The sequence below is a fragment of the Thermobia domestica genome, chromosome 2, assembly GCF_964235325.1.
Source record: "Thermobia domestica chromosome 2, izTheDome1.hap1.1, whole genome shotgun sequence".
In the NCBI taxonomy this organism is placed as follows: Eukaryota; Metazoa; Arthropoda; class Insecta; order Zygentoma; family Lepismatidae; genus Thermobia; species Thermobia domestica.
In genome coordinates this window covers 158,897,952-158,970,040 of record NC_137455.1, presented here as the reverse complement: position 1 = coordinate 158,970,040, position 72,089 = coordinate 158,897,952, and the positions used below count along the sequence as shown (strand labels likewise).

Genomic DNA, 72,089 nt, shown 5'->3' with positions numbered 1-72,089 from the left:
GAAACATACATTCCGAGATCGGCATAAGTGAACACGTAAAGAAAAGACGTATGGTAATAGGAACAGAGAGCAAGGGATCCCACCACAGAAAATATAAACTTTACATTGCTTGGGATGATTATCATATGCCTTGTTTGATATCTCGAACCATTTTCCCTTTCACGAGAGAACAAACAGCCAGTATTCGAAACAAAGACAAAAATGACGATAAGAGAACCTCGAGATCAATCAGTCACAGACGCGTTAGGATATACCTGCTATAACTGTTACAGAAAATCAGACGGGAATTATTAATTTAAGAGTAGTAGGAAATTCTGTCACGTTATCTGAGACAGGATAAACCTGCTTGTCTAAATAGTGTATGCAAGACGTTCCGTTACCTCCATAAGACGAAAATCATTTTCGACGTCAAACATGTCTTTCAAACAAATTCCGAAACGTATAAAGTCTACTACTGGAGAAGAGGGAAATATCCATTGCGAGATTTGCATACGTGGATACGTAAAAGAAAATTCTGCCTCAGTGAGAATTGAAAACAGAGAATTCCAGGACGGAAAATATAAACTTTACATTGCTTGAGATGATGATCATATGCTCTGTTTAACATCTCGACCGCTTTTCCTTTCACGCGAGGACAAATAGCAAGTATAAGAAATAGAGAAAGATGACTATGAGACTCTAGAGATCTCTCAGTTACACAGGCATTATCATATAACTGGTATAATTGGTTCTGAAAATCAGAACGGAATTACTAATTTAAGAATCGTAGGAAATTCTGTGACGTTATCTAAGACAGGGTAAACCTGCTTGTCTAAATAGTGTATGCAAGAACTTCAGTTACCTTTACAGGACGAAAACCCTTTTCAACGACATGTCTTTTAAACAAATTCCGAAACATATTCAGTCTACTACGGGAGAGGACTGACATATTCATTGCGAGATTGGTATAGCTGAATACGTGTAAGTAAATTCTGCCCCAGTGGGAATTGAAAACCGAGAATTCCAGATCAGAAAATATAAACTTTACATTGCTTGAGATGATGATCATATGCTCTGTTTAACATCTCGACCGCTTTTCCCTTTTACGAGAGGAGAAACAGCAAGTATAAAAACAGAGAAAGATGACGGTGAGACTAGAGATCTCTCAGTTACACAGGCGTTACGATACAACTGTTATAATTGGTTCTGAAAATCAGACGGGAGTTACTCATTTGAAAATAGTAGACAATTCTGTGACGTTATCAAAGACAGGGTAAACCTGCTTGTCTAAATAGTGTATGCAAGAAGTTCAGTTACCTGCATAAAAGAATTCCAGAACAGAAAATATAAACTTTACATTCCATGAAATGATCATCATATGCCGTGTTTAACATCTCAACCTCCTTTCCCATTCACGCGAGAAGGAGAAATAGCAAGTATTAGAGATCTCTCAGTTACATATATTCAGTCTAGTACGAGAGAAGACCGAAACATATATTCCGAGATCGGCATAAGTGAACACGTAAAGTAAAGAGGTATGGTAATAGGAACAGAGAACAAGGGATCCCACTACAGAAAATATAAACTTTCCATTGTTTGGGATGATTATCATATGCCTTGTTAGATATCTCGACCTACTTTTCCATTCACGCGAGAAGGACAAAGAGTAAGTATAAGAAACAGAGATAGATGCTATGAGACTCTAGAGATCTCTCAGTTACACAGGCGTTATGATACAACTGTTATAATTGGTTCTGATAATCAGACGGGAATTACTAATTTAAGAATAGTAGGAAATTCTGAGACGCTATCTAAGACAGGGTATAACTACTTGTCTAATTAGTGTATGAAAGAATTTCAGTTACCATCAGAAAATGAAAATCATTTTTCAGGATAACATATTTTTCTAACAAATTCTGAAACATATTCAGTCTACTACGGGAGGCACAGAAACATACCACGCGAGATTGGAATACGTGGACACGTAAAGGAAAATCGTGACCTAGTAGGAATTGAAAACAGAGAATTCCAGAACGGAAAATATAAACTTTACATTGCTTGAGATGATGATCATATGCTCTGTTTAACATCTCGACCGCTTTTCCCTTTCACGCGAGGACAAATAGCAAGTATAAGAAATAGAGAAAGATGACTATGAGACTCTAGAGATCTCTCAGTTACACAGGCATTATCATATAACTGGTATAATTGGTTCTGAAAATCAGAACGGAATTACTAATTTAAGAATCGTAGGAAATTCTGTGACGTTATCTAAGACAGGGTAAACCTGCTTGTCTAAATAGTGTATGCAAGAACTTCAGTTACCTTTACAGGACGAAAACCCTTTTCAACGACATGTCTTTTAAACAAATTCCGAAACATATTCAGTCTACTACGGGAGAGGACAGACATATTCATTGCGAGATTGGTATAGCTGAATACGTGAAAGTAAATTCTGCCCCAGTGGGAATTGAAAACCGAGAATTCCAGATCAGAAAATATAAACTTTACATTGCTTGAGATGATGATCATCTGCTCTGTTTAACATCTCGACCGCTTTTCCCTTTTACGAGAGGAAAAACAGCAAGTATAAAAACAGAGAAAGATGACGGTGAGACTAGAGATCTCTCAGTTACACAGGCGTTATGATACAACTGTTATAATTGGTTCTGAAAATCAGAAGAGTTACTCATTTGAAAATAGTAGACAATTCTGTGACGTTATCAAAGACAGGGTAAACCTGCTTGTCTAAATAGTGTATGCAAGAACTTCAGTTACCTGCATAAAAGAATTCCAGAACAGAAAATATAAACTTTACATTCCATGAGATGATCATCATATGCCGTGTTTAACATCTCAACCTCCTTTCCCATTCACGCGAGGAGAAATAGCAAGTATAAAAACAGAGAAAGATGCAATGAGACTCTAGAGATCTCTCAGTTACATATATTCACTCTAGTACGAGAGAAGACCGAAACATACATTCCGAGATCGGCATAAGTGAACACGTAAAGTAAAGACGTATGGTAATAGGAACAGAGAGCAAGGGATCCCACCACAGAAAATATAAACTTTACATTGCTTGGGATGATTATCATATGCCTTGTTTGATATCTCGAACCATTTTCCCTTTCACGAGAGAACAAACAGCCAGTATTCGAAACAAAGACAAAAATGACGATAAGAGAACCTCGAGATCAATCAGTCACAGACGCGTTAGGATATACCTGCTATAACTGTTACAGAAAATCAGACGGGAATTATTAATTTAAGAGTAGCAGGAAATTCTGTCACGTTATCTGAGACAGGATAAAATTGCTTGTCTAAATAGTGTATGCAAGATGTTCCGTTACCTCCATAAGACGAAAATCATTTTCGACGTCAAACATGTCTTTCAAACAAATTCCGAAACGTATAAAGTCTACTACTGGAGAAGAGGGAAATATCCATTGCGAGATTTGCATACGTGGATACGTAAAAGAAAATTCTGCCGCAGTGAGAATTGAAAACAGAGAATTCCAGGACGGAAAATATAAACTTTACATTGCTTGAGATGATGATCATCTGCTCTGTTTAACATCTCGACCGCTTTTCCCTTTTACGAGAGGAAAAACAGCAAGTATAAAAACAGAGAAAGATGACGGTGAGACTAGAGATCTCTCAGTTACACAGGCGTTATGATACAACTGTTATAATTGGTTCTGAAAATCAGAAGGGAGTTACTCATTTGAAAATAGTAGACAATTCTGTGACGTTATCAAAGACAGGGTAAACCTGCTTGTCTAAATAGTGTATGCAAGAACTTCAGTTACCTGCATAAAAGAATTCCAGAACAGAAAATATAAACTTTACATTCCATGAGATGATCATCATATGCCGTGTTTAACATCTCAACCTCCTTTCCCATTCACGCGAGGAGAAATAGCAAGTATAAAAACAGAGAAAGATGCAATGAGACTCTAGAGATCTCTCAGTTACATATATTCACTCTAGTACGAGAGAAGACCGAAACATACATTCCGAGATCGGCATAAGTGAACACGTAAAGTAAAGACGTATGGTAATAGGAACAGAGAGCAAGGGATCCCACCACAGAAAATATAAACTTTACATTGCTTGGGATGATTATCATATGCCTTGTTTGATATCTCGAACCATTTTCCCTTTCACGAGAGAACAAACAGCCAGTATTCGAAACAAAGACAAAAATGACGATAAGAGAACCTCGAGATCAATCAGTCACAGACGCGTTAGGATATACCTGCTATAACTGTTACAGAAAATCAGACGGGAATTATTAATTTAAGAGTAGCAGGAAATTCTGTCACGTTATCTGAGACAGGATAAAATTGCTTGTCTAAATAGTGTATGCAAGATGTTCCGTTACCTCCATAAGACGAAAATCATTTTCGACGTCAAACATGTCTTTCAAACAAATTCCGAAACGTATAAAGTCTACTACTGGAGAAGAGGGAAATATCCATTGCGAGATTTGCATACGTGGATACGTAAAAGAAAATTCTGCCGCAGTGAGAATTGAAAACAGAGAATTCCAGGACGGAAAATATAAACTTTACATTGCTTGAGATGATGATCATCTGCTCTGTTTAACATCTCGACCGCTTTTCCCTTTTACGAGAGGAAAAACAGCAAGTATAAAAACAGAGAAAGATGACGGTGAGACTAGAGATCTCTCAGTTACACAGGCGTTATGATACAACTGTTATAATTGGTTCTGAAAATCAGACGGGAGTTACTCATTTGAAAATAGTAGACAATTCTGTGACGTTATCAAAGACAGGGTAAACCTGCTTGTCTAAATAGTGTATGCAAGAACTTCAGTTACCTGCATAAAAGAATTCCAGAACAGAAAATATAAACTTTACATTCCATGAGATGATCATCATATGCCGTGTTTAACATCTCAACCTCCTTTCCCATTCACGCGAGGAGAAATAGCAAGTATAAAAACAGAGAAAGATGCAATGAGACTCTAGAGATCTCTCAGTTACATATATTCACTCTAGTACGAGAGAAGACCGAAACATACATTCCGAGATCGGCATAAGTGAACACGTAAAGAAAAGACGTATGGTAATAGGAACAGAGAGCAAGGGATCCCACCACAGAAAATATAAACTTTACATTGCTTGGGATGATTATCATATGCCTTGTTTGATATCTCGAACCATTTTCCCTTTCACGAGAGAACAAACAGCCAGTATTCGAAACAAAGACAAAAATGACGATAAGAGAACCTCGAGATCAATCAGTCACAGACGCGTTAGGATATACCTGCTATAACTGTTACAGAAAATCAGACGGGAATTATTAATTTAAGAGTAGTAGGAAATTCTGTCACGTTATCTGAGACAGGATAAACCTGCTTGTCTAAATAGTGTATGCAAGACGTTCCGTTACCTCCATAAGACGAAAATCATTTTCGACGTCAAACATGTCTTTCAAACAAATTCCGAAACGTATAAAGTCTACTACTGGAGAAGAGGGAAATATCCATTGCGAGATTTGCATACGTGGATACGTAAAAGAAAATTCTGCCTCAGTGAGAATTGAAAACAGAGAATTCCAGGACGGAAAATATAAACTTTACATTGCTTGAGATGATGATCATATGCTCTGTTTAACATCTCGACCGCTTTTCCTTTCACGCGAGGACAAATAGCAAGTATAAGAAATAGAGAAAGATGACTATGAGACTCTAGAGATCTCTCAGTTACACAGGCATTATCATATAACTGGTATAATTGGTTCTGAAAATCAGAACGGAATTACTAATTTAAGAATCGTAGGAAATTCTGTGACGTTATCTAAGACAGGGTAAACCTGCTTGTCTAAATAGTGTATGCAAGAACTTCAGTTACCTTTACAGGACGAAAACCCTTTTCAACGACATGTCTTTTAAACAAATTCCGAAACATATTCAGTCTACTACGGGAGAGGACTGACATATTCATTGCGAGATTGGTATAGCTGAATACGTGTAAGTAAATTCTGCCCCAGTGGGAATTGAAAACCGAGAATTCCAGATCAGAAAATATAAACTTTACATTGCTTGAGATGATGATCATATGCTCTGTTTAACATCTCGACCGCTTTTCCCTTTTACGAGAGGAGAAACAGCAAGTATAAAAACAGAGAAAGATGACGGTGAGACTAGAGATCTCTCAGTTACACAGGCGTTACGATACAACTGTTATAATTGGTTCTGAAAATCAGACGGGAGTTACTCATTTGAAAATAGTAGACAATTCTGTGACGTTATCAAAGACAGGGTAAACCTGCTTGTCTAAATAGTGTATGCAAGAAGTTCAGTTACCTGCATAAAAGAATTCCAGAACAGAAAATATAAACTTTACATTCCATGAAATGATCATCATATGCCGTGTTTAACATCTCAACCTCCTTTCCCATTCACGCGAGAAGGAGAAATAGCAAGTATTAGAGATCTCTCAGTTACATATATTCAGTCTAGTACGAGAGAAGACCGAAACATATATTCCGAGATCGGCATAAGTGAACACGTAAAGTAAAGAGGTATGGTAATAGGAACAGAGAACAAGGGATCCCACTACAGAAAATATAAACTTTCCATTGTTTGGGATGATTATCATATGCCTTGTTAGATATCTCGACCTACTTTTCCATTCACGCGAGAAGGACAAAGAGTAAGTATAAGAAACAGAGATAGATGCTATGAGACTCTAGAGATCTCTCAGTTACACAGGCGTTATGATACAACTGTTATAATTGGTTCTGATAATCAGACGGGAATTACTAATTTAAGAATAGTAGGAAATTCTGAGACGCTATCTAAGACAGGGTATAACTACTTGTCTAATTAGTGTATGAAAGAATTTCAGTTACCATCAGAAAATGAAAATCATTTTTCAGGATAACATATTTTTCTAACAAATTCTGAAACATATTCAGTCTACTACGGGAGGCACAGAAACATACCACGCGAGATTGGAATACGTGGACACGTAAAGGAAAATCGTGACCTAGTAGGAATTGAAAACAGAGAATTCCAGAACGGAAAATATAAACTTTACATTGCTTGAGATGATGATCATATGCTCTGTTTAACATCTCGACCGCTTTTCCCTTTCACGCGAGGACAAATAGCAAGTATAAGAAATAGAGAAAGATGACTATGAGACTCTAGAGATCTCTCAGTTACACAGGCATTATCATATAACTGGTATAATTGGTTCTGAAAATCAGAACGGAATTACTAATTTAAGAATCGTAGGAAATTCTGTGACGTTATCTAAGACAGGGTAAACCTGCTTGTCTAAATAGTGTATGCAAGAACTTCAGTTACCTTTACAGGACGAAAACCCTTTTCAACGACATGTCTTTTAAACAAATTCCGAAACATATTCAGTCTACTACGGGAGAGGACAGACATATTCATTGCGAGATTGGTATAGCTGAATACGTGAAAGTAAATTCTGCCCCAGTGGGAATTGAAAACCGAGAATTCCAGATCAGAAAATATAAACTTTACATTGCTTGAGATGATGATCATTTGCTCTGTTTAACATCTCGACCGCTTTTCCCTTTTACGAGAGGAAAAACAGCAAGTATAAAAACAGAGAAAGATGACGGTGAGACTAGAGATCTCTCAGTTACACAGGCGTTATGATACAACTGTTATAATTGGTTCTGAAAATCAGACGGGAGTTACTCATTTGAAAATAGTAGACAATTCTGTGACGTTATCAAAGACAGGGTAAACCTGCTTGTCTAAATAGTGTATGCAAGAACTTCAGTTACCTGCATAAAAGAATTCCAGAACAGATAATATAAACTTTACATTCCATGAGATGATGATCATATGCCGTGTTTAACATCTCAACCTCCTTTCCCATTCACGCGAGGAGAAATAGCAAGTATAAAAACAGAGAAAGATGCAATGAGACTCTAGAAATCTCTCAGTTACATATATTCACTCTAGTACGAGAGAAGACCGAAACATACATTCCGAGATCGGCATAAGTGAACACGTAAAGTAAAGAGGTATGGTAATACGAACAGAGAACAAGGGATCCCACCACAGAAAATATAAACTTTACATTGCTTGGGATGATTATCATATGCCTTGTTTGATATCTCGAACCATTTTCCCTTTCACGAGAGAACAAACAGCCAGTATTCGAAACAAAGACAAAAATGACGATAAGAGAACCTCGAGATCTATCAGTCACAGACGCGTTAGGATATACCTGCTATAATTGTTACAGAAAATCAGACGGGAATTATTAATTTAAGAGTAGTAGGAAATTCTGTCACGTTATCTGAGACAGGATAAACCTGCTTGTCTAAATAGTGTATGCAAGATGTTCCGTTACCTCCATAAGACGAAAATCATTTTCGACGTCAAACATGTCTTTCAAACAAATTCCGAAACATATAACGTCTACTACTGGAGAAGAGCGAAATATCCATTGGGAGATTTGCATACGTGGATACGTAAAAGAAAATTCTGCCGCAGTGAGAATTGAAAACAGAGAATTCCAGAACAGAAAATATAAACTTTACATTGCTTGAAATGATGATCATATGCCCTGTTTAACATCTCGACCGCTTTTCCCTTTCACGACAGGAGAGGGCACGTGAAAGAAACAGAGAAAGATGACAAAAATATAGACATCTCTCACTTACATAGGCGTTATGATACAACTCTTATAATTAGTTCTGAAAATCAGACGGGAGTTACTCATTTGAAAATAGTAGACAATTCTGTGACATTATCAAAGACAGGGTAAACCTGTTTGTCTAAATAGTGTATGCAAGAAGTTCAGTTACCTGCATAAAAGAATTCCAGAACAGAAAATATAAACTTTACATTCCATGAGATGATGATCATATGCCGTATTTAACATCTCGACCTCCTTTCCCATTCACACGAGGACAAATAGCAAGTATAAAAACAGAGAAAGATGCTATGAGACTAGAGATCTCTCAGTTAATCAGGTGTTATGATACAACTGTTGTAATTGGTTCTGAAAATCAGACGGGAATTATTAATAGTAAAAAATTCTGTGAAATTATCTAATACAGGGTAAACCTGCTTGTCTGAAGAGTGTATGTAAGAATTTCAGTTACCATCAGTAGAGGAAAATCATTTTTCAGGACATGTCTTTCAAACAAATTCCGATACATACTCAGTCAACTACGGGAGAACACCGAAACATTCATTGCGAGATTGGAATACCTCAATACGTAAAGGAAAGAGCTAGGGTAGTAGGAAGAGAGAACAAAGGATTCCAACAAAAAAATATCAACTTTACATTGCTTGAGATGATTATCATATGCCTTGTTTGATATCTCGACCTATTTTCCCTTTCACGAGAGAACAAACAACCACTATTGGAAACAAAGATAAAGATGAAGATAAGATAACGTCGAGATCTCTCAGTCACAGACGCGTTAGGATATAGCTGCTATAATTGTTACAGAAAATGAGACGGGAATTACTAATTTAAGAATCGTAGAAAATTCTGTGACGTCTTCTAAGAGTGGGTAAACCTGCTTGTCTAAATAGTGTATGTAGGAATTTGTTACCATCAGAAGACGAAAATTATTTTCTAAGTTATGTTTTCCAAAAAAAATTCCGAAACATATTCAGCTTACTACGGGGGAACACAGAAACATTCCATGCGAGATTGGCACACAGGGACACGTAAAGGAAAATGGTGACCTAGTAGGAATTGAAAACAGTCAATTCCAAAACAGGAAATATATACTTTACATTGCTTGAGATGATGATCATATGCCGTGTTTATTATCTCGACCTCCTTTCCCATTCACGCGAGAAGGACAAATAGTGTGGTGATGAACTCGAAATATGGTTATCTTTGCCCTTACTTGAGTGAAGTTGAAATTTTGGGATTATTAAACATCTTTCTCCTCTTCGGTTGCTTAGTGCTAGTACCGAAAGAAAGGAAATACGTAAAACGATGAAGGTAACTGATATTGCCATCACTGCGCAATTTTTGTAGGAAGTTTACTCAGTGAAGGTTACTGATGGTAATCAAACAGGATACAAACTCAATCATGACTTCAACGACGCAACAATGAGAGGAACAATAATTAGTCAGTAATTACGGATGTTTGGAAAATTCTATGATACATGACATTGAATCATCCGTACATATGTATATGTATCATGCATCGTATCCTGGGTGCGGCAGTTGCTAAGAACCAATGAGAAGGCAAAAGGGCAATAGGTTTCCATATTTAGGGACCTGACGCACAGGATGAGCTGATTATCATGCGGTTTGGGTGTGTCTCTCGAAAATACTTAAAAAGGGCCTCAGGGCCTGCTGTTGTTGATTCTGTTAGTGGATTAATTCGGACATCAGTACGAAGCTCATCGACGAGCAACTTGTTACATAGCTATACAAGACTCCAGTCAAGGTATGTAACAGAGATTATCATAAAACCAATTTCACTTATAGGGATGTCATATCACATTTCACAATGTTTTGTCTACCCACAGTAAAGCTCTCACGATTAAGAACAGCAGTCGTATAATTGCATTTCGTCTTCTATCCCAAAAGAAATAGGAATATTAAATATGATGTTACTTATTCATTATAAAGCCGAATGTAAGTTGAATGTTGCTTTAAGCATAATGTAATAAATTTCAATTAATGTTAACAGTGCCTTTATTCTTCCCCTAGATTAAGTTCCCATTTTCCCAAGTATTTCTTGGTGTAAATTTTAGTTTAATCTCCTTTTGTGACAACCGCTAAGAATTAGCGTGAGAAGTTCTCCAGATATGTGGGAAATAAACGAGCAGGATGAGAATAAAGATATGCACCACGTCACAATAGCAAGTATAAAAACAAAGAAAGATGCTATGAGACTCTAGAGATATCTCAGTTACACAGGCGTTATGATACAACTGTTATAATTGGTTCTGAAAATCAGACGGGAATTATTAATTTAAGAATAGTAGGAAATTCTGTGACATTATCTAAGACAGGCTAAACCTGCTTGTCTAAAGAGTGTACGCAAGAATTTCAGTTACCATCAGTAGAGGAAAATCATTTTTCAGGACATGTCTCTCGAACAAATTCCGAAACATACTCAGTCAACTACGGGAGAACACCGAAACATTCATTGCGAAATTGGAATACAATAAGTAAAGGAAAGAGCTAGGGTAGTAGGAAGAGAGAACAAAGGATTCCAACACAAGAAAAGAAAAATCAACTCTACATTTTAAGTCTACTACGGGAGAAGACCGAAACATTCAGTGCGAGATTGCCATACACCAACAAGTACAGGAAAGAGCTAGCGTAGTAGAAAGAGAGAACTAAGGATTCCACCACAGCAAATTTAAAGTTTACATTGCTTGAGATGATTATCAAATACCTTGTTTGATATCTCGACCTATTTTCCCTTTCACGAGAGAACAAGCAACCACTATTGGAAACAAAGATAAAGATGACGATAAGAGAACCTCGAGATCTCTCAGTCACAGACGCGAATTACTAATTTAAGAATAGTAGGAAATTCTGTCACGTTATCTAAGACACGGTAAATCTGCTTGTCTAAATAGTGAATGCAAGAGCTTCAGTTACCTTCAGAACACGAAAATCATTTTCCAGGACATGTCTTTCAAACAAATTCCGAAACATATTCAGTCCACTACGGGAGAAGACAGAAACATTCCATTCGAACTTCCCATACATGGCCACGTAAAGGGAACTGCTGCCCTAGTAGGAATTGAAAATAGTGAATTGCAGAACAGAAAATATAAACTTTACATTCCTTGAGATGATGACTATATACCCTGATTTTCATCTTGACCCCTTTTCCCTTTCACGAGAGGACAAACAGCAAGTATAAGAAATAGAGAAAGATGATGAAGTCGCAGAGATGTCCCCGTTACACAGGCGTTACGATACAACTGTAATAATTGGTCCTGAAATTCAGACGAGAATTACTAATTTAAGAATAGCAGGTAATTCTGTCACGTTATCTAAGACACGGTAAATCTGCTTATCTAAATAGTGAATGCAAGAACTTCAGTTATCTTCAGAAAACGGAAACCATTTTCCAGGACATCTTTCAAACAATTTCCGAAACCTATTCAGTCTACTACGCGAGAATACCAAAATATTAATCGCGAGACTGGCATACGTCGACACGTAAAAGAAAATTCTGCACCACTGGAAATTGAAAACAGAGAATTCCAGAACAGAAAATATAAACTTTACATTGCTTGAGATGATGATTATATGTCCTGTTTAACATCTCGACCTCTTTTCAATTTCACGCGAGGACAAACACCAAGTATAAGAAACAGAGAAAGATGAAGATGAAAGACTGTAGAGTTCTGTCCGTTACACAGGCGTTATTACACAACTGTTATAATATGTTGTTAAAATCAGACGGGAATTAATAATTTAAGAATTGTAGGAAATTCTGTGACGTTATCTAAGACAGGGTAAACCTGCTTGTCTAAATAGTGTATGCAAGAACTTCAGTTACCTTCACAAGACGAAAATCATTTTCCAGGACATGTCTTTCAAACAAATTCCGAAACATATTCAGTCCACTACGGGAGAAGACAGAAACATTCCATTCGAACTTCCCATACATGGACACGTAAAGGGAACTGCTGCCCTAGTAGGAATTGAAAATAGTGAATTGCAGAACAGAAAATATAAACTTTACATTCCTTGAAATGATGACTATATATCCTGGTTTACCTCTCGACCGCTTTTCCCTTTCACGAGAGAAGACCAAGCAGCAAGTATAAGAAACAGAGAAAGATGAGAGGCTCTAGAGATCTCTCAGTTATACAGGCGTTATGATACAACTGTTATAATTGGTTCTGTTTATTCATTGTTTAGCACACTGGCTTAATCTAGTACTCTTCCAGTCAGTGTCGGCTATCAAGGAATGTAAAATTTTTTTATGACACTTATTAGTTTTGGCTGTTTCTTTCTAAAGTGCACAAAACGGATGGCAGCTTTAGATTCAGAATTTAAGAAGAGATTTCCTAAAGTGTGTCCCAATAAGTGGAATTAAAATTCATTGCTTATTGAAACAATAGGAGAGGACAGAAGTGAGTCGACAAATCTGCTCTATACTACCGGTATTTTGGATAATCCACGGCAATGGGATAAAGGTACTCATCATGAAGCCCGTGGATTTGATGCTAAGCTTTCTGACTTTAACTATTTGCTACTAACGTTCGGCGAAATATTTTGTTTAACGGGGTCTCTCTGCGACGTACTCCAGACCAAGTCACTTCATATAAATTACTGCATTAAAAAGTACAGAAAACAGGAAATTCTGAAAAACAAAAATAATTCTGATTCAGTATGGAACAACTGTGACGCAAAGGTAGGCTGTCCCAGGAAAAGACTTTGTGCAAATGACGGCAGTGATATGAAAACATACTATCGTGGTTTATATTGCGAAATACATGACGGCATATGCGGCCAGATTGAGTTTAGATTCAGTAATTAGGGAAAATGGACATTTCTTCAGCTACTTGTTAAAAAGAAAATACAGTATGGCCAATAGTTCGATTTCGACCTGCTCAGAAGCAAACTCTGTTTTGCATATTCTACAAATGAATATTTACCAATGGGTGTTCCAAAACTTCTTATCTATTTGAAAAGGACTGGACTGTCATCGTCTGCTTTCAAGGAACTCTATAAACTTTGTAGTCTGATTGCCACAATTCTAGTTACAAGTTCTACTGTTGAACGCTCTTTTTCTGCACTTAGACGCATTCATATATTCTGCAGAAATACTCAAGATCAGGAGAGACTGTCTGACCTATCCTTGATATCCATTATAAAAAAGCTGGTGGAACTGCAACAAGCTGAAAGTGATGATGAGTGTTATAGTAGAATGATTGAAGAGTTTGGCAAGAAAAGGAAGAGAATAGATTTAAAATTTAAGTGATGTAGTGGATTTTATAATCGGTTGATTCAAGAGTTTCTCAAGAAAGAAAGAATAGACCTAAAAATTAAGTGACGTAGTGAATTTTATGATCAGGCAATTGAAGAATTTGACAAAGGAAGAGAAATAAACTTAATATTTAAGGGAAGTGGTAACTTTTCTTTAAACGGATGATGGAGAATTTGATAGGAAAGGAAGACGAATAGACATAAAATTTAGGTGAATCTTACAATCGAGTAATTAATGAAGAATTTTACAGGAAAGAATGGAAATAAAATTTAAGTGACAGGTGAGTAACATTATAAAATATTTCAGTATTAGGTATATTAACCAATGCTTCCCTTATTGCATGCCACCGACTGCCACTGATGCATGGAATTTAATATTCTTCATGATCAGTTCATGTCTCTGTATCAAATACAACAACGGGAAATATCGAAAGAAAAAATTCAGCATTAACAAACAAAATTACTTCTCTCGATGTGTATTTTTTTTTTCAATTGGGAGTTCTTGTACTGTGACCACTATAAATCAGTATTAAAATTCCATTTGCTATCTTCTTTTAATTCCAATAGTAAGTAAGAATCATATCTCAGTTTATATATATATATATATATATATATATATATATATAGAGAGAGAGAGAGAGAGAGAGAGAGAGTGAGTTTGGATATAGGGTTCTATATCCAGTCCTTGTACTTCTTCAACGTTTTTTCTTCACTTTTTTTCAATACTCAATTAGCTCTCTTAATCAGTTTATTTATACAAGTAACTCGTTATTTTTAATTATTTATTTCCACTTTACAAAAAAAAAAAAAAAAAAAAAAATGACCAACTTTATCACCTTAAATCACAATAATAATAAAATCACCGCCAGCTTTGTTATAATTATTATCAGTCCAACTTTACACATTGACACGTAATAGGTAGCCTACCCACAACAAAACATTCGTACATTTGTCAACGTGGGACACCATCTTCCCATTAATGATAGCTACTTCTTTACATCTTATAAACGTAACCAAGAAAGTTTTGTCGCTTTGTGTTTAATTGGCCCTCACACCGTGAGTTGAATGCAAATGGAGATAAGGCGAAGGTCAATTGCTGGTGTGGGTATATCAAACATATTACCTGGTAGTGGTAGTTCAGTTACACTGTGAACTTGCGTATAAGTAGAGTGGACATGGGACCTCCAGCAGAGCGGAAGATATGCCATGCCTTTGGTGAGGGTGTCGTGAATACGCGGACAGTGCAGGACAGGACAGTTTAACAAGATATGGACGGTAATAAAACACTCAAAGACATACCACGTGCCGGAAGACAAACACATGTACAAAATGAAGATCTTCAGGCAGTAATTGAGGCGAACAGTGGCCACACATGTGAGGAACTGGGACTACAATTCAGTAAGAGTGGAGAAACCATTCTGCAGCACTTTCATCAACTTCGAAAACACTACAAGTTGGGTCTGTGGATCCCGCTTGATTTGACTCCGGGCCAGAAGGCAACGCGAGCAAACACCTGTGTTTCTTTACTGTCTCGTCTGAGGAAGGAGCCATTTCTGGACAAGATTTTGACATGTGATGAGAATTGGGTCCTGTACGAAGCTCCACGGTGCCGTCATCATTGGTTAACATCCCATGAACCGGTTCCAAAACAGCCGAAACCAGCACTGCACCAGAAGATGGTCCTCGTGTGTGTTTGGTGGACTGCTCGCGGCATCATGCATCGGGAACTGCTACCAGCTGGTCAGAGAATCAATGCAACTGTGTACTGTCAGTAGTTGAGTCGTGTTCAAGAAAAACTCAAAACTTCTGAATCGCAAAGGGGCCCTGTTCAGAACAATGCTAAGCACCATGTGGTTAGGATGAACTGGGACATCTTTCTACGCCTTGGATACGAAACACTATTGCATCCGCCATACTACCCGGACATTGCACTGTCCCATTCCTTGGACAATCACCTTAGAGGACGCCAGTTCAAATCCCTAGTAGAGTTGCAAAATGCACTTGATACCTTCTTCGCTTCACGGCCCACCAAGTCCTACCGTGATGGAAAAATGAAATGAAATCTTTGAGTTTTACGTCCCACGGTTATGCCGGTTAGGCTAAAGGAGACGGTGATGATGAGTAATGAATGAAATGGTGGAATGAAGAAAGTGGGAGGAAACGGGAGAACCCCGAGAAAACCCACGCACGCGGTGTTTGTCCACCACAAAGTTAACTTGGCGGGGGCTGGGATCGAACCCGGGACCCCAAGCACCAGAGGTGAACGCTCTACCACTGAGCCACCGCGGCCCCTCTACCGTGATGGAATTCGTGGCCTTCCAGAACGTTGGCAGACAATGGTCGATGCTGGGGACTAGTTTTGACCTTCCAGGTACGTCTTAGGTGACATATTGATGTTCGAAAGTGGTGGGTGAAAAAGCGACAGAACTTTCTTGTTTACCTTTATATTACTATTTTTGGTCCTTCTTAGCTAAATATTTAATAATAGGGGACCTAAAAAAATTACATTCATACAAGCACATAAGATTATAAATCAATTATACCGTACCTAACCTAATGATGATGAGACCTTAACCTACTAATGATGGAACGTGATGAAAGATATAAATCCTATACATACAGAAAATAACAATAACTGACAACAAACATAAGGCATAATAAATCAAACACCTTATGACACTGGAAAGCAAACACTCCCCCCCCCCCCCCCCATGATTTGTTTGAGTGTCCATGACGGAACGAAAATGATTAACTCATTGTATCTTTAGCTTGCATCTTCCTAATCAAAATTAGTGACGTGTCACTCGCGAGTGAGTCGTGGCTCACTAGAAATGCAACAACGGATCTTCGGGAGTTATGATTCTTTTGGAACCACAGTTCTTTAGAAATGGCAATGTTTGTGAAATGTGAATCTCGCACATCGCTCACTCGCCAACTGCTCTCTTGTTCTCGATGTTGTTGGTTGGATCACTCACTTGCTGCTTTGGAGAAATGGTTGCGCTGGTTCTCACTGACGCGAGCGTCTCTTCACTCGAGCTCGGTAAGTGTGCGTTGTGTATGTGTAAATTAAAAACAGTACCAACAACCTACATTGTTGCACTTTGATGCGGCAACTGGACTCTCAAATACTTCCCATATAAAGTGTAAACCAAATCCGTTAACCTTAGTTGTTAATTAATATCGAATTTGCAGAATGGGGGAGTAGATCAACTAAACAAAAGCCCGTGAGAGCCGGTTCTTTTCCCTGGACCTGCTCTTGTAACTACACGTAGATAATTGACTATTCGTTTGATTGATTTTATTTTACTTTTAGTTTAGCGTCCCTTTCAGTAGCGAGGCTATATGAGACGTGAACTTACAGCTTAATGTGGAATCCGAACCACATGAGCTCCTGTCGGGAATCGAACCCGGCTCTCCCACGCCAAAGGCGCATACGCTAAGGTACACAAGGGTGCTCGATTATTCATTTGAGAAATTAAACAATGAGGACGAAATTGCGCACAGTGCAACTGCAGTAACAAAAAGAACTGATTAATCGTTTTGTGTTTGTTCGTCCATCAACTGTAAAACTGTTACTTTTAAATAAAGGTCGTGACGGGGACAAATAGCCTCGATGCGGACGTTACTATTAATTCAATTAATTTAAATAAAGATATGTATTACACAATTCTTAAGGGGGAATGACATGTTCAAATGAGCATATATAATTCAAATAAATTCTTAATAATTGCAGTAATTTTAATTTTATTTTATAACAACAGAAAGAATCCATTGTGACTACACTTAGTTCATTTTCTTTTTCTTTGCAGAAGGTAATTTCAGCCTAAATAATGAAGGTATACTTACGAGCCTTTTAAGATACTTTTATAATACATATGGAAACTCTTAAGGCTGTGATGTACAAGTCAAAACGTTAATTTCCGTAAGCTGTGTCTACAATATAGCTGAATTTTAGTTTTAGACTTTTTAGATTTCTGGGCTTTCAGCACCTATGGCCATTTAGCCCGTCACGTTTGAGGGATGACGTCCCTCGGCGAGCTTATTATCCGGGGAAAGGGAAGGAAGGGATTGGTGAAAGAAGGAAATGGCCTGGGACCTATATGTTAGGTACCAAACCGGCATTTACCTGGTGTGAATGAGGAAAACCTTATTCAGAGTGGCTGGCCTGAAAAAGCGTTGCTCCCACCGGGAATCGAACCCGGGACCGCTCGCACCAAAGACGAGAGCGTTAGCGTAGCTGAATTTTATAACACATTGGGTTGGGATGATTGGTGCCCATGCCCCTATTTACATATTTAACCAATTCTTAAATTGAAACATTATATTATTGACACAATAAATCTATTACATAAAAATGACAAAATCCTTGTTTCCGATAGCACGACGAGAAAACAGTTGAACCTTTTAAAATGAATGTTTGGATATAGTTATCACGTACCTCGAACTCGGTTTTTATCATGTTACTTAGTAATGTGTATTCTAAGGGGGAAGCGGTGGCCAAATTTTTAGGAAAAAATTAGTTTATCACAATGCTGTCAAGTTAGAAATGTGAAACATGGAATGTAAACTCTTCACTAAAAATAAACGGACTCTATCCCAGCGTTTTGAGAATTTCTGTTTTAAGGGGTGGGGGGAGGAGGATGGAGTATTTTCTATAATTCTATGTTGCCGATTGTCTGTGATCGCATCATGGGGAAACGACTGAATAGTTTGAATTAAATTTTTGAACATAGAAGTTAGTATTTACCTTGAAGTGGTTTTTACTATAGTACTTTAATTAAAGAGGCAGGAAGGGTTCAAAATTTATGTAAAATAATAATATTTCACGAACCCATCACACTAGGAAGATGGAACTCGATATATAAACTCCTCATTAAAAATGTGTGGACACCAGTCTCAGTATTACTGAAAATTTCCGTTTTAAGGAGACGAGAGAGAGACATTTTCTATATTCCTTTCACGCTGAAAGCGATGTTGCCTCTTGTTTGTCACCACATCTCGGGCAAACAGTTGAACTGTTTGTTAAATTTGGGACACAGTTGATATTTATCTTGAGCTCAGTTTTACAGTTTTTTTTTTTCATTTTTTTTATTAAAGGACATACCCTAAGGGTGTAGAAGGGGTTCAAATTTTATGTCAAAAATAAAGTATCTCACAAACCTGTCAAAATACGAAAATGAAACTCAGTATAGCAACTCCTCTTGTATATGCCTACATGTTATCATGTTGTACAGACAAAACAAACATAACCTATTTGTATTAATTTGCCGTAAGAATTGTATTCTACTCTACAATTTAATACTTTAAACTGAAACAAATCTGGGACTACCGCTAATACGCTATATCCTCATCTAGTAAGTAATAGGCTACATTGGCCCAAGTCTATTAACCCTTTCACAGAGGAAGTCGACTTTTGTCGACACAACCAAATTTCCTTAACATGCGAATGTCGACGATAGTCGACGTGTTAAAATTTGTTTGTCCGTATCTTGGCTTTGTCGAGAGTAGTCGCCAAAGTTGTACCGTTCATTTTTGTTTGTGTTCTATTGTTTTCGATAAACAATAGAAATCACACAGAAAACCTTTGGCGACTACAATCGACAAACGCAAGATACAGACAAATTTTAACACGTCGACTATAATCGACATTCGCAGGTTAGGGAATTTTTTTTCCGTCGCCTTCCACAGTGAAAGGGTTAATCTTGTTACCGATGATGTCCCGTAACAAGTAGTGAACGGAATTAGGAAAACTAATATGTTTGTTTGTTAATGGAAGTTTTGCGTCACATGTCAGCACCGAGGCTTATGCTGTGTAACGTAAAATCCGAACCGCATGCACTCTCACCGGGAATCGAACCCGGATTATCTGGATGAAGAAACTCTACAGGAAAATGAAAATGAAATGAAATGAAATCTTTTGAGTTTGACGTCCCACGGTTATGCCGGTGAGGCTAAAGGAGACGGCGATGATGAGTAATGAATGAAATGGTGGAATGAAGAAAGGGAGAGGAAACGGGAGAACCCCGAGAAAACCCACGCACACGGTGTTTGTCTAGAGGAAAATGAAGCAACTCTATGTTACATGTTCGTTTGCTAAATTTAACTGTAACGGAACCGCTGAAAATCTGGGAGAAAACAACAGAATGGATAATTAATTTTGTTAGTTTGCATGTTAGTGATAACATATTTATATAAATTAATCTAAACTCTCTTCTTTCTTTTTGCTGAATGCCATTCTTCTACAAGAAGAAAACATGTCGAGTCCTGCGGATATTATGAAGAAGGCAGTGGACGAAGTTGAAGACGGGCGAGGACTTCGAGCAACAGAAAGTATGATATAGCGAAGTGTACGATTTGTTGACAGAAGAAAGATTAATCCAATAGAAATGACATATAGTGCTAGTTTCGTGATCACGCAAGTGTTTACTGCAGACAAATAAAAACTTCTCGTAAACTATCTCACACACGCGTCTAAACTGCATTATAGACTGGGTACAAAAGAGACTCGAAAATTAGCGAATGAACTTACCACAGCTAATGGAAAGAAAATTTCAGCACAGTGGAGTGAGAACAAAGCAGCAAGTAAATCATGGCTGAAGTGATTTATGCACAGAAATCTAGATCTTAGTTTGAGAACACCAGAAGCTACGAGTTTTTCCAGGGCAACAAGTTTCAATCCTCTGAATCTTACCATAGTGATGAAGAAACATCAATTTGAACACAATCATATAAAACGTGGATGAAACAGCAGTAACAACTGTCCAAACTCCGTTAAAAGTGTTGGCGAAAAAGAGATTGAAGCAAATAGGGAAAGTACCATCTGCAGAAAGGGGAACTTTAGGGACAATGTGTTGCGCTGTTAGTGCTAGTGGCAACTCTATGCCACCATTCTTCGTATTTCCACGAGTGTTTTTCCACATGGTACCAATCCTAGTGGTTAGATGAGTGCAGACACCTTCCTCGTATTCCTGCAACATTTTATAAAATACGCAAACCCCACTGCGGAGAAAAAAGTCTTTCTTATTATGGATAATCATAAAAGTCACATCTTTATTGAATCACTGGAGTCTGCAAAACGTAAAAGTGTGGTGTTACTTATGTTACCACCACACTGCAGTACTAAACTGCAATCTTTGGATGTCAGTCTTCGGATGTTATTTTTGGTTCCTTTAAGGCCTTCTATAATTCTGCAGCTGATTCGCGGATGGTCAATCAGCCCGGAAAAATTTTAACGATAGGCCTATATGAGATACCTGAACTTGTACTACTAGCTACTGCTTTGCCACGTGCAATGACTCCAATTAATATCCAGGCTGGCTTCAGGGAAAAGGGGATTTTCTCCCTTGATCCATGCATATTTACAGATAAGGACTTCCTTCCTCCCTTCGTGACAAATCAAATCGACCCATTCCTGTAAACAATCTTTCCGACAAAATTCGTTTAGTGTCACCAGGAACTTCTACTTTACTTTGTCTAGCTTCAACGATGTCACTGTATCCTGAACCAAACAGCAGTTCTTCTATGTGCCAAACTATACAAATAGATGTTGTAACTCCGGAAGAAATACGACTGTTCCCAAAAGCTTCATCTAGACAGGGCACAATACGAGGAAGAAAAACGGCAACATCTACCATACTAACTTCGACACCAGAATGAACTAAAAGAGAAGTTTGGTGACCAACGTAAGAAAGCTTGCAAACCAAAACGGAGATGATGTAAGGATGAAGACAATGATGACAGCTGGAGCTTGCAGAACTTAATGGAGCTGTTGATTTTTCAGATTCAATTGATTCAGAATCCGAAGCTACTGTCAGTGCAGAAACTAATGAAATCAATGTTGGCAACTTCATCTTAGAGAAGTTTAATACAAAAACAAGACGTGTCAATTAGGTTGCTAAGGTACTGAATAAAATAGACATAACAGAGAATATGAGGTTCACTTTTTAAGAAGGAAGGGGGTAACATACAACTTTGTGTATCCTAACGTAGATGATGTTAGTGTAATTTGTGAGGAGGATATTGTCCTTCACCTTCCGATGCCTATAAGCAGTAAAGTAACACATCGCGTCGTGTTCATGCTCATCTTAAACTTCCAATAGATCTAAGTTCAATCTAGAATGTCTGTTAAAAACATTTCAAGAATAATACAAAGTATTAAAAGAATTCCATTCTTTCACAGAAATGCACTTTTTGACATTTTTATTTCTGAACAATAACTAAGTATTTCGTGTTCTTTTGTTTCTGTTTCTGCCTTGTTTAGAAAAAATATGAAGGCAGGTGTCTCAACGCTCCTACAAGCACACCCTATGCCTCCTACCTATTAGGAAGGTTCGGACATTTCACAGCGTTTACTTTGCAGCAAGGCTGTGCTTCTTAGTCCACTGCAATATGTGTAAAATAAAATTACAAGCATCAGTATGTATGAGGTTTTCACATATTAAAAAAATCTAGCAACAAAGATACTTAGTTTCATACAAAATAATAATAATAATAATAATAATAATAATAATAATAATAATAATAATAATAATAATAATAATAATAATAATAATATGTGTAGTGTCCCAAACCTCCCCTACACTGATATTGTAAACTTCCGTCATAATGTTTCTCTAAGTAGTACGGTGCATCTAGATTGTTTACATTTACATATAGCTTTAATTTAGGTACCCCTAAAGGAAAAAGAAGAAAAAAAAAACAGCGAACGACAAGTCTTGTGAACGCTGGGACCATAATCCTTCAGAAATAATGTGGTTGCCAAAAAAGAAACTCACGCAAGAACTGCATGGAATCATTGGATAGGTGGGCGATTTGTATGCATGACAGTGTGTTCTGCTCAGTTTGAGTTCAATTGTTAAAGACGCTACATCATCGTCTGTTAATGAACTTGTAAAGAAAGCAAAAGCCCTTGTACAATATTTTAAACAGTTCTGCTCTAGCAAAATTTCACAAAATGCAAACTTCTCTTTAAAAAGACTATCTGCAACAAACAGAATGTGCAAACACGTTGGAATTATGACATGTTAGAGAGATTAGTAACACTATTGTGAAAATTGGCAAAGAAAAGTTCGAAAATGAAGAAAATAAATCCGGGTTTTCAACATTAGAAACTCCAGACAAGAAGAGATAAATAAGTAAACATGTGACAAATTTGAATACTTTCCAAAAAGACGCTATATGGCAACATATTTACTCTTATTATCCCTACACTATCCTGAAGTTAAACGCGTCACTCCAAGAAGCCGAACTTTTTCAGGGAAGCAAAACTTCCTTGTATACTGTTATTAAAAAATTGCTGTTTTCGTATAAGAAAATAAATGGAAGATTTTTAATGGAAAAGCCGGACATTTCTGCGTGGCGATGTAGATTTCTTCGGGAAATATTAAAACATAATTTCGATAACATAGTGTGGCTTGATTAAACATGGGTGAACGTGAACCACAGTGTCAGTACAGCATGGACCGACGACATGTTTCACGGCATAATGAGACTGCCGTTAGGTAAAAGGGAAAGGATTATACTTATTTATGCCGGTACGTCTTCTGGGTTCCTCGCAAACTACTCCCTTCTCTTTACATCGAAGAAAGCAGGAGACTATGAACCAAACCTAATTTCTTATATGGTTTCAGGAATCTCCTACACACCGACCCCCGCCATCCATTATTGTAATGGTTAGTGTAAAATAGCACTCAGTTATTGCTGACAAAGCTCCGACTATGGCCACGAGAAAAGAGGACATTGTTCGTTGGCTCATTCAACTCAATTTGGAGATTCGAAACGATTTGAAAAAAGCAGAATTAATGCAACTCGTTCAAAGGTACAAACCCCAGTTCCCTTCATTATGTCATTGACAAAATCTCTGCTCAACATGGACATAAAGTAGTAAGACTTCCCCCTTACCACTGCCACTTCAATTCCATAGAACTTATTTGGGCACAAACTAAAGGGTACGTTGGACGTAAAAACAAACGTTTCCCATGTCGTCTGTTGTAAAATTAACAGAAGCCATAGTCTCAATGCATCTGGAGGGATGCATCATAGAATCTACATTTGAGCACTCAACGTCTTCAGAAACACTTTAATTCTGTACAGACGAGGATGACACTCCAAATCAGAAGGTATTAACTTGTTTTCTTGATTCCAAATATTGAGGTGGACGCGGCCATCTGCATCTACTTTTTACCTTTCATGCGACTTGTAACTGCTTGCCGTCCGATGTTACTAAGCAAAAAGATGCTTACGCAAATGTTGCAGCGAGCAGAAAATTTGTCACCTGGTACGAGGGTCGTTCATATTACAACCGGATTTTTTTTTCTATTACATAGAGAAGACAACATGTGAATCAATTACTGTTCTCTTTCAAGGTACTCCCAATGTACATGCATACACTTTTCCCATATATTTTCCAGCAGAAAATACTATTGCGAAAGTAAATTTTCACGCCAAAAATGGAACAAAAAACGGCTTATTTTTGAGAAAAATAGAATCTTGTCCCGAAACATTATTTATATGAACGAAAGAAGTCAATCACTGCAAATTCGTCGTTTTACAATTTTCGAAGGCACTTTACGGTTATTCAAAGACGAAAACTCGTTGCTTCATATCTATATTTATACTTCACATTAAATCATTAGTTTAATGTTGTACAAACAAAATAGTAATTACTGAGTTAATAATTTAAGAACGAAAAGAATGCAAATAGAGGGTGAAACGGTGAATCCTGAGACGAACCCTTTCCCCTCCAATAGCAGTGTATATTACCACAAAACCAATATCGTGCACTCACGGTCTGAACGCAGTTCCAGAAGTAAACGGTTTAACAACTACGCCACCGAATTTGTGTTTAGTATCAACATGCAAAATATTTCACACCTGAAACACGCTTAATCCCTTGGATCTGTTTCCATCATTCAATGTCAGCATAAAGGAACTTGTTTGCTATCCTAGTTCCAAAACCCAAGGATTTTGGTGAAAAACAAAACTCAGAACAGCAAGATATGAACACGATAGAAATCCCATTTATGACCCCCCCCCCCCCCCGCCCTTCAGTAAAGGTATGAAGATATCAATATTAAAACAAAAATTATATATCATGAAACTTCGTTACTTCCACAGTGTATTGGGAACAAATGAATATCATTTTACGATAATTTTCCTGTTTCCTTCTCTTTCATTTCACTGCGAATTTCTACGTAAAGAGATCCAGTCTTTGTTACGTATTTTTGGAGAGAGGGTGCTAGCAGAGGTGCACCCATGGCACCCCCTCCAAACCCCAAAACAATTTTTGTGCCTCCCCCTCAAAAGCTGCATTCCAGTTACCAAATAGTTTTTCACGAATTGTCTGGAAGAATCTGGTTTTACAATACTTTAAACGTTTCATATAGGGATCGAAAAACCATAAAAAAATTTGGATCAAAAATCCGATAAAATTAGTCCGGCTATTCAGTGAGAACTGGCCCTGAAGCCCTATGCACTGATATGCACATTTATCAGCAGTTTTCGCAAACTCATAGCAAAATATAGCATCTCAAATTTTGTCTTCATTAAGAGACTAGATGTCAACGCCGATAAATTAATTGCACAAGCATATGATGGAGCGTCGGTGATGAAAGGTGCTGTAGGTTGTGTTCAAGGCTTGATATCAATACAACTAGAAAGAGAGATTGTATTTCTGCACTGTTTCAACCATCAGCTTCATCTTGTTGTAATGCGTTTCATTGAAAGTATTCTCAAAGTGGAAGAATATTTTAATTTGTGCGAGCAGTTTTTTTTTCTCTCTCTCTTCGGAAAGGAAGTGTGACACAAATTTATCAGGGTGCCTCTTTAAAACGTTTATTCAGTCAGGAGTGGACTGGGCATTTTGATTCAGTTCATGAGATACATTCAGAAAGAGAGTCCATCATTGCAGCGTTGAGGTAAATAAGCGAGGCATCACCTTCTGACAGACTCTGTCAACTTGAAACGGAAGATCTTGAACTGCTATATCAGGTAGGATGTTTTCTATTTTGTTTCCTCACAGAAACTATGGTTAAGTTGTTAGGATATCTGAAACCAGCTACTACACTGCTGCAACAGAAAGACTTAGACAGAAGCAGCTCTCAAACTTGTTAATTCTGTTCGCAAACAAATAGAACAAATAGGGAAGATACCGTTTTCCAAAACACTTTCCAAGCATCTTTAAAAAAAAAAAAAAAAATGATTATGATTATGAACCAACAATAAAGCGTTCTCGGAAATTTCCTCGAATGTATTCTGATAGCTTGCTTGATGCTGGTAGTGTTAGGTTCGAGAATAATAGCACTACAGGAACTGAATCGTCTGAGTATTAGAGGTTTGCGATCAACAATTGTTATTGTGATCAGAAGATTTCAAGAGAAGAACAGTGACGTGTTAACTGCGGCTTCCAAGCACATTCTTCTACTTGAAGAGCTAGAAAGTGTGAAACCATTGTGCAAAATATTAGAACATAGTCAGGAATACGGAAAAAATATAAATAAATAAATAAAAATTGAAAATTTAAATGCAGAGTTTGAAATGAAATGAAATGAAATGAAATTTTTGAGTTTTACGTCCCACGGTTATGCCGGTTAGGCTAAAGGAGACGGTGATGATGAGTAATGAATGAAATGGTGGAATGAAGAAAGTGGGGGGAAACGGGATAACCCCGAGAAAACCCACGCACACGGTGTTTGTCCACCACAAAGTTCACTTGGCGGGAGCAGGGTTTGAACGAAATGCAGAGTTTGAGTTGGCAAGATCACTTATTAAACAAAGAGAGTCATTGATAGGACTTGCAGAAGACTTAAGGAAATATGGAAAAGTATTTCTCGGTATTGGTCTGTTGACTGATGCTGCTTTAACAATTCCAAGCAGTACTGCAACCGTAGAAAGTTGCTTTTCAAGCTTGACAAGAGTTCTTCGTCCACCTTCGACTCATGACCAAAAAGTTGATCTTGTCCTAGCATACAATAAGGAGCTAACGAAAGTGTTTAAGATTTGGACGAAATAGTTTTGCAGTTTGCAGCAATAAAAGAAAGAAAACGCATGTTCTTAGACTTTAAATTTCAGACAAATTGAGTGATAAATGTACACTTGCACAGTGTGTTTGATTTAGTGATATGCATATGACATTTTTAGCGTATATAATCAATGAGGAAGTAAAAGAATATATATATATATATATATATATATATATATATATATATATATATACAGATGGTGATCAGAAAAATGGAAACACCTGAACGAAATTGCAACTTACCAGATTCATATGGTGTCGGGCCACTTTTCGCCTTCAGAACAGCCTTGATGCGACGTGGGATGGAGGCATAGAGGTCGTGAATGGTAGCAAGTGGAATTTTGCACCATTCCTCGTGCAGGGCATCGGCCAGTTCTGTGAGAGAGGATGGAGGTGGAAATCGTCGCCGGAGTCGTGTTTCCAAGACGGACCACAGATGTTCAATTATGTTGAGATCTGGGGATTGGGCGGGCCAGGGGAGGTGTTGAACTTCATCCCGATGTTCCTCAAACCACGCTGCAACAACGCCAGCTGTGTGAATGAGTGCATTATCATCCTGGAAGATGGCGTCATTGTCCGGGAACAACATCCGGACCATAGGATGCAAGTGGTCTCCTAAAATTGCGACATAATCGTTGGCAGTGATTCGTCTGCTAAGTGTGACCATAGGAGCCAATGAAAACCATGATATGGCGGCCCACAGCATCACCGAGCCGCCGCCATGTTTCACAGTTGGGCGGAGACACTGCAGATCATAAGCTTCTTTGGGTGTTCTCCACACATAAACACGGCCCGTAGTTGGGAATAGGGTAAAGGATGACTCATCCGACCATATCACACGTTTCCAGTCCTCAACGGTCCAAGTTGCATGTTCGCGGCACCATTTGCGGAGTGCGAAAGCGTTATGGTCCCTGATGAGCGGTTTGGCCCGTGCAACACGACCCCGTAAGTTCATGTCATGTAATTCGCGGCGGACTGTGATTGTCGAAACAGGGTGGGGGAGGTGCTGATTGAATTCCTCCGTCACTTGCTCCGCAGTGGCACGACGGTTCTGCGTGACAATGCGCTTTAATACCCGGCGTGACCTGTCACTCATGATTTTCTTCCGCCCACTATTCCGCTTCCCCGATGTGGTTTTTCCGTGTGTTGTGTAGGCCGTCATCACCTTCGACACTATCCCACGCGACACACAGTAGCCACTGCCGTCACACTCACTCCACATAACCGCGCACCAACAATTTGCTCTCTTTGAAAATCTGAGAGGTCGCCCATTTTACACTACCTCCGTCTGCTGCAGCCACTGGACACTGCTGTTTCACTGCGCCTGACGTAGTATGGAGACCGACCTAACACACCACCAGCAGCGGTCCGGCGCTGCGGGCGCCACGACACCACTGCCAACCCATACATCTGACGTGTTGCCAACTACAGGTGTTTCCATTTTTCTGATCACCATCTGTATATATATATAGTGTGTTTAGTGTGTATATATACAAGGTGAACCTGATAGATGTGCACAAACTTTGGAAGGTGATTCGTGACATCAAAAGAACGCAAAAAGTCCTTTTGCATGTTGTCGAATTCCGCGTCGTGTACAAGTGACAGGGGTGCCAACGTGGAATCGAAATTCCAATCGTGACAACTGGAACGGAACAGAAAGATGTGCACATACTTCGGGAGCTGATTTGTAACATCAAAAGAAGGCAAAAATCCTCTTACATGTTGTCGAATTCCGCGTCGTGTACGAGTGACAGGGGTGCCAACTTGGAATCGAAACTCTAATAGTGACAATACATCGCTTCGCCTTTCTAACTTTCAGACTAGCAAGTATATGAAGTGCAGCATCTTCGTGTGCATCTTCCTCTCCTTGGATGCTTGTAAACGAGGTTTTGACCTCGAAAGGTAGTTGCGCTTTACTCTTCGTACGATCACTTATCACATAATTATTCTTTATCTAATATTATGTGGTATCCCCATGTACCTCACATGTACCATTCGAGGTACTTATTTCTCGTAAAACTTTTGTTCTTGCTTCACGTGCATGGTTACCGTGTTATATGTACACTCATGTCCAAAATTATTGTCGCATATCTATAACTGTCTTCTTGTAAGAATATAATTTGATAATGATTTTGCAGGGTACTTTTAATACTGATACTATGTGTATAATCGGGAAATATATGTCTGTGGTAAATTTCATAGGAAAAGAATTGTAAATACGAAAATTATAATGAGTAAAATAAATTGTTGCTAAATGGACAAGAAAGTTTTATTCTCGTTTTATTGTTCTTATTTTGACATGAAATTTGCCACATACATATCTTTGCCGATTATACACATACTAAATTATAAGAAATACCGGACGAATTCGTTATCAAATTATATTTCTAGAACAACATACTTATAGACATGCGACAATAATTTTGGACATGAGTGCACGTGCTTCGATTATGTACCACGTGCCCATACTCTATACGCATAATGCTGGTTACATATACTACTTGCTGCAGTTATGTTTGCAAGTGACATGCTTATTTGGTGCAAGTGCAATGCATATACATCACATGTCTTGTACATGCCAAGGCACATGTTCATCCCGTATTAACTTGTAGGCAGAGGTTTTGCATATATGCGAAATACATACATATGATATGCACCAGTAACCTGTATGCATTATGCATGTAACCTCTATGGACATTTTAATTACATGCAAAGCAGCCTGTAAGCGACATACATGTTCCGCGCATGCATAATACATGTACTGCAAATGTACACCGCCTGTTATATGCAAGCAGCAAATGTTTTACATAACTGTTACAGACATATGACATGTATCTGAAATATGTATGCTACATACATGTAAGCTGTATAAACATGCACCTTTAATAAACATGTTACATGCACCTGTAACATACCTGTTGTACGCATAAGCATTATACGTACATGTAAATTACATGCACTTGCAGCATGTGTGTTACTCAGAAGTGACATGTTTGTTTCGCGTTAAGTGCAAGACCCGTACATATGCTTCGTTATGCTTATATACATGTTTACTAAATATAAAATGTAATGTAACTGTCTAATTTTCATTCATAACATTAATATTTTTTTAACTTTTCTTTTCTTGTAGTACACTTGTAAACAAGGTTTAAATCTCTTCGTAAGGTTATTACTTTGTATGACTAAATTCATATTTTCTTAATTACTGATGTTCATTATTTCTTCCTTTTAAACAGAATTTTCTTCAGAATAACTTGTCAATTTCTAATTACTTTCTGACAATTAGACACTACATATAGACTGAAATAGTGATGGCGTCATTTTTTCTCCATTAACATGGTGATCCCCATACAATGAGAGTGTGAAGTAAATGAGGTTTTGTGTTAGTTTCATATACATACGAACAATGGCTGTGAAATTCTTTATTTTTTTTTATATACATTGAGGACGAAGTAAAGTTGGTGGAAAAAGGCAAAAATGCTCTTGAAGAAAATCACTTGTCTTTCGTTATGTATGATGGTGAATTTAAATATTTAAGAGACAGAGTAGAGATAAGCAAGAAGAACAAAACATATGAAGAAGAGGTAAATTTGTATCCGTTATTTGTTAATATAAATGCTTCGATATATTGCACAGAAGTGAACCCTGTGTAAACATCGTGCTGATTTGTCTGTATCATGTAATATTTCAATTGTGTGTTCTGATCGAATCACACTTGCTCATTTATTTTGCCTTATTAACAAAATATTACTTATTGCCCTTTTCATCTCCTTTTTTCATGCTTCATTCGTGGAAATTCTAAAAAATTACAAATGTCCCTTACGCTATAATGTTTAGAATCAGGTATATAACACGTCACCAATTTTGCGTTATTTTTCAGCCTTCGCTCGCGTTTGTATAGAAAATAAAATAGTGATCACCATGGCAACGAAAAGGATGTGACTCACACTATTTCAGTCTATTAGGAACAAAGAAGCGAAAAAGTAATATAGGAAGAACGTTTTGTTTATTTAAACTGAATGGATAATATTGTTTTCATTCAAATGTAGGCAGAGATATTTTGAAATACGATATTTTGTATCCCCGCAAGATAATGACAATCTTAGGAATGAATATTAAACTTAAAACAAGCTTGAACAAGTTAGCTGTGTCTTTCGTTGTCACAACAATTCTTAAAAATTTACAATTTTCTCAAGATTTAGATTACACGGAAGAAGAAAAAAGATGAAAATACAAACAGAAGTGTTAACGGTAACTTGAAAACCATTTCAACAAGGACATTCCCAAAGGTCAAAAACCTTCTTAGGGGTGAAATGTTCTACCAAAGTTAAAAAGTTTTTTCTTTTCTTTTTTTTTTCTTCTTCTTTCTTCAACTCTCCAGATACAAATCGCTACTAACTTTAAAAATAATAGAGGACCTCGAAAGTCAAAGAAAGTTTCTGCAATGATACTGCCAGGGTAAATAATTAAAACGGAAAAGGGATACGTGATTGGAAAAATTATGCTCAATTATACTGGAGAAGACTGAATAAAATAGCTTCCAGAAAGTGAATACTAGAAGCGATGAACAAGTTACCAAAATACCACACAAGAAATATGATTATTAGATCTGAATTGTTAATTTTTTTGAACATGATGTCTTTCGTTTAGATCCAGGAAAGGGAGATTTCGTAACTAGGAAGAGGATAAACAAAAACCTGTGCTGACAGCGAATTTGAAAAGCGTATCCAAGAAGTTTGAGGTTGAACATGGATACGATATACCATACTTATCTTCCGTTCTTTCAGACCATTCTCGATAGTCTTTCCGAATGTCAATAAAAGAAACATCTATTTGTGAAAAAGTTTTTTTCGATTTGTTGTTTATGAAGTTAAAGGAATTTAAAGTGATTAGTTACCTTATTCAAATCAAATGATAGTCTGTTTTCTGCAACAATGGTACCAGAACAAAGGAAAATTGTTTGTAAAGACTGACTCAAATATACAAAAATAAGGGGATTAAAATAGATAATTTTGAAGACTAAGAAACAGAAACTGAACATTGGACAATGAAAACAGTAGACGTTATTGTGAAGAAGAAAGAAGTACTGAAACTGAGAGTTGTTAACGAAACAGTAAAATTTCGTATGAAAGGCATTGTGTAAAACTCATTGAAAAATTGCCTCAATTCCTATAATATTAGCAACATCATTCATCAATATATGATTGACGATGTCAATGACTGAGGGTTGATAGCTTAGAGACTTGAGCAATGTCTTGTAAATGTAAGTTTAAATCCAGTTAAGGTTAAGGCTCAGGATGCTTGTGTTTATTTTAAATATATGTTTATCAGTTGACATGAATTATTTTCTCGAGTTTTAGCCAGGAAAGAATCACATATTTTCTTCACTCGAGAACAGTGAATGTCCTCTCCCCTGGTCTAGAGTAAACGTAAGTATCGTTGCTTTAGCACAACATAAATTCACAACTTTTATTTATTAGGACAGAAATTCCCATTCCCGTTCACACCATTATAAGGTGAATAAATGTTAGCAACGCATGGATGTATTTGCTGTAATGAAGAATGAAAGTGCTGGACACAGATTAATAGTACTTCATGCGCGATCTCAAATGAGAATTTTAGACGGGGCAGAACTAATATACGACTCAAAAACTGAAGATTATCATCAGGAGATGAAGTCATAATTATAACAAAGTGGTTGCAAGAACAACAGATTCATGATCTCCCGCCTGATGCCATTGTGGCTTTTGATAATGCGTCGTATCATACCAATCAAGAAAATAAATTTCCTTCGTCCAGTACACGGAAAGAAATTCAAGCATTTGATGACCAAATGACTGGAACAGAACTCTTAGAAATTATACTCCCCAAAATAGACCACAACCTGTATAATCAGCCGATAAAATGTTGAAAGAAAATGGATTTACTGTTCTCAGGCTTCTCCATTATCACTGTGATTTCAACCCAATAGAATTACTCTGAAACTTGGTAAAACAGAAGATCGCAGCTGTGAACATGTTTAAAATTCCCGTAAGTAAGCTGGATGAGCTTACTCAAAAAGCAATCAATGAAATAACTGTGCATGATTGGTCGAAGGCTTATAAGTTTGTGAAGAAGAATATTGGCACAGAGATGGACTAACAGAGGAAGAAATCGAAAGGACTGTAGTTAATATTGGACTTGTTGGTAGTGACAAAGAGAATGATATGGAATGCTTTCTTCAGAAAGCAGTAACAGTGAAACCGAGACGGCCGGTAAAGGGAGAAATGATAGTTCAACAAATACGGCAGAAGAAGGACTATCAGATGTGCAGTGTCTTTTGGATTAGGTATATAAAGAAGAAGCGTATACAGAGATGAACACACCTTATATTTTTGAAAACAGACGATCGTATATCTACCAAGTACTACAAGTTCAAGTACCACATCACTGCATATAAGTGAATTCAAGACGGGGGACTTCATGCTGAGTTTATTTCATTTAGAATTTAGAAATTAGATTTCTAAGCTTTCGGCATCTAAGGCCGTGTTAACCCGTCATGAATGAAGGATGACGTCAATTGGCGATCACACTATCCGAGGAAAGAGAAGGAAGAAAGGATTGGGGAACGAAGAAGCGGCCTGGGACCTATATGTTAGGTACCATCCTGATATTTACCTGGTGTGAATGAGGAAAAATTGACCTTAAGATGGCTGACATGATAAAGCTTTTACAGTTTCAACCGAGTGCCTCCACCAGGAATCGAAACACACACACACAGATAAAACCATTCGATGGTAGAATAGGTCGCTTAAATTCCGGTAGTTAACAGCCAAATTCTAATTATATGAGAAAAACGATTATCTATCTTTTATGATATTTTTAAAAGACTAACAGCAGATTCACTATCATACTATGCATATACGTTTACAGTGGGAACATTAAGCAACAGAAAAAAAACTGATGGTATTAAAAGAATGTGATAATGACTAAGCCGGAAAGAAGAAAGAAATAATAATAATAAAAGCTAAACATGTTGAATGTTCTAGATAAGTAAGCGGAGAACTTCATTCATTTCTACACTTCACACAAAAAAAGAAAAGAACAGAAAAGAAAAAAGCGAAACAGAGGATGAATCATCGAACTCGAAAGCTACCGGCATGCAAAGCCGTGGAACACAGTTCCTGTTGTCAAGCTGAGCCTGTCCCTGGCCAAGCTCTGCCATTAAATATCGCGATTACTTGCTCACCAAATTTGGTTCAGATTCAGCAAGTAGTTACCGAGATATAAGTATTTAAGTAAGTAAGTAAGTAAGTCAGTCAGTCAGTCAATCAATCAATCATCCATACCATACACACACACACACACACACACACACACACACACATATATATATATATATATATATATATATATATATATATATATATATATATATATATATATATATATATATATAGACATCTGGAAAATGAAATGAAATTAAATCTAGTTTAACGTTTCATGATTATGCCCTTTAGATAAGGGAGACGGATGATTAAAGCAAGTGAATGATTACGGAATAGTGGAATGAGAATGTTGGAGGAAACGGGAGTACCCGAGAAAACCCACGACCACGACGCTGTCTACCACAAACTTACTTGTCCGGGGATTGACCAGGGACCAAGCATCCGAAGTAAGCGCTGTACCGCTGACCCACCATACCCCCACTTGGAGTAAACTATTAAGCTGCCGTAACGCCGGGAGGCAATAAAAATGTATAATCAATCAATACGTATGAAAGAAGAAAAAACTATATGAAATAAAACAAACATGCTAAGAATAGAAATAAATGTTACAGATTTATCAAAGAGCTTTTGTTTAAATATATGTGTGGAAACTGGCAAATTATACAAAAGTGCAAACGACTTGAGCCTACCTATAAGTTGGTTGATTGAAAGACCTATCTGTGTGATAGATATTTATTTGTAGTTTATATCCTGTGAGATTAAATCAACAAGGGAAGCCACATGGGAAAAAAATGACTCCACTAACACCCCTGGGAAGTCACGAAGACGTTCTGCTTCAAATACTTCATGAATATCAAAATAGTATGCTTAAATTACCTGCGACTGCTTTGAATATTTCGACCCACAATATTACTACTAAAATGAGATCTGTATTCTGTGAATCAAGGCATAATGCCATATATGAATTGGAAAAGGCGAAGTGAGGGACTTTCTACTCGACAGTGAATCTTCGTGTGGATCATATCTAATTAAAAAAAAAAATCTCTATTGTGAATACAACGCAAGGTCATAAGCTACAATAACTTACACAATTTTACAATCTAAAGGCGAAACCGCAGCAGATCTCCATTACATTACTTTTTTTTCTGGTTTAAACTCTAATTTGTAGTCTTTAACGGTTTTCATTTCTTACGTCATTTTGTACTGTTACATTCGGGTATCCCTCCAGGACTTTCCAACAACACTGTATCAAAATACACACCTTACAAGGACGGTGGAATATTACGAAAACTTTTAATTTTATGAACGTAATTGTACAGGATGTGCATCGTATTAACTCGAGCAAATATTAATCCATTTCAGCTTATTTTATATATAATATACGTAGTGTTCACGAAATTTCATTTGTCAGTTAATAAGTCAGCTAAAAATGTACCCAATAAGAAAAGTAATATAAATATTAGAAAATGTAATTGCGGAATATATGTATTCCAAATACTTAAAAGAATTGCTGCATTCGTATTCGAATACCAAAGGAAGTAACAACAACAATAATGATCTCACGACGATTACGATGGGAGTTTCGAGAGCTCATGCACTTGGGAAGAAAAATTAATAACAATGGAATAGTAGCTATATTTACAGAAACAAGGTTTAATTACTACTACTTTACATAATTACCGTTCACCTTCACATACCTGTATAGTTTATAGACCCTACTTTAAAAGGGAGTTCTGAAAATCAGGTGTCAATTTTTGCAATTCGACATACACTGCGTTTACCGTACTGATAATCGTCGTAACGTTTCCCACTCACGTTGGCTTTGAATTTTAAAAAAAAGTATATCTTTGTATACAATTAACATCCAATAATACGTTAGTTATACACTAACTTTGTGTGTACAGACTTTCGGAAACCCCTTCGTATATAAAAACAAAGCATATACTTGATTACCGGTATCTTTAGTTAAGATAGACACAAAGATAAACAAAGTATATGATGCAAGAGTTTCAATCCAATTGAATCGTCATCAAAGCGTAAGAACAGATTGTTTTAAAAAGAGACATTTTTAAAAACAGTAAATAAATAAATTAAAAAAAAAAATAATTGTAAAACATTCTATCACATTATACCGACATTTGGAAGGAAGGAAGGTAAGTAGGTAGATGGGCTGATGGACTATTAAATCATTTTTGATTCCAATTTTTCCGAACACTCTAATGTTAATCTAGTTAGCAATCCAAAGTTTCACTGTTTTATACGTGTTATGCACGATAGGAATATCCTATCTTGACATTCTCCTAATCCTATTGAAATTACTTTCTTTTAGCCATGTTTATAAAATGCCATAATTTAGGCTTATGGTTCTGTTTCGAATACTGATGTTCCTTTAACTCCTTAAATATCACAAAGTTAAATCACGATACTTAGATCATTAAACGGAATTTACGGGAAATATATTCATATCCAAAGGAATGAAACATCGAGTTAAGTCAGTATAGCTCATAACCGAAGAAGACCCATTGACCAAAGCCTCTAGATTATCTATCAAATATAGTTGAATACTGGGCTACAATGATTGCAGCAGTAACACAAAGCACAGTTTAAGGAGAAAAAAGTGCGTCCGCCTGTTACTACACAAATTCAATATTTTAACATACTTCTTTTTGTTGAAATTGTCAGTGTTCTTCCTTTCAGCACAAACTTATATCTAAGAGATCTAATAGATAAGTCTATTACTATCTCAACATTACCTCAACAACAGACTATAATTGACTTTTCCTTGGACTCTCTTATTTGCATTTCTTGCCAATGAACCTACAAGAACCTCTACAATGAAACCAACTTCAAATTCCTTATTTTGAAACCCTAGTGAAGAAAACTTTTAAGAAAAATACTCTTTGATTACTTCAGACATCATTACATACCATACAGGTCCGAAAATAAGTAAACCTCTTAATGGCAAAATAAAATCATTATTTTTCCCTTAATCTAATTGACCTTTTCCTTTTTCTCCCTCGAATTTCAGCTTATATTCAGATAAAGTAGTTTTCTTCCCTTTGAATTTTGAAGATACAGCCTTTTCCAGATTCTAAAGTATTTCGCGCCAATACGCTACACAAATATACTCTATATTTTTCGAAAGCCAACGTAAAGATGATTAGAATTTCGCTTGATCAACTACAATTTTATGCACCACAAAAAAACTACCTTATCTTACTTTCTTCTCCTCGATAGATAACAATATTTTTTTCGGTTTCATATATTTTTACCTCATATAATAAAGAAGGTCTAGGAAACACGGATTTTAAATTATTCCATATAAAGATTGCCACATTTTCTGTTGTACTGACGATGTTATGAAAATAAGGTACATCCTTGTCCAGATTTTTGTGATCCATGGGAATCATTATAGCTTGTTCCATGTATTTCTTAAGCTCACTGATATTCATAACCATTCCAGACTTCCTGTCGACCGGTCCACGTACAGTAACTTCAACTGAAACAAGAAAACATTTTTCAGTACAAACACATGCGAACAAAATACTGAATGTGGTACACAACATGCAATGATTTTATTTTTTACGCAACTTACACTATTATAAAATGAAACTATTTCCCTTAAAGTTACTTGTTCTTTTCCAATTCGAACCAATTTTCACATTTTTTAGTATTGGATTTTAGGTACTTAACAAAGAATAAATAGGAAATGGAGGAAATCTGTATAATTATCTGCTACAAAAAGTTCGGAAGTCCACAAAAGACTTGACGGGTGAAATATCGGCATCATACACTAGTCCAAATACGAAAGAACACAAGTTTAAGGTAAAATGTTTCATTATATGAATATGGTATGCTACTTCAACAAACAAAACACACACACACACACACAAATAATCATTCATATTAAGGTAAGCATTACCAATATTAAGAAAAAAGGAATGAAATGGATACACACATGATACGAGAGATTTTTTTTTTCTTAAGTGAATTTAAAAATTACTTTATGCCTTAAGAAAAGTCGGATAAAAGACAATGGAAGCATATGTACGATACAGCATTATTCAACTACAAGCCGTATGGCGAGTCACGGTTTTTTCGTGAGCCACAATGCCACGGAATTTTCGTTTAGTTAGCTCCATGTCTCAAGAAATCTGAAGATCAGATCCCGTTAATTCTGGCTTTCTAAACCGGGTTTGCTACTTCTTTCTTTTAATATCTCCCTAACTGTTCTTACGACGCTGGGTACCGTTTGACTTTAATCTCACAAGAAGCGATGTTCTAGTACGGCTAGGATGTTGGCTTATCAAATATTTATACTTTGATGTCATTACTATGCTGAAAAGTATACACTGTCTAACACAGCAATGTTATCAATTAGAGAGAAAATGTTCGTAAAACAGGAAATTCTGACATTCTTAATTTTACTAGCATGTATTTTCGTTCTTTCTTTCACTCTCTTTCTCACGCACACACTTAAAGATGTAAATGCTCACGCAGAAAGAAAGAAAACCTAGACTGAAGTCGAATAAAGAAATAAACGAAAGGAATGTTGCGAAACGACCATTGGTAGATGCCACATTACTTGCTTTGCTATCTCTTTATTCGTGCAAATGAGATAGGATTCTTCTTTCTCTCCGTCTTTCCCCACTTATGTGAAGTCGACGTTCCTAATGACTCTTCTCCATAAAGCCCTGTCCCGGAATTTTTTGGATATGAATATATTTCTCGTAGATTCTGTTTAATGATCTAAGTATCGTGATTTAACTTTGTGATATTTAAGGAGTTAAAGGAACATCAGTATTCGAAACAGAACCATAAGCCTTAAATTATGGCATTTTATAAACATGGCTAAAAGAAAGTAATTTCAACAAGATTAGGAGAATGTCAAGATAGGATATTCCTATCATGCATAACACGTATAAAACAGTGAAACTTTGGATTGCTAACTAGATTAACATTAGAGTGTTCGGAAAAATTGGAGAAAATTATTCTGTTAGATCTTTCTCCCTGAAGTCGTTCTTAACCATGTCCATCCATTTTCTTCTTGATCTCCCTCTACATTTCCTCCCATCCACTTCCACTGTCATCACTCTTCTGACCACATAGTAGTTTGTTCTTATTAGATGACCATATCACTGCAATTCTCTTTCTTGTAGCTGCTTAGAAATCTCTCCCATCCCTATTGTTCCCTCACTCTGTCTCTTCTTATCCCACACATCCGTCCTGTGCTTTCTTTATTGGACATATTTCTGATTCGTACATCATTGCTGGTCTAACCACTGTTTTGTAAATCATTCTTTATTCCTTACCATGATCTGTAAGATAGGATTGTAGTCTCTGTAACAGGTGGGGAAATAGTTATCTGGAGTTTTGCATTTTGACACGCACACAGGCATCGCTATTATGTTTCAAAGACCAAAAGTTGTAACTAATTTCATTGGTAGAACTTTGCATTTAAACAAGAAATTCCGAGGCTTAAGACGGAAACTTTCGTTGTTGTGAAACTGACAACATTGTAACGCAGACACTTCGAACTGGATGCTCTGTGGCAGGTATACTACTCCTGGATCCGTGACTGCGCGTACACTGCCAAACACCTGTTTATTCCATTCTTCTACCTCGCCCTCCCCCTTCCTTTGTCGTCCTACTCAGTGCAGTCTTTCTCTGTGTGTTTCTACATCACACATCAACCAATTGGAAATCACTGCCATACAACGTAATTTTTGACACCAATAATATACTCAATTAAATCATTAAATAACTGCAAGAGAATAAAATTTTATTTTGCACATTCTCTATCAAATGAACGAAATTCCAATTCTGTTGTCAGTAATTTGCTTACGAATTCATAATAATAACAATAGTAGAAATAATTTAATTGAGAATTTCAAACACGCATGTAAAAATACAATGTTAATAATAAATTCACTTGCGTGACTTCAAAGAGTTGATTAACATCTTTACTTAGGATCTTGATTGACCTTTTATTCACAACGATTAGAGTTGAAAACAGTAGCTTACTCCTTCATATCGTTTCGTAATACAGCTTTAGAACATTCAATATTAACTTCCATTAATTCAAGATTTCTTATATTTGCATGCAAACTAATTTTTATGTGTAGTTACATTAAGCTTGGTTGCACACAAAAACAACCTCATGCAAATATGACAAATTAATTCTAGCACTGAATTAACAAAACTCTATACTGAACATTTTAGTGAAGTTGCATCAAACTTATTTAATTACTTTTTCAGCTTTAATCATCACGAACGGATTAGCACAGATCCCGAAATACACAGGTTTCGTGATTCTCTCAAGAAGTCAGGCTGAGTTAATTACTTAATTATATTGTGCCTAATACGATCTGTATCTAACACGATGTTACTTACCAACATAATTATGACCGTGGCCATGTAGATTATTGCATTTCCCATATATTTCCTTATTTTCTTCTTCGGTTAAGTCAGGGCTGAAAAAAAATGAAAATACTATGGAATAGGCATACAAAGTATTATCAGTTTCTAAATAAACTACTGTGAAACCATTTGTTTCCATAATGTTTGAAGATCTACTAACGGAAACCCTCGTGTATACAAAAACAAAACTCCAGAGACCATGTGATAATTTGCTAACCGATTAATCCACCATCTCTATGGATTCAATTTTCCACAAAATTGCGAGTCCAACTCAAGTTTGGCCACTATAAGTGACAATGTTAGTTTTATGTCAGTCAGTCAATGTGGAACAAGTCATAAGAAATTATTATTATTATTATTATTATTATTATTATTATTATTATTATTATTATTATGTTTGTCTTACAAATAGAGGATAACAGGAAAAATCAAGGATAGACATTGGAAAGAATATGGCATGTTTTACGGAGTGGTGCCACGAAAGAAAGTGGATGTGGGAGACCCTCATAGGGAAGATGCAAAATACAGGTTAACTGGACAACATCAGTTTAATATGGCAAAAGCTAGTTATACAAAACTACTTACACAGGGTTGCAAATTCATCACAGTACGGTTTGGAGAGAAGAGAATCTTAACTTCTCCATATTTAAGATTAACATCAACAGTTTTTTCCTCTATATTACGAGTATTAAAAATGTCTCCGACTACTTAGGGTATCTGAATTTTTTGCTCTCTTTTTAACATACTAGGTTCCCGAACAGAGACATCTTAACCGAGGTATGTAATAATTACTATTGTTCCACGTCCAATCGCAATTTTAAGGTTACCAGGAGTAACTGAGTTTGACGCTTATTCAGCATTGTTTTTCTAAGGACTGGAAAGTAGTAAACGATTACAAAACATCTGAATGGATCACGGCAGTTCGGATTCCACTTTAAATTGTAGGCTGTCTCATAGTCTCGGTGCTGGAAAGGGACGATAACGCCCATTTTTTAAAAAGCGTTTCTCATATAATACAATAAGGTTACTTGAAATGAAATGAAATCTTTTGAGTTTAACGTCCCACAGTTATGTCCTTTAGGCTAAGGGAGACGATGATGAAAGCAAGTGAATGTTGATGGAAGAATTGGTGGAATGAGAAAGTGGGAGGAAACAGGAGCACCCTAGAAAATCCACGGACACGATGTTATCCACCACAATCGTACTTGGCGGGGATCGAACCAGGGACACCACGCACCAGAGGTAAGCGCTCTACCACTGAGCCACCGTGCCCCCTAATAAAGTTACTGTAATAAATATAAACAATCGAGGAATTTTGGTGGTGAAGGAGCAAAGTGTTCTCTTATTTAATTTTAGAAATCTGTCAACCATAAGCGTACTACGATTCCTTTTGTGCTTGAACAAACTAGTACTTATATTAATGAACACCTGTAATGGTTGAACTCTTTATGTAGTCAGGAAGTATAAAGTAAATAGTGTATGGCTACTACACAAGAAGAGGGCCGGTTAACGTAGTAGTATGCACACTGGCACGGTGAGCTGGATACCCGGTTCTGATTCTCGACTACCCGCATTTTTCCCCCTCTGAATTTTCACGTTAAGTACAATTTCCTGTAACTGGAAGAAATTTCCTATTTAAACTACAGGGATGTGTATACTTCGGTCGCTTTACTCATATACAGTTGCTGTCCGATGCCGACATATCGTAGGTAGTAGATGTCACCAAACTCAAAACGGGGCTTATATATAGCAGGCTGGAGGAAAGGCGATGAGAGTGATATTTTTTCCTGTTGCCACATTTTTTCGGGCTCTTTCTAGAATTCTTAAGAATTTAAACCAGTAATAGTTATATATGAATTTAGCACACTGAGCACACAGCTGTGAAACTGCTAGTATGTAGCAGCGTTCTTAGGTTCTGCTTCTTGCGTAGCACATTGTGAAATATATTTAAGTTTGAACAGCGATTTACAATTTTGTATAGCATTCTCGGTAGCGAAGGATTATATTAAATTATTATTTTACTATTATAAAGTATTAACTTTGTCCTTCTACATATTGTCCAAGAAGGTTTCTATACGGAACTTTTTATTAACTACTGAATCCGTAATGACTCTAAGAAACAAAACAAATGGAACTGTGGTCCCCCAGGAAGTGAATCTTCATAATTATGACAAAAACAAGATAATATGATTTCACACAATATTACCCACATATTAAATTTTTTCTCTTCGTATTTCCATATTTGACACCGACCACTTCGTTCCAATCACAATGGCTTTCGCGCAAGGTTTATTTCCATCCCCTATTCATTACAGGTTTTTCTCAAATATTCTAACATTTTATTAATTTTCTTTTCAGATGGGCGCCCTAATAATACAATCAAATTGGTGCCTATATCCACATGTTTGAGCCTCAAATTATAGTCACTGGTATAAAAAGTATATGCAGAAGAGTAATGTCCGATTTAGAAATTTCACCCCTCAGCATAGAATAAAGCTATATAGTAAGCAATTCTAGTAGTTCAACGGAATTAAATATTATTATCTAATTTATTCATCTTTCGTACGACCAACTTCTCAAATGGTTTCTTTTTCTTCTTGTTCACCTCAACAATAGGTTGGTGGACAACATGGAAATTTTTAAAAAAAATTTCTCGTTTGGGAGAGCCTGTTTTATACTTTGGTACGGCCTCTTCTTCGTAACTGCATCCAGATATTCTATCCTTGGTCTTCCTCTTCCTGGTTTTCCTTCTGGCTTTCCCTCTATCAGCACGGTGATCCAACCGGAGTACCGAATAAGGTGGCCAAGCATGCTGTTTCTTCTTTTTCCTATTATCTTCATGATCTGTCGTCCTTCATTGGCTTCCTTTAGTAAGTCTTCATTCCTTTTCCTTTCGGTCCATGATATGCGAAGCATTCTTCGCCACCACCACATTTCAAATGCTTCTAGCTTGGATATTTCAGCTTTTCTCAATGTCCATGTCCCTGATCCGTAAAGCGCTACGCTCCATACCAGTGTCTTAATAAATCGTTTACGAACGTCCAGCGACACATTTCTTGATGTTAGTAGTCCTCTTTTCCTATTGAATGCTTGTTTAGCCTGCGCTATTCTGGAACTTACGTCTTTTTCACTTCTTCCGTCCGAGGATATTAGACTTCCTAAATAGGGGAACGTCTTAACGTCTTCGATTTTCTCTCCATCTAGCCATACGTTTGCCTCTTCCTGTCCTGCTCTTGTGCATTTTATAATCTTTCTATATGCTGTTTCTGTATTGCCTTTGACTATATTTTCCTCAATTTCTTTGCACAAATTGTTTATCCAGTTTTCTCTGACCTTCTTTACTTCTCTGTTTATGTGATTCCTGCACTTTCTGTATTCCTCTTCTTTGTTTGTTATCTTGAACTGTCTTCTTTGCTCCATCATTTCCAATATTTCTGCTGTTATCCAGGGTTTATATTGGATTCTCGTTTCTCTTCCTATGTGATTGTCGGCAGCTTTTGTAATCCCTGCTTTCATGGCTTCTTATTTCGAGTCAATATCATCATCTGCTAAAGCTGCCTTAGACGTCTCTTTGTCTGTCGCATTTGCAAATTCCCTTTTCATGTTTTCATCTCTTCTTACCTTGATTGTGTTCCATATTTTGTTTCGAGCTATCACTTTTTTCCTCTTTAGTCCGAGTTCGCTCTTCATCAAAACTAAATTATGATCTGAGTCAACGTCTGCTCCTGGGTAACTCTTACTGTTCTTCACTTGATTTCTAAATGCTTGTCGGACCAGTATATAGTCTATTTGGTATATTTCTTTGTCTACTGGTCTTTTCCATCTTCTTAGTAGTTGTTCGAAGAGAGAGTTTGTTACAGTTAGATTATAGCTTTTGCAGAACTCAACTAATCGTGCACCTCTCGCATTTCTTTTTCCTAGGCCGAAATTCCCAGTTACATTCTCTTCTTTGCCTTGGCCCACTACTGCGTTCCAGTCACCCATGACGATTAAATTGTCCCGGTCTTCAAGTTTCATCAATACTTCTATTTGCTCATAGGTTTCTTCTACTTCCTCATCTGTATAGCTTGATGTAGGCATATATACTTGGATTATTGTCATATTCCTCGGTTCGGTTGCTATCTTCAACATTACTATCCTTTCATTGTATCTCCAGCTGCTTATAACTTTCTGTTCTATCTTCTTATTCAAGACAAAACCAACTCCTGCTGTACCGTTTACAGCTCCGTTTACGCTCCACATGTTTCCTCCATCAGACCACCTAATTTCACTGATTCCCAATATATCTAACTTCATGCGTTCCATTTCTTTCTTCAGGTTTTCCAGTTTTCCAAACACTTTAAATTTTCATATGAACATGTCAAATGTGAGTAAATTAGATTATAATATTTAATAATGTTCCTTATGTTTTAAAAGAAATTACATATATTTGAACTTCCAGGTAAATTGGAAATTTGAACTTTATAACGAACTGGATAGTACCAAGTGCCAATTTTGAAATTACTGGTAACAGTTTGAATTTTCATATAGCATAGGCTAGTCGTCCTATTAATTAAGATGTTAACAGGACAGTTAATCTGCTTTGCCAGATGGAAATTCACATCATTACCAGTAATTTCGTATACGTAACTTAATTTTGTAAAAATAAGTACCTGGTCTAGTTTGCCTTGCTACTATCAAATGTATCATAATTTGCTCTTAACCATCAAAAACTTAAAAATCAGAACTACTGGCACATAAAGCTGCGGATAGTAACATCAGGAAACCAGGCGCCAGACTATTTCCAGTCGCCTAGTGATCCAGCGACCGGGGTTTTTCGGAGCCCTGTCACTTTTCATCTTTTTCCTTTAACTTAACATTACAGTAAATTTACTTTATCCCCTTACAACAGGTATAATTAACTCAAATAAACCTACTACTCCTACCTGTGCAATCGATGACATGCACTAAATATTTCTTTTCTTGTTAAATAAGCAATTGATTGGGACATTTTGGTGATGCGCTTCACGAACTGTCCGTAATGAATATTCAGTATCAGTCTTGAGTATTTCGGTGACTCCAAAAATAACGCTGGAAAAATGTTCTAGAACCTATAAACAAAAAGTAACATGAAATAGTTTTATAAGAATAAATCGAGATAGTATAAAGAAGCAATTCAGTGAATTAACAATTAGCTTATATATGCAACACAGGTAGATAATTTTAATATTTAATATACATATAATGAATAGTTGCTTCTTAAAATAAGAATAAAAGAAAGTAATGTAGTCTTCTTTCGATTAAGACAAAACCAGAATAATCCACTGAATTAATATATTAACCCGGCAACGGTCGACACGTGAGCGCAGCGCTCACTCTGGCATGTTTTCGTTTCAAATCCGCCCTAGTGGGGTCACAGACTTGAGGCGCCATCTAGCTGTCTCTTGATATGTCTTGTGTATCCTTTTCATTCTCTTTCATTGGAGTAGCACTGGCCTTATAAAAGTGACAATGCGTAATTTGTGAGCACCACGCTCACCTGTCGACCGACGGCATGAGTGATTTTTCTGAGATCAGGGACAATAACAAGGAGCAGATTCAGCTATGGCTTGCTAAATAAAGAAACAAACTGTACGATATGGTGCCTCTGAAGTGCCAATCTGTAGGAAACACACTGTCAGCATCTGCTGGAAGTGTAATGGGTGACATCAAGACAGTGATGAGACATGGAAAAGAACTGTGTCTTATTGAAATACCTACTATAGTACCAAGAGACATAAGTAGAGTGTTTACACTAAGATATTTATATCTTTAATTTCATTAAATATTTTCCAACTCAAAATATATATAGTATGAACATATGAAGAGCATATACTGAAAACTCGCTATAATTATATAAATACTTTGCATGAGCACTATCATAGTGCAAGTCATTGCTCACTACCGCGTAACTTTTTATGTTCCCATTAAATTACACTACACATGTAAATATGATATCTGTGAATTGTGCCAATGATAACTTTGGATTTCATCTGGCAAAACAACAGACCAGTTCTCGGCAAAATCGAAATGCAATACCATGGCTGTTTCAAGAAGTGCATCCCTTTTTATTTCCGCTATGCTTTCTTTCTGGATTTTTCAAATATAGCTATGAGCTATTCCTTTTGAAAACCAATACTTTACATGCTTTAAAAATCTATTTAGGTTCCCAGTTTCTTTCACAAAATCTCCGCTATCCCACAGTGCATACGTGATTTCGTCAGTATCTTGTACGTCTAAACTTTGTTCCGAAATTGCATTTAGTCCTGTCGGTAGGATCGTCACAGAGACACAAAGAGTACGGATATCTTGCAGTAGGTTCTTCTGTATTATTATTTTATATTTATTTAATAGTTTTATTTATAATAATGGTGTAGGAATGTAGTTACCACATGTACTACGTATTTTCATTTGGGGCGTTAATTTGACCATTTCTTAAATTTTGTTCTTTTTTGGTGGAATTTTGTACAAGGTTTGATATTTAAGTTATGATACTTTCTACACCGTCTTTTATAAGCGCAAGAAGAAAAAGTAAAAGAAAAAGAGGAAGAAGAAGTGTAAGAGAAAGGCCTGATAATTCTCTAATTGCTGGGAGATATTATGTCAGATAAATGGTATCTAAGGACTGCGTCGTCTGATAAATTATTGTTGTGTGGTCGAAACAATCTGATGAAACATGAGTGGTCTCACAAACAATGAGATTTTGCAGAACTTACTTTAGAGGAACAGGAATAACATTGAATGCGGATATGGGAGTGACAAGTTTCAAACTCGTGTACACAAAAGATGAAGAGTTCACTTATTGTATAAATTTTGCAATATATATCAAAGTTCGCAAAAATAGCAATTTGTTAGGAATAATTGATAATAAAGTTATATTTCTTGCAAGTATAAGCGAGATCTAATGTTTATGAAATTTATGTACAGTACTCACTTGTTAATACAATGATGGAGCCCTTGTACCTAAATGGGAAATCATTAAGAAAATATTGCGTGAAAATATTGATTATGGTCCTAGCAGTACGTTTCAAACAAGAATTACAGAACAATGTTCGAAGAAACAAGAAAAAAGTCCAGGGTTCAAAATGACCCCGCCCCCTCCCTCAAATGTAATAACGTAGAAAAAATCCCAAATGAATCTAAAGGTTAATTGAGTGGGTCATAAAACGTTTAACCCTTCTTACTTTTTCACCGTTTTCATATACAGAAATATCTTTTTGATTCGGACTTTGTCTAGAACAATCTTTACTATCATCTATGCAATATGACAATGCAGTCTCGAGGTAAGTGGTCGGTAAAGGGTGTTCTTGGTACGGATCTGGCGTTGCCCACATACCTTTTTCTTTTTTCACATTTCGTGACTTGTCTATTAGATACTTCGTCGTAGATGTGATGCGTTTACTTAAGCTTTCAGGCACAATACTGAGAAGTCGCACTTTTTCACGATAGGGTGATTTCTCTATTGCACAAGTGATGTTGGAAAACCACATTTCACAATTAATGCAACGAACTTCCTGAGGAGCACGGTAAACTCACACCGAAAGCTTCTTGTAAGTTTCCAGACACTGCCGTTGAAAACGCGTTTTCTAGTTCTGATTTCCGTTTTACGTATGTGACTCTTCTTTCTTCCTTCACTTGCCATGGTTTATTCACGGGCGAGACTTAGTATCAAGTACACTTATGCTACTATTTAAAGTATCAATCACTGCACTACTTGGGACGTAGATTGGATCTGAAGTCACTGAATCGTCACCTACAGTAATTTGATCTCTAATAATAATTGCAGTTTGGTTCAACCAAAGCAACTGATTTCCCGATCTGAGCATTGTAATAAATAAAACAATTCTTGCACACGCTATCAGCACTGTTTTCTTGTACCACCACCGCTATCACCACTTGTGATCCAAAATAATTTTGTACTGACCGCAAGATCACCACAACAGTAAAATTTTTCTTGTTACTTCTGTAATTATATTACTTTCTTGTGTATTCTTCGATAATCACTGCACTTAACTCTCTTTGTATTATTGCGAAGACATATTTGCAATGCTAACTAACTTTTATATACGTTAGATAGTAGTATATGTATTGTGAAACACGAACAAGACGATGAAATGACATACACAATGGTGCAACATCATAGACATACAACACTTCACACAATGCAATATATCTCCAACGCAGTCTAAATGTTAAATGTGAGCTATTCCAGAACGTTTGATGTTCTGCAGAACACTTGCATCATACCTAGGTATGTGTTGCGCAATACTATGCAACAACTCCAGCATTGTGGTTGCATACATTGCAGGCGTCAATGCTATGCGTGGTTGCATACCCATCCCCTGTGCGACACAATAGTTCAAAAACTTGTGAAAAATCTAATACACAAATATACCCATTTCTGTTTTCATGATTCACATGAAAGGTCGTTCAGATACATTTTCAGATTTTTTAAGAATGGCCATTTGGAGAAAATCGGTACTAATTTCAGGCGAAAATGGCGTTTCGTCATATTTTCACTCACATTTTCTCCCCCATGTGCCGTTGTAGATGGGAAACAAAATTATATATACGGATCCCAGAAGGAGTATTATATTGTGTCACAATAATACGCTTCTCTTATTCTTTCATACGGAAAATAAATTTCGAAATTACTGCATTTTACTTTTTTTTCTGTTTTCCGCTATTTACAAATTACCTTTGTTGGACTGTAATTCGTGCTTTTTATATCAGAAATGTTCTCTGAGCACTTTTAAATAAAAAAAAGAATCATTCAATTATCACAAGTAGTTATTGAACTACGTGTCATTCAAAATTTTGCTCATTCACTTTCTTATTAAAAATAGTGATTTTCGTCCGTATTTCATTAGTCCATAACTCGAAGACAAATTTTTTTCTGGGAAAATCCTCTTTGCACGTTTCATATCCCCAACAGAGCTACCAAATATGTATATTTTTAAAAAAATCGGAAATGGTCACCTGGCACCCCCTGTCTGAATGGAGACGGAATGGGCAAAAATAATTTCTAACTGATCATCGCCCAGGCCAAACTGCTAACAGCAGAAACTTGAAATTTGGACGGTATATAGGGCCTGTGACGTAAGGGTGAATACGAAATGCTTTGGAAATTTGACGTAGAAAGGGGAGACGCAATTATTATAAAATATCAATATCTCGGATTCCATTAATATTAGAGGCATACAAGTTGGTTAAATTTCATACAAGGGAAGTGGTGGCTCAATGGCAGAGTGCTCACCCTTAGTTTGATCTTAGCTCGCGAGAAATGGGATTTGTGGTGGGCAAACATCGCGTACGTATGGTTTCTCGAGGTTCTGCCGTCTCCTCCCATTTTCTTCATGCCACCATTTCGTTTATCATCATAATCGTCTTCCTCAGAATCGGTGCACAATCGTGTTTTTTTCTTTCATTCATTTTCATAAAGATTTCTTGTAAGAATTCCAGTTCAGAAGAACTCTATATAGAAGACTCAGGATGAATGTGAAATACTACCTGGAATAATACGTTTGAGCATGTTAGTTCTTATACTTAAAAAAAAAAAAAAAAAAAACTCTTGATTATTATCGCAGTCTACACCACCACGCTGTAAAAACGTTTGTTTCACACTATACATGACCATCGTTTGTTCCATCTGCATTTTTCTCGCGACCCTGCCGTACCGTTGTATGACTCGTCAAGGTTATAAAACAGATAATGGTAAGGAATCATGTTATGGGTCCATTTAACACAAATTCTTATCAGTGTATTTTCATTACGCTTTTACGCGTTATTAGAATCGAGCTGAGTGTACTTTCTGCACCCAGTACGCTTCCATGTAAGTTTCAAATGGTTTCATTGTGAATTCAGGTCGGAAGACCACGTTCTGTTATCAAATTTGTAGAAACAAGACAAAGCCTTGTTACATTATTTTTGACTGATTATTGACTTGTTCAACATAAATTTGAATACCTTACACCAAATCAAGTCATCATTAATTTAGAATTTAATTATTCACAATATTTCTGCCAGTTCTGTAACCATGATCTCGTGCTTTGATTTATGTAAACCAAAATATTGACAAAGAGACTCCCGTTATTGTATACCAGCCGCTTGTTATGTAAAAAACAGCATCATTATTCTGAAAAAACACTTGCCAATATACACTCATGTCCAAAATGATTGTCGCATATCTATACTGTCTTCTTGTAAGAATATAATTTGATAATGATTTAGCAGGGTACTTTTAATACTGTTACTATGTGTATAATCGAGAAATGTATATTTGTGGTAAATTTCATAGGAAAACAATTATAAATACGAAAATTAGAATAAGTAAAATAAAATGTTGCTAAATGGATAAGAAAGTTTTATTTTCGTTTTATTGTTCTTATTTGCTGCTCTTTTGACATGAAAATTGCCACATACGTGTCTTTGCCGATTATACACATACTAACATCGTAAGAAATACCGAACGAATTCGTTATCAAATTATATTTCTACAACAACGTATTTATAGACATGCGACAATAATTTTTGAGATGAGTGTACGTTCTAACCTTACGATTTATTTTGTAAATAAATTATATGTACTAAATTCATTCTAAACAATATATAATAAATTGTTCTTTGATATAATTTTCAGTTCAGTGTCCCTTTCAGCAGCGAGACTATATGAGACGTGGACCTACAGCTTAACATGGGATCCAAACCACATGAGCTCCCGCCAGGAATAGAACCCGGCTCTCCCACGCCAAAGGCGCGTACGCACGCTAACCGCTTATCCACGAGGGAGCTCCTATAAATTGTTCTATGGTGACGGTTAATTTCATATTCTAGTCAAATCATTCTTAATTACTGTACTAGTTAGTGAATAAGCAGGCAATCAAGAAAAATATAAACGCGAAAAAAAAATAGTGTGGTTGATGTATAAAAGTTCCGTAAAGATTTCATTAGAACAAGAAATTAACGGTCAGTATAAAATAATTATGCACATTTTCTAAAGTAAAAGTACTAAAAAGTTACACTGAATTTAGTACAAAAACAGTCCATGAAGAACAATCGTAATCCCTAGACAGTGAACAAACAAATCGTAAGGTGTAGAATTGACACAACCGAGTACTATTTTTTCTTCTACATGACAGTTAAACAACAGGATGCATCATTGGTGATATTCTGGCTTTCATACAACATAGCACGAGATCGTGGCCAGAGATGCCAAAATATTATTCTTACAATACTTTATTGGCAAAGTATGGTATAAGTGAAGTAAAGTACAAAGAATTACCAGTCTTTATTGGTAAATTCTAAACCAATAAAGAATGAATTGAGTGCAATATAAAGGTTTAAATCCAATAACATGTATCTAATAGCATCAATTGTGCTCGGATCACAATAAGAAACGATTTGACATTTAGAGGAACACGTGTTGCACTATTGCCACGTCGTGAGTATTCTGTTGAGGGAAAGGTCGTTCTCCTTCCACATCAGTTGTCAAACGTTTCTGAATATGATGTTACAAGGCGGCAACATTGTAATGTTGTTGTCCCTTCCTACAGAAATCCTCCACTTGTAACTACCTCTACGTCTATGATTGACCTCTATGTCGGTGACTTTAATAACCCTGTGAAGTAGCTTCCTTTCCCAACACAAATTTCCATATGGTTCTGTACTGTAGATTAGTTTCTAATTTTGATCCGAACATAATAACTACAGACATGTTCAAATTATTAGACTCAACATTCAGTTTCTGAATATTTTACTGTTCTGACAATATTACGTCAGAAAACGCGTTTGAACTTGGTCCAAATTACTGTGCTGTAACTGTTGTAATTTCGTGTGGTCATGGCACATGTTTTTCAATATCAATAAAACAAACGCGTACGTGATATTCAAATATAAATGCCATACAGTGTGTATATCTAAATTGGAAACAAAAAATGAAATGAAACACTTACAAGAAAATGATCTCTCACACAAAGATTAATATTTCGTATGAAATCAGTTATTCTTTATTAAGTCTTTTATCCTTTGTGGCATGCTATATACGAATTTAGCACATATTGACTTCAATTCAGCATCAAGATACCACAAATTGTTGATGTCCTCGATCAATTGATCTTTGGTTGTAATATGCTTCTTCTTTAGTTTTTCCTTCATAAAGCTCCAAGAGTTTTCAATCGGGTTCGTAACAGGACTATTTCTCGGCCACGGAAGAACACTAATTTCGTTGTTCTCGAAGAATTTTGTCACAGTTTTGCCCCGGTGGCATAGGGCTTCATCATGCATAAAGATAAAATGTGCGTCATCAAACCAGACTGCAGTTTGTAGGTATTGGTCATGCTTCATTGTTCCCTCTTTTATAATACAATTTCCCAGGCCCGAAGACAGACATCACCGCCAGACCATGACTGAAGTAGGATGCTTCACAGTTTGTTGAAGACATTCCAACTTGAATTCCTTCTCAGGTCGACAAGTAATCTTCTCTGCAACTGAGTAGTAAGAAGTTGTCTGTTGACCAAGTTCAAGAGATGATGATATCTAAGTTTTACGTCCCACAGTTATGCCGGTTAGGCTAAAGGAGACTAAAAGAGGATAGAGAAAGTACATCTTTTTGTACATAACTTAACAAATGAACGTAAGTTCATCCGAAAAGTCGAAATTTGCGAATTTTTTTTCGAGCACTTCCGGTTCGAACTTTAAAATTCTGTTTTCACGGTTGGTAAGACATAGTTACTTGCTTTCCGAAAAACATTTGTATCGCTTCTGTGTGCAACCATTTCGTCGCAAAAAAAAAAAAAAAAAAAAAATCCAGAAATTGTAAAACTTTCAAAAATCGCCATTTTCTCGTAAACACCTTATTTTGAAATTCTGAAATTTTGCCAGATAGTTCAACTTTACATGAATAATAAACACATCAAATACCATTCTCGACCAATGCTTCATGAATTAACTACAGAATTTTGAAGTTAGCGAGGTTTCGTTAACTTTGATGTCACAGTTGGCAACATTGGAAACAATAAAAATACAAAGATTTGATGATGTTTATGGCTCACATTCATTAAATGAAAAATAAAATGTTTTCCTGGCTGCTTTTTATTATTTTGATCAAAAAGGCTCTCTGAAATAGTATAATGAGCCTCCCCCTACTCCTCAGTTTTCTTAAACAGAAGTAAACTGAGGTCGGAATTACAATTACGAAACACAGATTTTTAGTTTTCTGAAATTACGATTATGAAACACAAATTTTAAGTTAACTTGAAACGGACATCCAATAAATTCTGATGATCTATAGAAAGCCTGAACTACTACCTCGGTGACGGTTTGGAATGCTCCAGACAAAGTCTCAATTAAGTGCGATGTCATTACACTGATCGGAAATGGAAAGAAAGTTAAAAAATCGAAACGTTTTCTTACGCGTTCCATCAAAGAAATTTACGGACTTCAGAACAATCCCAGAATAAGAATGGGTCGCTCGAAATTTTATAGTATTCGACCAAAGTGGGTCAGACCGCAACCTGCAAAGGAAGTGTGTGTGTATTTTGCAAACTTTAAGTTAGCTGCTACTGCGTTGCTACAAATCAAAGGTGAAGACTGTATTGAAGCTGTCACGAGTGACCTATTTTCTTTACTAGTATGATCCATAGAAAATGACGGCTGTCTTCTTCAAGAATGTGGTGAATGTCCTGAAGCGGAAGGAATAAGTGTGGATTCTTTAATTATTGATCCTGATGAAAATGAAAGTGTTACGTATGCCGTATGGGAAAACAATGATCTCGTTAAAAAACTGTTTTCGTATCGTACGTTGCTGGTTTAACTGTAAGTATTGTAATTCATGACTACAAAAAGAAAATCCAAAGAGAGTTAATTGCTACCGAAAAGCATCGTATAAAATTTGAAGATACAAATTCTATTTTACTTCATTCGGACTTCGTTGAAAACTGGACTATTACTCTGCAAAGTGAAATTCAGAGTTATCACAGGAAAAACGAGCAAATTTAGGGCAGTGGTATATTATTATGAAACAACTCAGTGGCGGATCTAAAAGGTAAAATCTGGGGGAGAAGGAGGGGCAACAAGGTCTCAGACTATGATAGGTATACCATGAGTTTACTATAAACTTTTAAAATATATAAATAATAGCTTAAATTATTTCAGAGAGCCTTTTTGATCAAAATAATAAAAAAAAAAACATTAGAGAAAAACTTTTGTTCGTTATTTAATGAATATGAACCGCAAACATCATCAAATTGTTGCACTTTTATTGTTTGCAGACGCCAACTGTGATATCAAATTTAACGGAACTCCGCCAACTTCGAAAGGCTGTAGTTAATTCATGAAGCATTAGTCGAGAATGGTATTTGGTGTGTTTGCTATTCATGTAAAGTTGAACCATCTGGCAAAATTTCAGAATTTGAAAATATGTTGTTTTCGAGAAAATAGCACTCAAAAATGGCGATTTTTTGAAAATTTACGATTTCTCGAATTTTTTGCGAAGAAACGGTTGCACACAAAAGTGATACTTTTTTTTTTTTTTTTTTTTTTTTTTTTTTTTTTTTTTGGAAAGTGGGTAACTAGGTCTTACAAACCGTGAAAACAGAATTTTAAAATTCGAACCGGAAGTGATCGAAAAAAAATCGCGAACTTCGATTTTTCAGATAAACTTACGTTCATTTGTTAAGTTATGTACAAAAAGATATGCATGCGAAAATCAAATTATAATACAATATAAGTTTATTTATATCCTAATGCACATACCACAACAAGAATTATAGCTCTACCTGTCTCCATGCCTGAATGGTGGGGCTCCGAATTTGACCATTTTCCATGTCTTCTATAATTCATAAATTGTACTCCCCATCTTTGATGGCCCATTACTTGGCGAGATTTTTTTTCGACAACAAAAAAAAAATATGGGTCTCAACAACACAAAAAAAATATGTTTAGTTGCTATAAAAAAGTTTTAACAATATGAGATGGTGATGGCTTTTTCTTTTTTTGGCCTAAGTTCAAATGGAAGGCCCCAAGACAAACTATTAAACAGTTACCCTCTCGAAATGAGTATTCACTCAACAAAATATTCTCATAAAGTAGGAGTAGAAAGTGAAACGCTAGACCTCGATGATGAGGTGACAAGATTTAATATAATGTAGTATACACATTAAGGGGCAAGCCCGCTACCCCCCCCCCCCCCCGCCCCCAACACAAAGTAAATAATATTATACGGCAGGGTTCTAGATTACTAGTCCACATCCATTGAGTTGAGTTGATTTTAGTTTAGCGTCCCTTTCAGCAGCGAGGCTATATGAGACGTGGACCTACTGATTAACGTGGAATCCGAACCACATGAGCTCCCGCCGGGATCCACATCCATTGAATTGTAATAAAGTATAACCTGGCTACTAACAAGCCTTCACTAGTTATCGCTCGTTCGGCATCATAATGTGAATTGAAAATAATAAAAGTTTTACGCCCCACGCTTATGTCGGCTAGGCTAAAGGAGACGGTGATAATGAGAAATGAAGGAATGAAGAAAGTGAGAAGAATCCCGAGATAACCCACGCACATGGTATTTGTCCACCACAATGTTCACTTAGTGTGAGCTGAAATTGAACCTGGACCCCATGCACTAGAGGTGAACGCTCTACCACTGAGCCACCACGGCTTCATCATGTGATATAGAAAGGAACCAACATGGCTACTAACCCATCTTCATTTATGTGCGGACAAGCACTCTAGAACTTCCCCTTTTAAACTATTTATACTCAACAATTTAAAAATGGCAACATAGCACATAGAGATTAACATGCATTAGACTCAAAATAGATAAAGGTAAACGAAGAAGGACTGTATTAAATATTATTTTCCACCTGTGTAGTATTTCTGCATAGTGTACAACACCTACACAAGCCAAGCGTACTAGTGTGAAACCATAAGAAGTTCTATAGGGACTCGTATGACTGTGAAACATCACATTAAGGTATTTGTAAGTACAACATAAAAACCAGTAGTGTAGCGTTAAGTTTCGCAATGGGTAGACAGTATATATGGTATATATATATATATATATATATATATATATATATATATAGGGCCGGACCCAGGATTCTCTAAGAGGGTGCACCAATAAGTACGAGTACATTTGAATGAAATTTGAGTTTTTTAAATTCCATTAGGCGTCTGTGATGTGAATAAGGAATTACTTTGGAAATTCTAAGTGTCTGCTCTCAATGAATTCTTTTCTTCAACCTTCAGAAATTTATTCAAACTATTGTTTTTTGCAAAACTCACTCCTAACTTCTCACTTTAGGTAGTGTATATTTACAACGAAGAAGGGGGGGGAAGCACATACACCTTTGCACCCTCCCTAAATCCAGCCCTGTGTATATATATATATATATATATATATATATATAGAGAGAGAGAGAGAGAGAGAGAGAGAGAGAGAGAGAGTTCAATGTCCCACGATTATGCTCCGAGACTAAAGCAAATGGTGATGACTTGGATGATAGTGTTGGAGTGACAAAAGTGGGAAGGAACAGGAGAGAATCTCGAGAAAACCTACAGACACAGTGTTTGTCCCGTATAAAACCAACTTGGTGGGATTTGGAATCTAACCAGGGACACTACGCATCAGAAGTGACTGCTCTGCCACTGAGCTACCGGGGCTTCTCTTTAAATACTTTTACAAAAATATCCATTTACATCATCCCATAATAGTAAGTTAGACTTTTCGGTTTAACACTACCATTTTATTTATTTATTGTAAAATTATTTGCAGTTTAAAAATTTCTCATCAATAATAAAATCGTCTTACATCTCTTGTAACCTGAAATCCACATATTTATATTCCACATATATCCAAATATATGAAAATTGTCAATTATATAATCTATTATTCAGGGCCGCGATTGCTCAGTGGTAGAGCGTTCACCTCTGTTGTATGGGGTCCCTGGGGTCCGGTTCGCGCCAAGTGAACTTTGTGGTGGACAAATACCGTGTGTGGGGTTTCCTTGGGGTTCTGCCGTCTCCTCCCATTTTTCAATCCACCATTTCATTCATTTCTCATCATCGTTTCCTTTAGCCCAGCCGACATAATCGAAGGAAGTAAAACTCAAAGATTTCATTTCATTTTTAATATCTTATTAGAAAGAGCAGACACATGGTGCAAAATATCGCATCGATATGCAGAACATAATAAAATTGTGAGCTTGAGGTTTTTACTTCCTGATGAAAACCTCTGGGTAAATAAAATTATAGCAGCTCTGTATTAATTATTTCCGAAAGGAACGTTTTCAATGTAATAATTTTTACATTTTCATATATATATATATATATATATATATATATATATATATATACTATATGATCAAAAGTATTCGAACACCCCCAAAAACATAAGTTTTTCATATTAGGTGCATTGTGCTGCCACCTACTGCCATGTACTCATTATCAGCGACCTCAGTAGTCATTAGACATCGTGAGAAAGCAAAATGGGGCACTCCGCGGAACTCAAGGACTTCGAACATGGTCAGGTGATTGGGTGTCACTTGTGTTAGAAGTCTGTACGCGAGATTTTCACACTCCTAAACATCCCTAGGTCCACTGTGTTTGATGTGATAGTGAAGTGGAAACGTGAAGGAACACTTACAGCACAAAAGCGTACAGGACGACCTCGTCTGTTGACTGACAGAGACCGCCGACCGTTGAAGAGGATCGTAAAGTGTAATAGGCAGACATCTATCCAGACCATCACACAAGAATTCCAAACTGCATCAGGATCTACTCCAAGTACTATGACAGTTAGGCGTGAGGTGGGAAAACTTGGATTTCATGGTCGAGCGGCTGCTCATAAGCCATACATCACGCAGGTAAATGCCAAACGACGCCCTGCTTGGTGTAAGGAGCGTAAACATTGGACGACTGAACAGTGGATAAACGTTGTGTGGAGTGACGAATCACGGTACACAATGTGGCGATCCGATGGCAGGGTATGGGTATGGCGAATGCCCGGTGAACGTCATCTGTCAGCGTGTGTAGTGCCAACAATAAAATTCGGAGGTGGTGGTGTTATGGTGCGGTCGTGTTTTTCTTGGAGGGGCTTTCACCCCTTGTTGTTTTGCGTGGCACTCTCACAGCGCAGGCCTACATTGATGTTTTAAGCACCTTCTTGCTTCCCACTGTTGAAGAGCAATTCGGGGATGGCGATTGCATCTTTCAACACGATCGAGCACTTTCTCATACTGCACGGCCTGTGGCGGAGTGGTTACACGACCCTAACATCCCTGTAATGGACTAGCCTGCACAGAGTGCTGACTTGAATCCTATAGAACACCTTTGGGATGTTTTGGAACGCCGACTTCGTGCCAGACCTCACCGACCTACTCGATATCTCTCCTTAGTTCAGCACTCCGTGAAGAATTGGCTGCCATTTCCCAAGAAACCTTCCAGCGCCTGATTGAAAGTATGCCTGCTAGAGTGGAAGCTCTCATCAAGGCTAAGTGTGGGCCAACACCATATTGAATTCCAGCAGTACCGATGGAGGTCGCCACAAACTTGTAGTCATTTTCAGCCAGGTGTCCGGATACTTTTGATCACACAGTGTATATATATGTGTGTGAAACTCCTAACAAAATATCGTTAAAAATTTATTTTCGCAAGGTTGCACTACTATTTATAATATACGGAAAAGTAATTTCGATAAACACATTTCTCAACGATTAAATTAAACTGTATATCGCTATAAATTTATTCTGACAAATCTCGCGACAAATACTAAATACATTAAATTGAATTAATAATTTACTTTTATGTATATATTATATTCCTATTGGTATTGCATGATTGCTGATTAAAAAAGTAAACTCATAAATTGGCTATTTTTAAAGTTAACACTAATTTTTATATGTGTGTTTAGACATGTCATTTAATAGCAACTGGTGCAGTAAATCTATTTCCAATCATTCGATTTGCACATAATAAATAACTTAGACACACCCAAATACAAATTTACCTAACGATTTTAAAAGAAACAACAAAATATCAGACTACAAAACCCCTCGCCCTCACTTTTGCCTTTCCCAGTGTTGATACACTCTGGTATTGCGATTAAACAGAAGCTGAACCTAGATCGCGAAAGATTTATAGAATTACTGTATCCATAAAACTTTCTTCAGGTAGTTATTAATTAAGGTTTTTGTCTCCTTCTATTTGTTAATAATTTTCCTTGAAATATGATTGAATATCTAAAAGGAAGAATGAAAAATATACTGGATTTAAAATGGTATCATTGCGCTAAGTATGGTATCACTGCTGCTGAGACGTTTTCTCCGATGCCTCTTTACCAGGTTTGTTTCAGCCGCGTTGAGACATAATTCTTGTTGTCTCTGTGCACCCTGTTTAACGGAGATAGAAATTCTCTTCCCCAGTTTAGAAAAATAAAATAATTTAGAAATTTAATTCTACTACTATTGTTATTAACCAAGCTATCGTTGACCCTATTATTTTTACATTTTTCTTCAACGTGAAATGTATATGAGTTATTTTTCTTAAGGAAATTCTAAAGCTTTTTTTTTTTTTAATACATTTGAAAGGGTAGACAGTGTCTCAATGTCTCATAGCACTCTACGCTACTGATAGAAACGATAAACTAAACGACCTTTCTGTCGCAACGTAGTCCAACGTTTTAAGGATTAGATTACTTTTGTTAATTGTTCAGTTTCGGTTAACCCAACTAACTTACATCTTACTCTACGACAGGGTTGCCAACTTAAGAAAAAAATCGGAACGGAACAATCCGTGTTGTAGCCCCCTTCCCCGGAGACGACTACACGTACGGTGAGTCATTGAAAACAATGTAAATAATCATGAATGCGGCATCTTATTTTTTATTTTCCCACCCATTGCTCTACACTAGGTATAAGCAATATATGGAACAAATTCACACCAAAACAACTACAATTTCATTAATATAAACAAAGCTTTGAGAGAAAACTATATATAATTTTTTTTAACACAAATGAGTGCATAACATGGTTAAGTAATTACTGAAAAAAAGTATTACTAAAATTAAGTCTTATTCTTTGGCTATCATCATATAAAAAATTCAAACTAAAAAACTGTAATTTATTTAACATAAACAAAACGCAAATTTGTTAAAATTGATTCTATACATAAAGCTGTGCGCGTACAAGATTAAGTTATTCATGTGTAAAATTGGCTCAGTAAATATTAAATAACTTTGAAAATCGATAAATCGGGACGGCATGCGTCCCGACGAGTGCCCGGTCGGAACGGTTGGCAATCTTGCTCTAAGATCCGTAACGATTATGCTGTAAGACAGGAAGACATTTAGTAACATAACTTTTTTTTCTTTCCGCGCGTATCACCATCAATTATATGCCAGCTTCCTACATACACAGCCCCTACCTGCGCTCACTCGGTCAGACGGCACCCGTGCTTTTCTGAGCCCACGAAGCACGTATTGGTCTTTACTTTTTGGCATTAGCTTTCATTGCATATGTCCGGACGCTTTATTTATATACAAATCGTAATATAATTCTAATTTATAACAATTATTTCTAGTGAACCCTTAACTTTATCTGTGCTAAGTGCGGTATTGTCATTTCTGGTTCACCCGAGCAGACGGTTCTACCAAATAGAAAATTTATAGGAAAAATACTGCGAAATATTTTTCGTGAACGAATGAGAGTGAATGTAAGTATATACTGTCAGTGCACAGCATATTGAAATGAATTTTGAGTGATAGTGAAAGTATTGTATGTGTGTGATCTTCCACTATCCTCGTTTATGCATATACCCCTCGCTGACCCACCCTCTTGCTTCCCTTCGGGCCCTCCTGCTGGGGAAGGCGCTTGAAGACAGCTCTCCCATATAAGTTAGCAGCTAGCTTAGTTCCTTTCTGTACCAAACTATATAGTTGGAAAATGTTTAGTAAGGGCGGCCAACATTAACGAAAACAGAATACAATGTGCCCAGCGGGACTCTAACCCGTCTTCGCTCGCTAACACTCGCTCGGCAATACTGCCTGAATTAAATGATAAATACTAGCCTTTAATCAACATAGTATTGCCGAGCAAGCGTGAGCGAGTGAGAGCCCTGCAGCGCAAGTTAATTTTGGCATTTGTGCCGTATCGCCGGACCACACTGAAAACTGAAAAAAAAAAGCACCAAAATATATTGCATTTGGTTATATTTTGTTGGATTACATTAAGTTACGTTACATTAGGCGTGCAGTATTACTTTAATACGGATCCATATTATAAGTATTAGTAGGAGCAGGAGTAAGACTAGTAGGAGGAACGAGTTAGAAGCCCGGCAGGGGTTGGTTGGGCTCTGTTCTCGATATGAAATAGGCAAATTAAAGACTTGCCAATTTTTTTTCTGTACATTTTACAATTTATGGATCCGTATAGTAAAACAAGTGTACCTCTCCCCGAAATAGTCCATCCGCCTTTACATACAGTGCCGCTAACATCAAAAACAATCAAGGCGGCGCGGTGGCTCAGTGGTAGAGCGTTCACCTCCGGTGCTTGGGGTTCCGGGTTCAATCCCAGCTCGCGCCGTGTGGGCTTTGTGGTGGACAAATACCGTGTGCGTGGGTTTTTTCGGGGTTCTCCCGATTCCTCCCTCTTTCTTCATACCACCATTTCATTCATTTGTCATCATCACCATCTCCTTTAGCCTAACCGGCATAAGCGTGGGACGTAAAACTTAAAATCAACAAATGGAAACCACTTTCTTAACTTTTACTGTTCCCCTTACCTGCCTTGTACTCATTCTTCCTCACAAACTTAAATTCTCCAATCGACCCGGTAAATTTCCTAAAATTGGTCTGGTGATAGGGCAGTTAACTTTTTAATTTTTGTCTTTATTACAACTAAATGGGAAGGGGGACCTGTGTTCTAGAAACTTGCCCTCCTGTTCTGACCGGTTGGATGACATTCGTGTTTTACTGGCCACCTACCCAATATTGATCCGTATTTTGCACGTTTTTGCGATGTCCATACTATTTATACTGAGACCCCCTAAAGTAAATCTGCAAGTTGTAATGGAGCTCCTCAATTAGTGCATGCTCTGTTAAAAATACAAAGGTGAAAATTTGTTAAAATTTGATAGAACCATCTGCCCGAGTAATGCCGTCATTTCACCCAGGGTAAATATTTTGGAGGACATCAGAAATATTAGTGAAAGAACCACATCTCAAGCAGTGCGCTTGTAAATTTTCATTCTGCATCGTACTAGAATCTAACAATACACCCTTACTGGTATTAGAACTTCATTGAATTTACTCCTCACCTGAATTCAACAAGTGATATGAACCCACGTGTTGCTTCACTTCTCTAAATATGTAAATTAGAATTACAGTATATTACATTCATGCAAATAATACGTATTATTTTTTTTTTCTGATTATACAATGTATGTCGTTTCAATTTCACCTCTCGTGATTTTCCTTTAATCAAATTTCTATTCAGTCGTGCCTCAGTTGACTTTCATGACATAACTTTGAAGAAACATACTTCAACAGTGCTGCCAGGTCGGTACATTAACCATAGTCTCCCTCAAGGAAACAAAATTTCTCATTTTCTAACACCCGCAACAACTTCATAGAAGCAAATTGCAATAGGATACACTTCACTATCACTAGGAACCTTCCCTAATGTGACCATAGGATAGAAGTATTTATTTTTTTATACATTAGATCCGTAATTAACAAGTGTTTCTGACAAGGAACGGATCTGTACGTGTCATCCGGACATCCGAATCAAACCTAGTCCATTCGATAAACATAACAAGGATATCTTCACGCATAAAAAATTAGATGCCATGGACAACGGAGGAAGTCCCTGGGATCCTTTAACCCTGTTAGTATAAACAAAATTGTAAACTCGCAGTCAGGATGGGATTAATCCATCTGGAGACCCGGGGCTAGGAAAAATATGTGGCCTCTGCTGTCTTTGCCTAATACTTTTCTGTGAAAGTACGGTAGAAAAGTTAAGGGAATATGTTTCATATTTTTGGTCATATTTTATATTATGATGATGACTTTATCTTTATGATTCCTTTTAGATAGCCAGTTGAGGTTTTGATCAGAGTAAAGACTCTTCTCCACTTGGAGGCCCAAGGCTACAGCCTCCTAACACCCCCTTAATCCGGCCCTGCTCGCAGTAAAATAGATATTGCATCAACACTGTTCTTTGGACCGCCTCCATATAGAGTGCCGCTTACAATGTCAAAAACAATCAACAAAAACAACCACTTTCTTAACTTTTACTATTCCCCTTGCCTGACTTTCATTCATTCCTTTTCACAAACTTAAATAAATTCTCCAATTGACCCGGTAAATTTCCTAAAATTGGTCCGGCTGCACAGCACTTAACCCAAGTCATGGCGAACAGCCACAAGTGGCGACGGCGAATTGATAGATGGCCGCGTATAACGAGACATTACAAGTAATTTAGCTCTTCACATATAGCCGACGATCTGCCGCTTGGGTGTTGAGGAAGAGAGCATGTGTTGCCACGAAAGAGTAGAGAGTGGAACCGATAATTTGGATGTGTGTGTTTTACGTATATATGCGTGTGTATGGAGTGTATTAGTGCATGTGGTTATGTTCTAGACTGGAACACCTGGAGTAATTTTAAACGAACTTCTTGTATACAATTCTGTGGGGGGAAAAATGACATGTAAAAATAATCGAAAATGATACTACCGATACTACCGAAGTGTCGAACCCACAGGTCGTTAAGCTGGTTTAAAAGCGTCCAAATATTTTTTTTCTATGTAATAGAAGATTGGGATAAATAAATGTCTGGGCAGCACTGGACAAATGAGCTTATATTTTCTATAAATTTGTGGAGCACCAAAATTGAAATATACAGTATCAAATGAAGGGCACACCGAGAGGGGGGGGCCAAGTCACGAAAACTAAATTCCGAGAAATCGAAGGGTAAAGTTTAGGACAAATAACTGCAAATTTTCCCCTGTAAAGGTGGTTCTTTTATATCTGTATACTACTCTACAGATATCTGTGCAACTTTTAACCTGTAATACATTATGTAAAGTGTGTTGTATAAAGAGTAATAAACGAATATTACTAATGTAACGGAAATATTTTACAGAGATGATATCTGGAGGTTTATTTAATACAAACTACGAGTATATACAATAAGTTATGTTTGATTTGTTACCTAACCTAACCTAAATTCAACAAATTGTCATTTTATGGTCTGACTTCAGATTTCAGTAGAATGGGTGGAATAAATTGCATCATTTTTATCAGATCAATATACTTCACATAGTTGATCTTCCTACCATCAGGAAAGTTGATTTTCCATCCATCCAAGCTGTCCAACAGAGGCTATAGATCATCCGTAGCGGACATAATAGGTTTTGTTTAGCAGACACAATACAATTCACGAAGTTTCTTCCATACCTCAACTAATGAGTATATTGAACCCAGGTTCAGTAGCTGATACTCTGACAACAGTAACCTTTCGTATTTTCACCTTGCTGCCATTTTCATCCACTATGTCTTTGAATAACACGTTGGAAATGGATTGTATATCTTTCATATCAGATGGCATGCGTATTACTTGAAATGGATCCTGCACTCTGGCTCTTACAACAAGATTGCATCACAAGATCGTTGAGGCATGTACATATGACTTGTTTTCTCGATAACCACAAAATCGGCCTCACTCGGCATAAAGGTATGGCTTGGAATCAGGTGGTAGTAACATATTTTTTCAAACTTGTGTGCATGAAAGAGAATGTAATACAAGAAAATTATAATGTTCTTTTCTATGTCCAAAGCAGCAGCCCGAAAAGAAACAGTTCTATCTTGTGTAGAACATGGCTCGGATTCAGAAGAAATTCCAGCAAGTAGGATCCGATTTCAGATTAACCACGGGATGCTACTGTTTCTAGCCACATACATATGTATACATTTTTCATATTGCATTGCTGTTCACTGGTTCATTGTTTTTTACTATTTCGTTTCCGCATTTCACAGTTGTTTACGAACTTTTGTTGCAGTTGTGTTTGGTAGCGTGCTACCAAGCTCCACCAGTTTTTTTTTTTTTTTTTTTTTTTTTACAAGCAGACATGTCTTTTGATTGGCCGTTATAGCTGGACTGTGGTTTGACCCCTTCTCTCAGGACACGAGTTGTTGTGCTGCAAACGGTCACATATTTTTATTCCTATTTTTGAAAACACAAGGAACAAATTACAGACACACTTAGTTGGGAAACTGATAGACAGATGACAAAGCAATGCATTTCTACCATAACTCATTTTTCGTCGGAGTGTGTTTTTTTGGCCCCCTCTCTCGGTCAGCCCTTCAAATATTTCAGCAATATTATACACTTTACAGTCTTTTGCTATATATTTATGTACTATTTTGTTACATAGAACTTCGTAATCCGCACTTTATTAATAATATCGTAATATACTTTAGCAAAGCAAGAGAGAATTCATGATGTGATATTTGATAAATATTTGTAACTTATTCATTGTAGTTTTGGAAAATTCAAGATTACTAATAAAACTCCAACTGACCAAACAGTATATACAGGGTGTTTCAAAACAACACCGACAACGTTTGGGAGGTGATTACTGACACCAAGATAAGACGAAAAGTATAGACCAACCTGGGTGCACAAATGCTTCCTTTCGGAGTTACAGGCTGCCGAAAACATGAAAAAAATTAACTTTAAAGGTTCATAGCTCCTAAACTATGGAACCTACCACAGTCGGGCCAAGACTTCACTTAGGAACTAATATGTGCCCTATCCAAATATTTAAGTTTCAGAATACTGCGGTACTTCCGCAACAATTTTTATAGAGGTAGTTGTGAGTACTACAAGTTATATGCCCGTAGCCAAATTCTCTCTATAAAAATTGTTGTATGGGTACCTCAGGATTCTGAAATATGTATTTTTGGATAAAGCACACACCAGTTACCGTGTCCCCCAGGTAAAAGTACACAATTCAAATGTATCTCGAAAATTATTATAGGGAAAAGAAACGAGTGTAACCAGTTTTGTTTAGATAGACGAAATAAGTATGAGGAGAAGGGCTGTATACCAATACGCTCTGTACATACAAAACCGAACTTATGACCTGACCTATAAAGAGAACGTAATATAAAAATTTAAACACAGTACTATTTATCCTGATATCAAGAATTGTACCACATTCTCTGTAAAATGAAGCAAGCGTTTCAATAGTTATCACTCATATTGTTCCGTGACATGTTGAGAGGGAAATTGGGTAGGAGAGAGGAATTTTCCCAACATTTTACCAATTTTTCTTGTTTAAGTAAGTTATGGGCCCCACTACATAGCACCCCTAAAAAGCTTGTTTCATGCTGAAGAGAATGAACTATAAACCATGATTTTTAAATGAACAATATTGCTGCAATAACTATTTTACTGCTAGTCTACGATTTTCTTTGTACTATTAGAGTTAATGGGTCCCAGGGCAGGCCTGTAGCCAGCCCAAAAATGTAGGGGGGCCGGCTGAAGTTCGGGGGGCCCGATCCAACCATATTATGGTTCATCACCAAATTATAGTTATTTTGCCAGCCTACCGTGAAAATTTTAGAGGGGGCCAGCCAAAATTTAGGGGGGGCCTAGACACCCCCTACATACGGGGCTGCCCCAGGGACTTCCTCCACTGTCCATGACACCTAATTTTTTTGTGCATGAGCATATCTTTGTTATGAGTATCGAATGGACTAGGTTTGATTCGGATGTCCAGATGAAACGTTCATGTCCGTTCCTTGTGAGTTTATTTTACTAAAACTACATAAAATTCTAAACATCTTTTTAATATCATCAACTCCTCCTGAAACAAGCATTTTTTTAAAGTAACGTTTTAATTCACATGTTTACTTAAACTTGATATCTAAAAATATTGGAAAAGTAGTTCTAAACGGATGAAACTGTACAATTTCATCACTTTAGAACTACTTTTGAAATATTTTAAAATAATGTTAATATTTTGATCATTTTATTTGTAAGGAGGATTCAGCACGAGAACTGGCGGACAGGAGAATTCTAAGGATACGATTATATCGAAATGTCCTTATTTCATCCTTTCTATCTTCAATCTTCCTATCTTGAATCATTCTTCATCCTTGGCAGTACAGATTGTTACTGACTCACTCAGAGGCAAACCAGGAGTGGCAGTTAAATCCATGTATTTAATATTTAGATACAAATAAATAATGAGATATAGATTGTTTCCGAAATGAAATCCGAAGAACTTAGCGCATATCCTAGGAAAAAAATATTAAATACGCAACTATCTTTACATAGTGAAAGTATCGAATCCCACATGTATATACTCTTCTGTAATATCTTTGCGTGCAAATCGAGAATAGGTCATCATTCTTAAAAAGAGTATTATTTTGTGACTGTAGGTTATGATAGGTTAGTTTGTAGAATGTTAAGTTGGTGAGGTAAGAGAGTTTAGGATATTAAAGTAGATTATGCTAAATTAGTGGGGTAGGTTAGGTTAGTAGGGTAGGTTAGCTTATTAGAGTAGATTAGATTGTTAGGAGATTAGGGCAAGTTCAGTTAGTAGAGTACATTACGAAAAGTTAGTATGGTAATTAAGTTTATGTTGATACAGTAAGGTCAGTATAAAGTAGGTTAGGTTGTTAGTAGGGTAGCTTAGGTTATAGAATAGAGTAGAATGAATTAGGTAGGGTAGGTTAGATTAGAACCTGAACCTGTACTAGAACTCAGTCGTGCCCTCCCGATCTAGCGAGTTTTCTTTTGTTAGTGAGTGTGTAGATTGGAACAAGTCGTCTTCTAAATTATAAACTGTTTTTATACACACTTTTTCTAACAGGTCGCACCAATCTCGTGGACTTGTATTATCAATAGAACTAATAAACCGCAGGCATACTGCAAGGAACAGACTGTTTTGGTTTGCTTAAAACTATCCCAAACGTTGTTGGCTATAAAGCCATAATCGAGATAACGAACACCTGCTTTTCTTATAAGTTTAGCCTTGGCCAAGGCCAACGATACCCTGTAAAATTAAGATCTTCAGATTGGTTGTTAGTTGAGTTCCTGTTCCAGTTTGTAACTTTGCCGCTCGAGTTATAATTGGTAGTTTGCAGAAAGTTTGCTGATCAATTCAGAAGGATTTCGGTTCGTTACTAAACTTTTTCCTGTGGGTGTCGATCTAAGCAAACGCATACCGCCGGCTTGTTAAAGTCCGCATCTTAAAGTTATTCTCGATTGAACATGTCAGTTTACGAGCCATATTGTCGTCATTTGCGGGAGATTTTAATTTTCTGCTTTAATGTGAAGAAATCTGTGGCTGAAGCTGATCGAATACTCACGAATACTTATGGTAAGACCGCTATTAGTGAAAGAACATGTCTTGAGTGGTTTCAACGCTTTAAGAACGGTGATTTTGTTATTGAAGACCGGCACGGCGGTGGAAGACAGAATGTATTCAAAGGTACAGAATTGGAGGCATTACATCATGGAGACTCGTGTCAAACGCAAGAAGAATTGGCAGGATCATTAGGAGTGATTCAACAAACCATTCAAAAACTCTGAAAGCCACGGGAGTGATTCAGAAACAATGAAATTGGTTGCCGTACGAGTTAAAGACAAGAGATGTTGCACGACGTTTGTTTGCTTGTGAACAGCTGCATGAAAGACAAAGGCGGAACGGAATTCTGCATCGCATCGTGACTGAAGACGAAAAATTAGTTCATTACCATAGCCCCAAGCACAGAAAATCATGGATACTTCCCGGCTATGCTACCAAGTCGACGGGCAAACTGAATATTCACAGCACCAAGGTCATGCTCTGTATCTATATCTTATGATCAACTCCTCGTTGTGTATTATAAACTGATAACACCGACTGAAACAATCACAGACGATCTTTATCGAAAGCAATTAATGCGTTTAAGCCGAGCACTGAAAAACAAATGGTCGCAATACAGCGAGGACCACGATAAAGTCATTGTGCTGCATGACGATGCTCGACGCATGTCGCAAAGTCGGTCACTACCCCACCCGCTGTATTCTCCAGACATTGCTCCCTCTTACTATCACTTGCTTCGAGCAATGGCACACGACCAAGCTGAGCAACACTTGGGTCGATACACGGACCGCCTCACAAGATCAGTAGTTTCTTCGACACTTGATTCGTACACTGCTCGAAAGATGGAAGAAAGTAGTGACCAGCGATGGACAATATTTGGAATCGTAAACGTAGACCTGCCACTGTTTTTTTTTTTTTTTTTTTTCAATTAAACCTCGAATGTTGGGAAAAAACGGCGGAAGCAAAGTTGTACAGGACCGGATTAAGGGAGGCTACATCCCCGGGCCTCCAGGTGGACAGGTGCCTCCACTCTGATCAAAATCTCAACTGGCTATTTAAAAAGAATCCTGAAGATACAATCATCATCATCATAAATAGACCAAAAATATCAAAAATATTCACTTAGTTTTTCTATTGTACTTTCACAGAAATGTACGAGGTGAAGTCAGCAGCGGTTACATATTTTTTCTAGCCGCGGGCTTCCAGATGGGTTAATCCAGCCCTGACATTATTATTATTATTATTATTATTATTATTATTATTATTATTATTATTATTATTATTATTATTATTGTCTGATCCTACAAACAACTTTCAGTTATTTTTTTAAACTGCCTGTTTTGCAGCAACTAATTCTGTTTATTAAATATAATATAAAATATTGGGAATCTGGAGAGTACCATTTTCCTCTAAATAACCATTATCAGTGCCGTGCCGTGGAGAATCAGCGCCCGGGGCGAGAGTTTACGACGGCGCCCCCACACATATACTCCAAGTAATTTTTCCTCTCTTTTTTCCTTTTTTCTTCCAATTTTTCGTCCCCTTTCTTCTGCGCCCGGGGTCGTTGCCCCGCTCGCCCCTTTCACGGCACGGCCCTGGCTATTATCAAATAGAATATTGGAAATTTGGATCAAATGGGAAATTTTGTTGAGTATATTCGTCTCCTTTTTTATTATCTTAGTCTCTTTGATTGTTTCTTATTGTAACCCACTTATGAATTTAAATTTTTATTTTAAAAAAAAAAGAGGTCCGTTAGAGGGTCAGTAAGGCTGAATAAGGAGTAGAATATGATATAAAAAAACACACATCAAGTTCCATTCACTGGGGTCTCAGAATCAGCTTCTATTCAAGTCTTTTTTGATTGGAGGGTTAGTTTTATCCACAGGAGCAATTGAAAATGGCCGCAAACGACGATCGAGAGACAAATACATTTCTAACTCGAAAATATGAATTCGATAAAATGCTCCCGAGGTTATTTCTTAAAAAAGTAAAAATAAAATGAAATAAAATTCGAAGTTCGTGAAAAAATTATAATTTTTTCAACGACCGATAACTTTTGAATTCGATATTTAAACTTCTGTTATTTTTTTTTATCATTACCTACCATGAGGAAGCAAGTAAAAAAACGCAGAACCTTTACCTCTGATGGAAGTGGATTATAATTTCTTTGATCAGTCAGTCAGTCAGGTAATTCATTACAGTTTTATAGTATATTAAATAATAATAATAATAATAATAATAATAATAATAATAATAATAATAATAATAATAATAATAATAATAATAATAATAATAATAATAATAATAATAGACTTACGTTGTTGCAACTGCGAACATTTCTATCAATGGACTACAGGATTTCATTTCTGTATTTTGGCTCTGAATATGATTTCCAAGTCTTTCTATTAGAAAATTAAAAATTTGTGTAGACATCCGATAGTAATTTAAAATTTTCGCTTCGTCTTCTCATAGTTCCTCAAATATTGTGTAATAAGCACCTTCTACATGATGCACAGCTAAACAAGGCCGCAACCAGAGGGGGACTAGGGGGGCCTGCCCCCCTTAAACTTTTGGTGGCCCCTCCAGACCTCAATACAAATGTCATTATTTATACAAAAACAATTTGTACGAGAATTTTTAATGACTTGGCCCTCCTAACATATTTATGCTCCCTCCCAAACCTCTGTGGTTGGTTTCGGGTCTGCAGCCAATAATGGATGAATCCAAAGCTATCGTGCCCAATGTTTCCTGTTCCTACGTCGTAAGTACAACAAGGCAAGTAGATATATTTTGTTGATATTTGAACTCATGTTCTCTTTTACGTCCTAATCTACCTTTGCGCGTCGGCAACGGCTTTGTCGGGGCTTCCACCTGAATTGCCGACTTCGTGTTCAAAGTATTCCTCGTGTAGGAGGGGAATTTGATATAAAAAAAGGTAAATCGAAAATGACAAATATTAGTGCTGAGTCCATTTTTTCTTTATCTCTAAAAATGAATAATAATATTCTCTATACCATTCAAGTCCAATTTTAGCCCTAATTGTTGTGGGAGTTGCGGGTTCTGAAAAATAATATATTTAAAATGTCCAATATCAGTGTCAAATTCGTA

At 36.8% G+C, this 72,089-nt stretch overlaps 1 protein-coding gene across 2 annotated transcripts; it reads right to left on the bottom strand.

Moving 5' to 3' along the window:
• Positions 1-34,521: 34,521 nt before the first annotated feature.
• pr (6-pyruvoyl tetrahydrobiopterin synthase purple) lies at positions 34,522-63,169 on the bottom strand. Of its 2 annotated transcripts, none has more exons than XM_081747529.1 (4): positions 62,919-63,169; positions 45,515-45,679; positions 40,563-40,642; positions 34,522-37,668 (listed from the first exon to the last, which is right to left on the bottom strand). In XM_081747529.1, exons 2-4 carry the CDS (start codon positions 45,577-45,579, stop codon positions 37,376-37,378), a joined length of 438 nt encoding a protein of 145 aa, XP_081603655.1. In that variant the 5' UTR covers positions 45,580-45,679; positions 62,919-63,169; the 3' UTR covers positions 34,522-37,375. The 2 variants fall into 2 exon arrangements, with proteins under 2 accessions (XP_081603655.1, XP_081603659.1); XM_081747533.1 differs by lacking the exon at positions 62,919-63,169 and adding an exon at positions 47,944-48,467.
• Positions 63,170-72,089: the final 8,920 nt, after the last annotated feature.

Excerpts from the sequence above, each read along its gene's own strand:
- pr (XM_081747529.1), bottom strand. The coding sequence starts at position 45,579 with ATGTCCCAATCAATTGCTTATTTAACAAGAAAAGAAATATTTAGTGCA. Across the intron at positions 40,643-45,514 it reads GCATGTCATCGATTGCACAG|CCCTGACTTAACCGAAGAAG; the intron begins GTAGGAGTAGTA and ends ATTTTTTTTCAG. Across the intron at positions 37,669-40,562 it reads CCACGGTCATAATTATGTTG|TTGAAGTTACTGTACGTGGA; the intron begins GTAAGTAACATC and ends TTCTTGTTTCAG.